Source organism: Macaca nemestrina, chromosome 5, assembly GCF_043159975.1.
Source record: "Macaca nemestrina isolate mMacNem1 chromosome 5, mMacNem.hap1, whole genome shotgun sequence".
Lineage (NCBI taxonomy): Eukaryota > Metazoa > Chordata > Mammalia > Primates > Cercopithecidae > Macaca > Macaca nemestrina.
In genome coordinates, this window is record NC_092129.1 from 69,458,311 (window position 1) to 69,530,399 (window position 72,089).

General features: G+C 41.6%; 1 protein-coding gene and 1 long non-coding RNA gene across 7 annotated transcripts; both read left to right on the plus strand.

The window, feature by feature from the left end:
- The first annotated feature begins 520 nt into the window (after nucleotides 1-520).
- Nucleotides 521-34,835, plus strand: LOC105489031 (iodotyrosine deiodinase). Of its 4 annotated transcripts, XM_011753598.3 has the most exons (6): nucleotides 521-847; nucleotides 19,677-19,868; nucleotides 22,686-22,845; nucleotides 24,447-24,603; nucleotides 25,817-25,901; nucleotides 28,105-34,835. In XM_011753598.3, exons 1-6 carry the CDS (start codon nucleotides 670-672, stop codon nucleotides 28,185-28,187), a joined length of 855 nt encoding a protein of 284 aa, XP_011751900.2. In that variant the 5' UTR covers nucleotides 521-669; the 3' UTR covers nucleotides 28,188-34,835. The 4 variants fall into 4 exon arrangements, with proteins under 4 accessions (XP_011751900.2, XP_011751898.2, XP_070952708.1 ...); XM_011753596.3 differs by lacking the exon at nucleotides 25,817-25,901 and having other exon boundaries at nucleotides 526-847; XM_071096607.1 differs by lacking the exons at nucleotides 521-847; nucleotides 25,817-25,901 and adding an exon at nucleotides 2,098-2,290.
- A 13,391-nt stretch (nucleotides 34,836-48,226) lies between these two features.
- On the plus strand, nucleotides 48,227-51,248 carry LOC105489032 (uncharacterized). 3 transcript variants are annotated; one of them, XR_011623056.1, is made up of 3 exons: nucleotides 48,227-48,609; nucleotides 49,834-49,925; nucleotides 50,461-51,248. It is a non-coding gene; the product is annotated as an uncharacterized lncRNA (long non-coding RNA). The 3 variants fall into 3 exon arrangements; XR_011623055.1 differs by lacking the exon at nucleotides 48,227-48,609 and adding an exon at nucleotides 48,821-48,981; XR_011623057.1 differs by lacking the exon at nucleotides 48,227-48,609 and adding an exon at nucleotides 48,821-48,981 and having other exon boundaries at nucleotides 50,985-51,248.
- Nucleotides 51,249-72,089: the final 20,841 nt, after the last annotated feature.

Below are 72,089 nucleotides of genomic sequence, written 5' to 3' on the forward strand. Positions count from 1 at the left end.
ATTTTTGTTATTTCAACCATAACTGACTAAGGCACTTGCTAAAACAGACAGACAAACAAATGAAAAGCCCTACTGAATTTATCACATAAATAATCAAGTTGTCACTTTAATTTTTTGTGTCACTTTTCCTGGATCAAAGTCTTTCTCTGATGCAAAACATGATATTCTCTTTACTCTATATATTGACTCAGGTATCATAAAAAAAAAAAAATTCAAAACCGTAGAGCTGTTTTCACAAACATGCCATTTAAAATGCATGGTGCCAAACCTCTTTCCTGAACATTTTCTTCCAGCAGATCTGAGTTGGTGTGCAGAAATCTATTTAAAAAAAAAAAAAAAAGTTCTTCAGGTAATCTAGCTAGATCTAGCACATGAAAGTTCTTATTCAGATTCTGGCAATTGTTTTCTAAGAATATATTGATAGAGTACATACTTTTAAAAAGTGAATGCACTGGTGCATGACCAAAGCCACAACAACACCCCACACATGTGACTGTGATCTTTGCTCCTTTGCAAAGTCCTCATAGAGTTGAAGAGTTCTGCACTTTGTTCCTTCCCTGGCACACCTCTCTCTGCATTCCTTCCATCTCCTGACATTCTCCACTCCTGTCTCTGTGTTTTAAAACCGGTGTAGGAAGTGTGCATGCTTGTGGCATCAGACTCCGGGCCATGTTTTTCGTGACTCCCATCTTGGTAGCCATTCTCTGCATTTTGGTTGTGTGGATCTTTAAAAATGCTGATAGACACATGGAGAAAAAGAAGGGGGAGCCTAGAGCCATAGCCGAGGCTCGCCCCTGGGTGGATGAAGACTTAAAAGACAGCAGTGACCTGCACCAAGCAGAAGAAGGTAAATATACCAGCTATGCTGCTTAGCTTCGCTGTCGTATGTGTTGATGATGAGTGTGAGTCAATGGCAGGGCTTATGGAGAGGAATAAACACACATAGGCCAGCTTTAGCATCAACCTCTATTCTGCTAATGAATCAGTGCCTGGCACAGACAGATCATCTATCTCCAGTGATGAGCTTGTCACCTGCTGGGACCAACCCTTTTTTATTTTGGATACTCAGTGAAAACACTGTTGAGAGGCTAAAGTTTTCCCTGGCTCCAATTCCATTCTGGTTGTTAAAATCTTTCTGCAGGGATTCATCCCAGGCTGGCAGTGGGCAGGGTCTAAGTGGCCAGGTTTTGATCAGGAACTTTGAAATCTACCAAGTGTCATCACCTAGGAGGCTGCCACCTTTCCCTGTGCCAGGCCCTGGAAATGAAGGACTGGGGTGGCCTTTGTCCTCAACACACTGAATGTCCAATTCAGCTGCCAAGGTGATACACGAGAATCAGAGAGAGTAACAAAGAGACAGACCCGGTGGAACTGATTCTAAGGTGTTTAGAGCAGGCCTGGGAGTTTGACAGTGCAGTCAGGGAAAGGACAAACTGGGTTGGGAGGATGAATAGGGTACAAATAGCAAGTGCTGGGAGGCCTGTCAGGCAACAAGGGGCAGAAGAAGCAGGAGCACTGGGAGGCCTGGGGTGGGGGTAAGAGAGGAAGTGGAGAATCGAGGGCGGAGGGAAGGGGTAAGAATGGCAGTAGAGAATTGAGGGTGGGAGGGTTACGGCCACCTTGAGAAGAAGAGGTGATGAAGGAGGCAGGTATGAAGAGAGAGACTGTGGAAGAGGCTTGAGCCATCAGTGTTTGAGAAGCTTTGTCTGGGATGGGTTTGATTTGGAAGAGGCTCTGTGATCTTCAGCTGGGCTAATGATGCCCCTATCCCCAAACAGAGTCTATCTGGACATGTGAGTGTGCGTGAGTGTGTGTGTGTTCATGAATGTGCATGTATGTGTGCATGTAGTGTGTGTGTGTGTGTGTGCATAAGAGTGTATGTGTGTGTGCGTGTGTGTGTGTGTGAGTGTGCATGTGAGTGTTCATTAATGTGCATGTGTGAGTGTGTGTACATGAGAGTGTGGATGAGTGTGAGTGTGCGTGTGCATGTATATGTGTGCCTGCATTAATGTGTGTGAGCATGCATGAGTGTGTGTGTGTATGCGTGTGTTTGTGAGAGTATGTGTGCATGAGTGTGTGTCCTAATCTCAGTTTTGGGGCACAGGGTGTCCAGCTGGCCCTCAGTGCTAGGAGCCTGAATGCACCACACAGGAGTCTAGCCCCTCAGCAGGGCTGCCTCTTGCTCTCCTACGTTGAAAGCTCTTCCACTCAGAACATCAGTTCTACCCAGCAGAGAAGCACTTTTAATCCAGGGGACATCTGCTGTGAAGCTGGGTAATGGTTTGTGCTGGTAAGGATGGCCCGGATGGTGGGGGCAGTGGGAATGCAGTGGAAGGGGTGGATCAGAGTGAAGTTAATGGAAGAGCAACAGGGTTTGCTAATAAACTGGGTATTGGGAAAAGGTAGAGAGAGGGAGACTTGGAAGCTGGAAGCTATTATAAGTGGGTGAGGGAATGAGGATCCAGCTTAAAGGGGAAGATGTTGAGTTCCATCAAGGACATGTTTTATTTCAGATGACAGTGACACACCTGAGCAGAAAAGGGAGAGAGAGAGCGGTCTAGGTTAGGGGCCCAGGCCACAGATACTGACTGGAGAGTCACCAGTATGGGGAAGATACTTGGAACCTGGGCAACTAATGAATCCACAAAGAGAGCATTGCTAGAGAGAAGGGTGAAGATAGAACTTGGGGGACACGTGCAGTTAAGAGGAACTATGGAAGAGAAATGTACTAGAGAAAGGGAGAAGCTGTGGGAAAGGGAGCTCTGGGATCATAACAGTAACAAGCCCTTATATATTAATAGCACTTACTGTATGCAATCAGAGTCACATTTTATGTGTAGTAAATCGTTTCATCTTCATGACAGTACAACGATTCTAATAGGTAGGCACTATTAGAATCCCCATATTATAGATAAGGAAACTGAGGCTCCAATAGGGTAAGCCCAGGAAGGTGATTGCAGAGACAGGACCCAAGCAGTCTGGCTGTAGGGTCCAGACATATAGCTGTTTGATGGGCTGCCTCTCCCCTGGGAGAAAGACCTAGAATGGAGGAGGCAGGAGATAACCAGCAGGGACAAACATTAAATGAGAGACCAGAAAGAGTGTGCATTGAGGAAAGGCCACTGGATTTGAAGACCCAAGAGGTCTGAGGACACAAGAGAGCTTAGGCAGGCTGTTGAGGGTCAGGTCCTGGGGCTGGGCCTGGAGGCTGGGAACATTGAGCAGAACTGGAGGGCCATTCTCTGGCTCTCTGCCTGATCACTTACTTTTGCAAAGTGCTTTGTCTCTTCATTCTCTGTTCCCTTACATCCTCATCCTTCTCTTATCTTTATGCAGAGGAATGAAAGGGACAGCCTTAGTGTCCTCCTTAGCAGCTGGGGCAAAGAATGCCCTGAGTGTGGCATCCACAGATCTTTTGTATGGGGATTCTAATAGTGCCTACTTCATTGTATTGTCATGAAGATGAAATGATTTACTCCTCATCTCTTATGTTGTTTACATAAGTGGTGCATGCTAAGGTCACACAGGTGGCCTGTGAGAACCAATGCTTAAACCCAGGCTTCTCAGCCCCCAAGTCCCTGCTCTCAGTCACAGGGTGGTGGACATTATCTATGTGGGGATCTTACTCTAGGTCCAGAAGGGATTGAGAAGGAGCTAACTGGAGAAGAGAACGGACTCCTTTACTTAAGAAACATGGAGATGGTGTTGTTGACTGGAAATAGATACTAGATTCAACCCATTTTTAATATTAACAAGACACTAAATGGTAAAATAAGTATTGTAGGACATTTTAGCATGAGTTAAGGAAAATATGGGTACCAATCTAACCTCCTGCAGCTCTGATTCACAAATAATTCCTACTCCATGTTCACAGGTCAGGGAATTGGCACCTGTGTGTAGGGGTGGGTGGGGGGATGGAGATGGAACATTGTGTGTCCATGCTTATTAGACATATGTATGTGTGTGGGGGGGGTGGGGAGTGGTGAAGGAACATGATGTGTCCATACTTATTAGACATTGTATGTGGGTGGGTTGGGTGAGTAGTGAGGGAACACTGTGTGTCCATGCTTATTAGACATTGTGTGTGGGTGGGTTGGGGGGTGGTGAGGGAACATTGTGTGTCCATGCTTATTAGATGTAAAGTATAGTCTTCCTCTGCAAACGAGCCAAGCTTGGTGTCCTGTTAATACCTTGTTTGTCTACAGTTAGGATCCAAGAAAGAAGAGTTGCTGAAGTTTATCTCAAAGAAATAAATCTCAGATTGTCCCAATAAAATGAATTGAAAATCCTACCCACAAATCCTCTAGTTAGGCCCAGAATCATAGAAGTTCATAGAAATGGGAAAAGAAGAAAAAAGAAACACATCTCATCAAGATGAATCTGTTTTAATGTTAGTGAGGGATTCTTCTGTACTTAGCTTCATTGGCCATCCAAAAGCTATTATTCTAATTGAAGTCACTAACTGAATAATAAGTGACCCATCTTGTCCAGTCTTTTCTAAGAAAGGCCTGAGTTAATTTTTTTATCCAGTGTGGGTAACACTTGAGAACAAAAATGTTCCTACAAACTTGAGAAACAGATTGTTATGTGCCCATAATAACAAGTAGCTTTCAGAACTGGTTCCAAGCCTGAGCAGTGGATCAATGACAACTCATTTCAGAATAAACTTGGTAAGCTAACCAATCAGTGTCAGCCTCATGCTTCTGAAAGTCAGCCAACCAGGGGTGGACTCATTCCCAGGGCCAGCTCCTCTGAGCGTCAAGAGTCTCAACCAAAAGACACTGATCCTACAAATGATGTGTCACTCGCACCCCTGAAAGTCCACCAGTTCCTGAACTTCATGCTTCCCAATCAAGTAGCATACTAGGGCTAGTCTCTGGGGATTAGCAAGGACCAATTGTTAAATATTTAGGAGTTTTTTTGTTAAATCATTAGTGGCTTGAAGTCAGGCCATGGTGTGATTATTTACATCGTGGGTACTGGCAAGTGCTATAAATCAGTGCTTTCTCTCTTCCACCCTGCAAAAAGTTGGCTTACCAGCACACCACTGCCAAAAATTCTATACTAAGTCAGCATTCTACTCTGCTCAGAGAGTCGTGCTTGATCAGCATAGTTGTCTTTTACTATGGGAAGCAACACAATCAGCTTTGTCTTGGACACACCCAGACATTAATACTTTGACATGACTAATTTAAGAGGTTGGTTTGCTAGACTCCTGTAAGACCTTAAGCTTTTAGAACAAGAGACAGTCAGGTTTAGGTAAGAGAAGAGTAGGAAAGGAAAAGGACTTGAATGAAGATATTGTTCTTGAGATCAAGTCTGGGTGGGTTCCTACTAGGGGAAAGTTAAGGTCAGCAAAGGACATTGGGGTACCGAAAGAGATAAAGGGACTCAGAAGAACAAATCCTGTCAACTTCACTCCATTGCTTTGGAGACAAGGATAAAAATACCTTTTTCTCTACCCAATCTAGGTTCATGGCTGAGGCCCTTGTAACAAAAGACAGATTAACAGAAAGTGTAAATGTTTATTTAGCATAAGTTTCATGTGATACAGGAGGCTTCATAGGGAAATGAAGACCCAAAGGAACAGTTAAACCTGTGTGTTTTCATGCTAGCTTTGGTGAAAAGTGAACAGTCGTGGAGATACACAAGTGAACAGGGGCTATGGTCTAATGTGATCTAATGGCAATAAACTAGGGAAACTTAGTGTATTAGTCTGTTTTCAGACTGCTGATAAAGACATACCTGAGACTCAGTAATTTATAAAGAAAAAGATTTAATGGACTCACAGTTCTATGTGGCTAGAGATGCCTCACAATCATGGTAGAAGGTGAAAAGCTTGGCTTACATGGTGGCAGGCAAAGAGGGAATGAGAATCAAGCAAAAGGGGCTTCCCCTTATAAAACCATCAGATCTCCTGAGACTTATTCACTACCACAAGAACAGTATGGGGGAAACTGCCCCCATGATTCAATTCTCTCCCACTAGGTCCCTCCCACAACACATGGGAATTATGGGAGCTACAATTCAAGATGAGATTTGGGTGGGGACACAGCCAAAACATATCACTTTGCAGTATCTATACGTTCAGATTTTTCTCTGTGTCCCTAACGTCTTCAGAGATGAGGATGCTCTTTCCTCTGGATGGGCACCTCTTACATGGGGGACATATGACCTGCCTCAGGGGAGGATCAGAAAATTTCTTCCTAGGTTTTATGACCTACTTGAGGAAAGAAAGCTCTTCTTCCTCTGAAGTTGGCATGCTTTGGGGTAATATTTTCTGAACCCCATTGACTTTAGGATAGCATTGCCCTATTCAAGGTTTCTCTGTCTGGGCACCCTTCAGCTTTCTCAATCCCCACCCACCTCAGTGCTACTAATGAAATAATCCATCTATACAGCAGCCAGGTGTCACCTTAATAGTTCTGTTGCTCGATGCACACAGCAAGTCAATACATTGAGACACCAGGTTGCAACAGAGAAAGAGGTTTAATCATAAGGCTACTGAATGAGGAGGCAGGAGGAAACCTTAAATCCATTTCCCTGAGGAATTTGGAGCTAGGATTTTTTAGGATTTTGGAGTGGGTCAAAGTGTGGCGGTCATTGATTGGTCAGAGTGCAGGGTGAAGTCATGGGACAGGGAGATGAAGGATCTGTATTCTCATGCTGATTCCACTTCATCATGGGAGTCTTCAAACTGGTTGGCATCAGCTATTACTGGAATTCATGATTTGAAAAACATTTTAAGTAATTTTAAAACAAAAGCCTTATGATCCTGATAGAGAGATCTTATCTATCTCAAACAAAAGCCTTGTGATTCTAATGTCAGAAATTCTATGTATAGGAACAGTGGGGATGCAAAAGGTCAGTATCTACTAGTGCTATGAGACTTTCAGAACAAGGAAGTGGGTCAAAGCAGCCTGATGAATGTTGATTATAACTGTACTTCTGTCTACAATTCTTGTTAGCCCTATGAGGATGGCCTCACAGGAAGCGGGATGACTGAGAAGCCCAGGTAGAGAGCAGAGCAATGATGAAGCAGCTGGGAAAGAGGCATTGTTGGGGCAGGTGCTGAGCCCTGAAGTGACTCCCATCCTCACCTTCAAAATCTACATCACCCTCTTCCTTAGTAACATTACTCCTCAAGTCTCCCAAAATTGCAAGAAGGGAACAAGGATGATGTGACACAAATTGTCCTTGGTTTCTTAATTAGAAAATAGTGGCCCATTTGCAAAGACTGTGTAGTAGAACTGTAAAAACACTAAAGCAATGCATTTGGAGACACAACCAGAAAAACACCTCCATGTTAAATGTGAAAAGATAGAAGTGACCTAGAATTACTTGGCTGGCTAAACCTAATGATGGCACAATTAAAGGATTCCTTGGCATTAAAGTGATTGTAGGGACCAAGGGGTTGATTGCTAGAAAGCTGATCGTGTGTATTAGCACTCCCTCTTCATATCTGCTTCCTTCTAACTAAAAGTATACAGTTTTGGCCAAAACTGTTCCTGCTAGTGAAATATGAAAAGAAATTTCTCCTCTGCCCTCTGAAGGTTCACTGAAAATGAACTGACAAGAGACAGATTAATAGAAGAAAAGACATACAAATTTGTTTAACATGTATAAGCACTGGGAAATCCCAGGAGAATGGTTACCCAATAACCCAGTGGGGTCCAGATGCTTATATATCCTTCTCCATAGGGGATGAGGGGATGGTGGGGGTGCATAGGAGTAAATGATTTTCAGGGGAAATGAATGGGTCCAAAGAACAATACTTTGGGATGAAGTTCCTCAAGCTTATGAGAAGTAGTGGGAAGGCGAGGGTGGAACTTCACTGTGAACAAAAGTCTTCTCATTATGCAGGTAAAGTCCCCCAGGTTATCTCTGTCTGCCTGGATTCCTAGGCAGGGGGTCTTAAGACAATTACATTTCTTCATCTTCTTTGTTCCTTTTCTTAATACGTGCGGTATTGCTTTGTTACCCAGGCTGGAGTGCAGTGGCATGATCATAGCTTACTGAAGCCTCAAACTCCTGGTCTCAAGGTATCCTCCCACCTTAGCCTCTTGAGTAGCTAGGACTATGGGCACACACCATCATGCCTAATTTTTAGACTTTTTGTAAAGACGAGGTCTCTCTATGTTGCCCAGGCTGGTCTCGAACTCCTGGGCTCAAGTAATCCTCCTACTTCAGCCTCCCAAAGTGCTGGGATTATAAGCATGAGCCACTGGGCCCATCCCAATTACATTTCTTTTGGAAAGAAATGTCCTTAGTCAGACTGGGAAATTCCAGAAAGAGTCTCTCTCAGTGCTTCAGGAAAAAGGATCAGAGAGACCAGAGACCAGGCAGGTCAGAGGGAGACCTGGAGGTGCTTCTTTAGTTCACCAGATCAAATGCCAAGTGTCAGTATTTTAGGGAATTGTTTGCAGACCCCCAGTGAAATGACACAAGGCAAGTTACTGTTGGTATCAATAGCAAGCCCCAAGTGTGGCAGCACAAGATTTACATTCAAAAAGCAGGCCATAATAGTACACATTTGCTTTGCACTATGTGGACCTTAGAGCTTGAATCCCTGGTGGCTTGACTGCTCTAGAGTGAAGGCAGGGAAGCAAAGGAGCTTACACATCCTGCTCTCTTGCCTCTGGGTGAGGGCCACATTCCTCAGGAGCAGTCAGGAGTTGAAGGGAAGGGGAGAAGTGGAAGCTCACTGAGCTCCTAGCCTGGCCCTGCTGGTCTCATTCGCCAGCCATAGTATAGACCTTCTGCCCTGTGAAAGGCTCCAGGAATGGCAGCCCGGCTGTACACTTTTCCAGGAGTGCACTCAGGACAATCCCATCAGGAGGTGATGAGGACCATTTGTTTGACCATTCCCTGATCAAATGGCTGGCACCGATAATGAGGCAACAGTTTGCTTCCTTCTGCTAATTAAGAGAGTCTGCCTTGGACTCTAGAAGCTGCAGAAACTGCCAAGTCATGCATTTAGACCACTTTTAGTTTTTACAAGTGCTGAATGGGTCTTAAGAGTTAGTAACTTACCTTTCAAACAGTTAAGGAAGCATTTAATGCATTTGCTTATATGCCACTTATTAACTACAGAGGCTGCCAGACTTCATCTTAAACGGTGTTGAAACTACAGAGGCTGCCAGACTTCATCTTAAACGGTGTCGAAAGTATCATTGGTGTTGAAAGTCTTTATTCACACCTTGATAAAGTTCAGGCTTGTCACTGTGACATTGATGACATTGGCATTTCATTAGGACTGATTGTTAGAAAGCTGATAGATGTTTATTACCACTCCCCCATCACACCTACTTTGTTCTAAACAGGCCCGAACTGTCCCTGCTAGAGAAATATAAAAAGGAGCTTCCTCCCTAAGTTTCCCAGACAAACTTTGTCATAAACCATTGTTTGTTCTCAGGTTCCATTCAATTCCCAAAGGGAATTATTGACTATACATCATCTGATCATCGGGTCCATTCATTCCCCCTGAAATGCATTACTCCTACACCTCCCATCTCCTCTTCCTCTATAAAGAAGGGTGTATAAGCATTTGGACCCCACTAGGTTATTGAGTGATCATTCTCTTGCTATTGTCCCATGCTATGCATGTTAGCATAATTTTGTATGGCTTTTTCTCCTATTAATCTGTCTTTTGTCAATTTGTTTTCAGTGAACCTTCAGAGAGTGAAGGGGGAGCTTTCCCTCTTCACTCCTATGGTATAAAAGTCACATCTATCTTGTTCACTAATATATATCAAAGTCTCAATAAAAACCTTGTTGAATGAATTGTATATTTCCATCTTCCAGGAAGATTTTGAGAGCTTTACTAAATGTAATTTGCATTATACATAGTATGTTTTGCAAATGTATAATTATAACCTGAAAACTTGTTTTTCCCAACTCATCATATGCACCAGAGACTTTTATTCCACTGTACCACCCTTCTCTCCCTAAAACACCACAACTACCACTACTACTACCACAACAACAACCATTGCAAAATCATTGCTATTGGCATTTCCTGAGCAGATGTCTAAAAAAAGAAAGTTGTTTAGTTCCACTAATTTAAAACAGATCAACTTTAGGACTTGCATTGCTTTTTCATGCTTTGTTCTTTTAGCTAATGTATAATACTTACATAACCTAGGGGTCAGCTGAGCTCATCCTATTTAGAAAAAATAAATAAACTAAAAATAAGATTTAAAAAAGGCTGAATCCTCAATCCTACGTGCTTTGAGGAGGCCAATTCCCTCTCAAGGATTTGAGAGTCCCCACAGAACCTGGGTTCATGGAGTCACCTCTGGCTCTGAGGTTCATGCCCCATGGACTCCTGATTTCCTCTATGTGTTTTCTTCTTCTACCTCACACCAATTTATCTGTGGAAATCAACCTTTGTTTCTCTTTGTTTCTTTGGTCCCTCACTTCCCAACTTCTCACACGGCATGTTAGCATGTGAGGGAGCCCTTCTTTCTTCTAAAGGTCTTTTGAACCACTGTTGTAGGTCTCCCTTTGGGCTCCACTCCCTGAACTCTGTTCCCCTCACTTGGTCATGCTCAGCTCCTCTCCCTCTAAGACTCATGCCTGTGCTCTGAAAAAGCGTGGTCGTTGGAATCCAGGGATGTGGCAGTACAGGAAAATCATCAGAGGTTTACAATTTTACACTATCTTCTTTCCTCATCAGCTTGGCTAGGGGAACTGAGCAATTTATTTTCCACAAATGATGCTACTTTGCTCAGAAGGCAAAAGTGCCTATGGCCAGTTTTGTTTACACTTTTAAGTTCTTACTCATTGTTTTAAACTCTAAATCTTTCTTGAAAGCATTGACATTTTCAATATGAAACAGGAATTTAAAAATATTGGTTTTGCTATTATACTTAGAAAAATGGTAACATGGCAAGAAATTCATCTCTAAGGATCTAAGTTTCCACTGTATCTAGACTTTACCTACTTTTGCTGAACTTGAACTTTTGCTGCATTGATAAAATGTAAGCATCTTTTGTCCTTTTATAGAAGTTTTGTTTAAAAGTTCTGGACAGTTGACCTATTCTTGATTCCTCTGGTAATTAATCTCTACGGCCTTCTTCTCATTGAAAAAACTCTTAATTGTGAAATGTACTTACTGAAGAAGTGTATAAAACACAGATGAACAGCTTAACAAATAGTTATTAAGCAAAACCTTACACAATTATCACTTGGGATAAGAAATATACACATCCAACATTTCATAAACACCCATATGTCATTCCCTAGTCACAACCTTTTCTCTCCCCAGCAGAAGTAACTACTATTTTGAATGTTATGGAAATTATTTATTTGCTTTTCTTCTTAGTTGCATCACTCTTAGACAACTAAACATTCCTGCAGCCATAAAAAAGGATGAGTTTGTGTCCTTTGTAGGGACATGGATGCAGCTGGAAACCATCATTCTTAGCAAACTATCACAAGAACAGAAAACCAAACACCGCATGTTCTCACTCATAGGTGGGAACTGAACAATGAGATCACTTGGACTCGGGAAGGGGGACATCACACACCGGGGCCTTTTATGGGGAGGGGGAGGGGGGAGGGATTGCATTGGGAATTATACCTGATGTAAATGACGAGTTGTTGGGTGCTGACGAGTTGATGGGTGCAGCACAGCAACATGGCACAAGTATACATATGTAACAAACCTGCACGTTATGCACATGTACCCTAGAACTTAAAGTATAATAATAATAATAATAATAATAAAAGAAATATTTGCTAACCTCAAGATTATAAAGATTTATGTTTTTAATAAACTCTATGATTTCAGCTTTTATGTTTAAAAAAAAAAGACAACTGAACATTCCTAAACATTAAAATTATACTGTTTATATTATTTTGACTTGCTGTTTTATATTTGTAAGAGTCAAATATAATGCTAAGCAGGTTGGACATGTAACTGAGGCTCATTTATTTTCACTATTGTATAGTATTCTATTATATGACTATATCACAATTTATTCTACTGTTGATGAACATTTGGTCTATTTCTAGTTTAGGACTATTATAAACTATTTCTGTAAACATTTTAATACTAGTTTTGTACATATGCACATGGATTTTTCTGGTGCATGCATGGAATTGCAGAGTCATGGTGTGAAGGGCCTGATGATGTACCACACAGATACCCCCTTGAGGAAGGATTTGCTGCCTCTACTGCTGGGGGTACTGTTGGCCTCTTCCAGGGATGGCCTCTGCTGTAGACAGCTATCTCTCCTGAGATCCCATCTCTCCGAGGATGGCCCACATCTGATGATTGATTGCAGTGGTTGTATAAAGACCCAGCCATTATGGCCTAATCTGAGACAACTCTGATGGGTACTTTTAGTTTCAAAATAGCCCTTGCTGTGGTTGAGGCCATCTCTCAACTTGCATTGCAGCTTGGCTTCTTCTGCCCAATCTGTTTCTTTCCTCTCCCTTCCATAGGTTTTAATCCCAGATACTTCCTATAAACGTTCCACACACTAGACTCAGTCTCAGAGTCAACTTCTTGGAGAACCTAAGTAGAGACATGTAGGGTACCCCTCTATCCAATTTTACTAGACAATACTGAGTTCTAAAATCTCGGATTTGTATTTTTCAACAATTTTGGAAAAATTTCGGCCATTGCCTTTTCAGATATTGCCTCTGGCTCATTCCCTCTCTCTCTTCTCCTTTCAGGACTCCAGTTAAATGGTTAGACCGTCTCACTGTATCCTCTGATGTCTTTTACATTCTCACCTATGTTTTCTATCTTTCTCTTTCCATGCTACATTTTGGATAGGTAAGAAGAAACTATCTTTCTATTGATTCATTTCCTCTTCAGCTATGCCTACTTTGATGTTAAACCTATTAATTAAATGTTTAATTTAGTTTGTTTTCATTTTTGTTTCTAGAGGATCTTTTTAGTTCTTTTTTCAAATTTGCTGTCCCCTTTTTTCTACCAAAGTCATGTGTCTTGTACTTCTTTGGACATAGTGAGCATAGTTGTTTCATGACCTGTGGCTGATAACTCCAGTATCATAAGTCATTGTTGGTCTGTTTCTGATGCCCATAGTTTTTTAATGGTTCTTATTCATGACTTTGTGTTTTCTTAAATACACTGTTATTTTTCATTGTTTGCTAGTCATTCTTTTGGAAAATTACTTATAAAAACTTTATGAGGTCTAGGATATTGGTACTTATTTCCAGGGAAAATTCACTTTTGTGCTTACATGGTGTGACACTAATACTCTGGGATGACTTTAACCTAAGGTGAAAGCCTGTGGTTCCCTGGATCACTCAGATGATGTTGTCTTAGGCTGCAAGCACATATCAGCGCTGGTTTATTTTAAATTCCCCCTTACTGTGAGACTGCAGACCTTCAGGGTCCCAGCTTAAAGTGTAGGGGCTGTCAAACTCCCAGCCGTGGGTGGACCTGGGATTTTGACTTTTGTCATCATCCTTTATCTCAGATCAACCTCACAGCTGTTTCTTGGTAATTGGAAAATATATAATACTCTGGGCGTTTGAACAAGGGTCTACCTCTGTGGTACTAACCTTCAGCTAGACTTTGACTGTCATTTCCTACGGTAACAGATGAGCATTCCAATGCGTATGAGAAAATGTTTTAAAATATATTTTACAAAGCATTTCAGTTTGTTTTAGTTTTTCTAGCTTACAGCATCCATCAAAATTCTCTAATTAACCACTACTAAAAGTGGAAATCCTTTAATAGATGCCACAACCACAATTGCAACAACTATAACCACAGCTGCATCAGCTAATCAATGAGATCAAAATGGATTTATGGTTGGGTGCAGTGGCTCATGCCTGTAATCCCAGCACTTTGGGAGGCTGAGGTGTGAGGATTGCTTGAGTCCAGCAGTTTAAGGCCCGCACAACATAATGAGACCATGTCTCTAAAATAATAATAATAATATTTTATAAAACCCTCCCCCCAAAAAAACCCTCAAAGTGTATTTGTATCTACTAGAAGAAAAAAGTAACAAGTTATTGTCTTCCATCACACAGCTCAAGGCATCGGATACACATCATATCAAGCACATATAATTGGGTTTTCGGGAGGTTGTCAATGAGGAAGATGTATAACAACATTATATTCAGTTTCCTAAAGACACAGTTTAGGTAGTACAATAATGATTCAGGTAGAACACAAACACATGCACATACATACATTTTAATGGTTTAAAAGCCCTTAAATTTGTTACTTTAGGAAAGTGAGTGCTGATCATTTTCAGCAATATGATGGCAGACTGATGGTCTGTTCTTATCTGAGTAGGAGTTGCTTTCTGTGGTGATATTGCTTCTCTGCATCCATTCCCATCAGGCTGACAAATACTAGGGCAGGCTTATTAAAGACTGAATTATTACGTAAAAGAACCATCTACTCATTAGATCCCAACATTTCAGTGTTTGCTCTGTGGGTAGCCTTCTCAGTGAAGCTTTCTTTATGTGATTCAAATTTCACTGAAAAAATTCCAACTCACAGCAATTCATTCTGATGTGAAATACTGAGGTTTACTTTCTGTACTGGCCTCATTTTGGTATATTTTGCCTCCTAGGTTCTAGGAATTGATAAAACTCAACAACAACTGGAAGCCCAAGACCAGCCTAAGATAAGCAAGGAATATCTTTTTTTTTTTTTTTTTTTTTTTTTTTTGCCATCCAAACATTTTCCCCTCAATAATTTTAAGTGTTTGAAGACAGCATCTTAGAATTTTTTTTCTGTTGAAATCTTTGTAGTTCAGAAGTATGTCTTTTCATGAGCTTAAGTGAAATGAAGAAACAATATTCAGAAGAGCTGTGAAATTTTGGATATATAACAAACAATTTTGAGAATATTGAAATGTAGTATCTGGGAATTTGACAATACAGTCTTCAGAACCCTTGTTTGTAGAAACTATCTTGAATTTCACAATGTTATTTATTGGAAAATCTTCTTCTAAAATAAGATAACTGGGTCTGCCCTTGGTGAAGAAGCTTTTAGTGCACTAGACACATCATCCTTCTTATCTTCTGTGGGCTATTTTGTTTCTCCTAAGTTTTATCATTTTTAGCTTCAGTGATTGACCCTTCTGTTGCACTTTTATCTTCTCTAAGATCTTGAACTACTGATAATGAGCTTGCAGAACTCTCTGAACAGGAGGGTAATGGGGAAAACAGAAGAAGTGGCAGAAGCAGGCAGATGTAATGAGAAATTTTATGTGGTTAAATGTAACAGTTCTTTTCTTAGGTTTAATCTTTTTGTGTCTTGTTTAAGAAATCCTTCTCCACTCCAAGGTCGTGAAGACATTCTCTTATATTCTCTTCTAAAAGCTTTAAAAATTAATCTTTCATATTTAGAATTGTGGTGAGAACATTCAACATCCTATTGTTCTCAATCTCTGATGGAAGGGTTTCAAAGATTCATCATTACCATAGCTGGATGTGGTGGGGATTTTCCCCTCATAGTTAGACAATTCATCATTACCATAGTTGGATGTGGTGGGGATTTCCCCCCCATAATTAGACTATGAGATTAAGAAAGTTCCTTTCTCCAAATTTACTAAGAGATAAATGTCAAGTTTTATCAAACATCTTTTCTGCATTGTAATGATTTTTGTGGTTTATGTTCTTCAGCTTTTTAATGTGGCCAAAAAAAAAAAAGATTGTTTTTCTAATGTTAAATTAACCTCTTATTCTTGGGATAACTCCAAATTGCTTAAGATGTATTTTTTAAATACATTGCTGAATTCTGTTATTCATATTTTGTTTAGGATTTTTGTACCGTGTTTGTGAGGAAATTGAGCCTGTAGTTTTTTGTTCTCTTAATGCCCTACTTAGGTTTGGTATCAAGGTTGTGGTCATTCCATAAAATGAGTTGGAGGGTGTTTACTCTTTTTCTAATGTTGGGAAGGGTTTGAGAATTTAGCAGTGTTATCTCTGTGAAAGTTTGGTAGAACTCCTTCATGAAGCTATCTGAATGTAAAGTTGCTTTCTCTTTTAGGGAAATCTTTGCTTACTAATTCAGCTTATTTAATAGTCAACAGACTTTTCAGTTTTTCTATTTTGAAGTTAGTTTTGGCAGGTTATATTTTGAAGAAATTGGTCTATTTTATATAAATTTTCTAAAATATATTGGTATAATAAATATTCTTATACTGTTTGTTAAATGACAGTAACATCTATAGTGATGCCTCCTTTTTCATTCCTGAAATTTGTTATTTATGCTTTCCCTTTTTCTTGATCAATCTTGCCAGAGGATTGCCAATTTAATCAGTTTCTACAGAGAACCAGCTTCGGTTTTGATGTTTCTCCCTATTGGATGTTTGCTGTTGTTTTCCTTAATATGTCATATTTAATATTTGCTTCTTTCTACATCTTTGGTTTTATTTGGGTATTTTTTCTAACTTCTTGAAATTGATCTTTAATTCATTAATTTTTAGGGTTTGTTCCTATCTAATGTATGTATGTGAGGCTTGGAATCTCCCTCTAAATATAATATTTTAATGTTATTGCATAGATTTTTCAATACATAATAATGTCATATTTTAATTTTGAAATATTTTCTAATTTTCATTAAGGTATTTTGTTTGTTTTTTTAACTTATCCTTTTGTTACTAGTTTAGTTGCATTACAGTTAGAGATCATTATCTATTGGGCCATTAAAATACGTTGAGAGTTATTTTCTGGTCCAATAAGTCTGCTTAAAAAGAATGTGTGTTCTGTAGTTGTTTGGTGCAGTGTCCTGTATAAGTCTCTTTGGTCATCTTTGTCAATTACCTTGTTAAAATTTTCTGTATCCTTACTGATTTTTTTCTTCTGCTTATTCTATCATTACTGAGAGATGTGTTAAGATCTTTCACTGAGTTGTGGATTTTTACAGTTCTTCTTAAAAGTCTGTCTTGAGGTCGTGTAATGTAATTGCATACATATTTAAAATTATGTTTTCCCAGCAAATTAAATTGTGTTATTATAAACTGACCCTTTTTATTATCAGCAATGCTTTTTGCCTTAATTTTTTTCAACTAATATAGTTATGTGATGCATGGTACGACTTTCAACCTTTCTATATGCTTATGTTTTAGGTGTGTCACTTGTAAACAACATACTTGGACTTAAAATAATCATTGGCCTTTATCAGGAACATTTAGTTCATTTCTATTCAATGTAGCTATTCTTGCCTTGGTTAAAAATTCAGTTATTTCTGTGTTCTTCCCGAGGTAACTTTTTTTTTCTTCTGGTTACTTTCAATATCTTTATATTTTATTGTAAAATGTATAGTTTTTTAAAAATAACTCTTTGAATTTACTAGGCCTCAGAGTAAAAGTATGCCATTTACATAGCTTACCCGTAGGCAAGAAGCCTGAAATAACTTGTAGTTTTGCATCTAATGTAGCCCCTGATTTACTTTCGTTGTTGTCAGGATCAATTATGAAACTGAAGTTTGGTGCCTTCTTTTTAATCACATTTCCCCCCTTGTAGCAGCTGTGTTTAATGTCATTAAAAATAGTAAGGTGCAATAGTGCACACCTGTACTCCCAGCTACTCAGGAGGCTGAGGCTGGAGGATCCCTTGAGGCCAGGAGTTTGAGTCCAGCCTGGCAACATAGCAAAACCCCACTTCTAATTTTGAAAGAAGAGAAAGAAAAACGTTCTTGTAAAAAAAAAAAAAAAAAAAAAAAAAAAAAAAAAAAAAAAAAGAACTTACCAGCCCCAGCCCTCTTGAATCTGTAGATCTGGTATTTTTTCATGAGTTCTGTGAAAATCTCAGATGCTATCTTTTCAAATATTGCCTCCACCACATTCTCTTTGAATAAAATGATCATACGTATATTGGACATTCTCACTCTTCACTCTGCTCTATTTTTTCTTGCCCTTTCTTCTATATTTTCTATCTTTTTGCCTCTCCTTGCCCCATTCTAAGTGTTTTCTTCTGACTTATCTCTCAGTTCATTAATTTTTCTGTAGCTAGTCTAACCTGCTAGTTAACCATCCATTTAAGTTCTTAATTCTATTATTTTCCAATTCCAGAAGTTCTCTATTTTTTCAGATTATTTATATTAACTTTTATTCCTTATTTTTGCTGTTGTTTTTGTTTTTTCTTCTTTCTAATTTTTTTCTTTTATTCTTTCGTGTACCCTACATACAGATTTATATAAGTTTGTCTTTTTTCTCTAAATATAGTAATCATAGTTGTTTTATCTTCTGGGTCTGATAATTCCAGTATTTGGAGTCTTTGGGCATCTGACTTTATTTTTTTAAAAAATGGATTCTGCTGTTTCTTGTCCAACATGTTTTCTTCTTTATGTGCTTGATTGCATTTGGTGGGTTGCTGATGATTATACTTAAAATTATTTGTATGTTGGCATTTGCTTCTGCTAGACAACCGGGGTACTTTCAGACAGGACAAGTTTATTCCAAGTTCAAGTTTGAAGCAAGACTCATCAAACTGATATAAACCCTTGAGGAATAATTTATTTATGATTCATACTTCCCCTATGGATGTAGTTCTGGGGTCCTAGCTTATTAGACTTCACATTCTGTGCGGGCCTGGGCTTTGATATCTGTCACCCTTGATCCCTGCAGATATAAAAATGGAATTCAAATGTGTGGGGATTGGCAAATACAGTAGGGAAAAAAAATATACCTTCTGCGCTTATTTACCTGTATGAGTTCAAATTTTCTCTTCACTTTGGCCTGCAAATTTCTTGCTATGTTGTAGGCTCAATTATTTCAAAAAAGACTTATTTTCCTAAATAAAGAAAAATACTTTATTTAGAGATCTGAGTGGTTTTCAGCTGATGGGAGATTGTTTCAAATAATCTAGTCCATCATTAACAGAAATTTGAATTCCTCATCTTTTTGTAGGTAAAATTTTTCTTTTCTTGATTTATAATTAGTCTGGAGTTTTTGCTTCTTTTTTCTTTCTCTTTTTTTTCTTTTTCTTTTTCTTTTTTTTTTTTTGAGATGGAGTCTCACTCTGTCACCCAGGCTGGAGTGCAGTGGTGCAATCTCGGCTCACTGCAACCTCCACCTCCTGGGTCCAAGCGATTCTCGTGCCTCAGCCTCCCAAGTAGCTTGGATTACAGGTGTGCACCACAACACCTGGCTAAGTTTTGTATTTTTAGTAGAGACGGGGTTTCACCATGTTGACCAGGTTGGTCTCGAAAGCCCAACCTCAAGTGATCCGCCCGCCTTGGCCTCCCATAATGCTGGGATTACAGGCATAAGCCACCACGCCCAGACTTTTCTTTTTCTTTCTTTGTTTTCTTTTCTTTTTTTTTCTTAAAGAGACTGGGTGTCTTTCCATTGCCCAGGTTAGAGTGCAGTGGTGTGATGATAGCTCACTGCAGCCTTGAACTCCTGGGCTCAAGCGACCCTCTCACCTCAGTCTCCAGAGCAGCTGGGAATACATGTGTGAGCCATTGCACCCAGCTGGAGTTTTAAGGATAGCCAAGATCAGTGGTAAGGATTCTGTAAATCTATTCTTTTTTATTTTATTGTATTTTTTTGTACATAATACATAATGTGTATTGTATACACAATATGAAAATGTGTATTGTATACACATTATGAAAATGTGTATTTTCATAATCTTACACATTTGAGAACTTTATCTTCTTCTCCCCAGTGGTCACCTTATGACCAAGAGATCATTTAGTTTGTTACCTTTCTTGTTCTTATTTGCAGATGCTGATGAATGGCAAGAACCAGAAGAAAGTGTTGAACACATCCCTTTCTCTCATACACACTATCCTGAGAGGGAAATGGTTAAGAGGTCTCAGGAATTTTATGAACTTCTCAACAAGAGACGGTCAGTCAGGTTCATAAGTAATGAGCAAGTTCCAATGGAAGTCATTGATAATGTCATCAGAACGGCAGGTCTGTACTTGCAGATGGGGTCTTTGGAAATGTTAGCTACTTTACTGGTGTGACTCCAACAATGGAAAAATGTCAAAGTTTAAACATAGTGAATAAAGCCTAGAGTGATATGTGTATCTATAAAGTCTTACCCAAGTGCTGAGTGACTGCCAGAAACACAATGACTTCTACTTGCCACATTTTGACTATTACAAGCTTCTTGGAAGCAGATATGACAATAATTCAAAACTTCTGCAATTATTCAGTTCATGATCTTTTAATTAAAAACCAAGATTTCTGATCACATCATTAGATTAATATATTGGAGGAGATACAGCTTCTTTCTTTCCCTCCCCTTAAAACACACCAGACACACACACACTCACATACTCAGTTATATTTGTTTTCTTTGGAAGCAAATTTCTTATATTACATACCGTGATGCTATAGTCCAGTATTCTCATTAACTAGCAAAATTTACTTATGTAAATTTGCAAAGTAAATCAAAGAAAGAAAAGACCCATTTTAATGTAAATTAATATTTCCACTGAGGAAAAAAAAATAAGAGCTACAGAAAATGGGGAGGAGAAATAAGAGAAATCTCACTACTTGAGAATCTCCTGTGATTAGAGTCTTATTCTTACATAAACCACATTTAAGTTTATTTGCAAAAATGTTCACGTGCTCATTGTTAATCTATTGTCCAACGTGAAAGGAAGCAAGAATGAAATACTTTACTTCCGTTAGGAATACAAATACATTAGATTGTTGAGTCCTTAGTCTAACTAACAGCAGTTACTAAATTTCACCTTTACCTGTATCTGTATTTGTATATGTGTATGTACACATATGCTGCGAAGGTGAATTTGACACAACTAAAAACATTAGGGAAAACTTTATTTCTTATGTTTAGAGATACAAATATTTAGTAAACAAATAAAATGGGTACAAAGTTAACTGGAATCACTCAGTGCAGAAATTGGGGCCTCATGTTTAGCTTTTGACTTGCATTTCCCAAGCCAGTTGTGACTTCTAGTGTTGGGAGTGGTGTGTGGCAAGCAAGAACCCCACCAAGAGCCTGCAGCCCTTCCTCCCTCCATCGGTGGATTAAACTATCCATTGGGAAGGAAGGAAGAGTTGCTTCTGAAATATCTCACCTGTGAGTCACTGTGGTCTCCCCCAGGGAACAGTGGGCCATCTCTAGGGCCGAGGGACAACACCCAGATCAGAAGCTGGCCCCTACTCTCACCAGAATCCCACAGGGAACTGAGGCTCCTTGGACAAAGGTGATACACTGTGAAGCTTTGCCCTGGGACACTGGAACTGATCAAGGTGTGGGCTGAGAGTTCCTGAAGTCTCCCTGGGAGTAGAATGACACATGGCTGTGCATATTGAGTACCCATGTCTAAGAGTTCTCCAACTGGGCCGGGCCTGGTGGCTCACGCCTGTAATCCCAGCACTTTGGGAGGCCGAGGCAGGCAGATCATGAGGTCAAGAGATCAAAACCATCCTGGCCAAAATGGTGAAACCCCATCTCTACTAAAAATACAAAAATTAGCTACTCGGGAGGTGGTGGCGGGCACCTATAGTCCCAGCTACTCGGGAGGCTGAGGGAGGAGAATCGCTTGAACCCGGGAGGCGGAAGCTGCACTGAGCCGAGATAAGTGGCACTGCACTCCAGCCTGGTGATAGACTGAGACTCCATCAAAAAAAAAAAAAAAAAAAGAATTTCCCCAACTGTCGTGTGTCCCCAAGGATAAACCTCACAGTGCCACACTAATAGCTTTGATATAGGGACCAAACACTGTATAACTAAGTTGCCTTTTGAGGAGTGTTTTAAAAACCATCTTACCGTATACATTTTGCCTTCTTCAATAACCTTCACAACTTTATTTTTTTTTTTTATCAAGAATACCAAAAGAAACAACAGTCTGGAGAACTCTGGCTGTCAAAATTTCCCCTCTGAGTTTCTTTCCTTAGTGGTCATGGTGCAGTTACTTGGGGACATTTTCTCCCACATAATTAGAGAAGCAGAGGTGGAGTTCCCACAACCCTGGAACTGCAGAGCTTGATCACTGATCAGCTGGCCTGATGCTGAACAAAACGAACTTGGCAGCAGCATGACAGGGTTCCCTGCCAGGCATTTGTTTTCCAGATTATCTAACTTCATTTTGAGCAAATATGAATTATTTTTATTTTTATTTTTTTTGAGACAGAGTTTCACTCTTGTTGCCCAGGCTGGAGTACAATGGGATGATCTTAGCTCACGGCAACCTCTGCCTCCCAGGTTCAAACAATTCTCCTGTCTCAGCCTCCCAAGTAGATGGGATTACAGGTGCCCACCACCACACCCGACTAATTTTTCTATTTTTACTAGAGACGGGGTTTCACCATGTTGGCCAGGCTGGTTTTGAACTCCTGACCTCAGGTGATCCACCCACCTCGGCCTCCCAAAGTGCTGGGATTACAGGCATGAGCCACTGCGCCCGGCCAAGTATGAATTATTATGTTTATCCTTAGAAAAAAAATTTTTTAAGAGATAGGATGTCACTCTGTTGCCAGGCTAGGGTGCAGTGGTGCAATCATGACTCACTGCCTCCTGAGCTCAAGCAATCCTCCCACCTCTGCCTCCCAAGCAGTTGGGACTACAGGCACACACCATCACACCCTGCTAGTTAAAAAAAAAAAAAAAAAAAGAAAAAAAAACTGCAAAAATGTTTTAATTCTCCAGCTCCAGCCTCCCAAAGTGCTTGGACTACAGGGATGAGCCTCTCCTTAATTAGCAGCCTCACACTTTCCTGCAGTTTTAATTTCTGATTTTAATGGAATGGGTGACAGGAACAGCCCCGAGTGGGGCCCATACAGAGCCCTGGACCTTCGTGGTTGTGAAGGATCCAGATGTGAAGCACAAGATTCGAAAGATCATTGAGGAGGAAGAGGAGATCAACTATATGAAAAGGATGGGACATCGCTGGGTCACAGATCTCAAGAAACTGAGGTACAAACAGTGGTGGAATTGGGGATGTTCGCCTTGGCTTCTTAAAATAAAATCACCACCACCACCATGTCTTGGCTTTGTTGTAAGTGTAGATAAGCTTGATTCTGCCTCTGGGAGGAATTATGGAAGTTAAGACAGAGTTCACTCCTGTATCGCCATGTGAGCGTTTGGTAAATAGGCTCTGACTCAATTATTTGCTTAGTAAATAATTGAGGAATTACTTCACTTTTCACCCATCTGGAACATAAAATGGCAAAATTCTTTTCAAGATCTTGCATGAAGCAAATTACATTTTGCTAAAGTGATCAGGTCTTCCCAATCATTTTACTAAGCAGGTTTTAGTTTTAGGACAAGTTTAACACAAGTGTAGTTATCTGTGAGGCCTTAGTAACTTTTTGGCTTCCTCAACTCCAGGAAAAAAGTGGAGGGGAATTCAGTGTAAGTAGTTTCACTGTGGTCCCTCAACAAATGCAGCCCTCGGGGTCTGCTCCGGGCACAGTCCACGTGCTCTATGGAGGGAATGGAGAGTGTTGGTTCATCGAGTGAGTCAGGAAAGTGGATTACAAGTGGCTCCACTGTGTTGATATTTCCATGATTTAAAATTCCATGATTTAAAATTCTTTATTAAAAACCACTTTATGTATTTTAACTATTTTCACCCTTGCCTTAACCATAGGGATTGGGTACACAAGAGTACATTTTACAGAGGAGGTAACAGTTCCATGGGAGGCCAAGTAGCTTGCCCAGTGGCCAAGACAGTCCAGCTCCAGTGCAGATCTTCTAAAGCATTCCCATTTTCCCTCTTTGTAGGGAGAAAAGAAATGACAATAGTCAAATGTAACTAAGCTGGTTGAAGTACAGTTAAGTAACTTTGAAAGTGTAACATACAGATGTTCATAGTATAAGAGGAACCATGGAGAAATACACAAATGAGTTTCGTGTGCTTTGGAACAAGGAAGCATGACCAGGCTAGAAATGAAATGAATGGTGATTGTCTCTTGCTAATGAATGACAAAGATATCCTAAGGTAAAATCCCAACATATAGGATTATATGACTCTCTGTCTTTTTTGACTATCTGTGCTAGAATAAAACTTCTGCCAAAATGTGTGGGCCAGGGTAATGAAATCAAGAAAGAGATATTCTGAGCTGGAAAACAAAAATTTAGCTCTGCATTTATACCTCACATGAATGATCTCCCTCTCCCACAGAAGTTCCCTTCCTTTTTTCTATAACTGGGTGAACAGCATTGCCATCTGCCCACCTGTGATTTTGTGATTTTGGCTAAACCTCACTGCCATCCTTGCCCTCTCCCTGGCTGCATTTTGACCCAGTGCATGCTGGGTAATAGGACCTGCCCTTGTATTTTTCAGCATTTCATATGTCTTGCCATACTAGGCACTAACTAAGGCATGTTTATGAAATTGAATGATCCTGGTCAGAAAACGAGGAATGAGACAAAAATAAAAATTCTGCAGCTGTTCAATTTAAATATAAAAGATGAGTAAATTGGTTTTTATTTTTATCATAAAGAAGCTAAGGTAGTAAAAGAGAACAAAAAATATGGGCAAATATTCTCCTGAATCTCTTTTCTCTTCACAGAACCAACTGGATTAAAGAGTACTTGGATACTGCCCCTATTTTGATTCTCATTTTCAAACAAGTACATGGTTTTGCTGCAAATGGCAAGAAAAAAGTCCACTACTACAATGAGATCAGCGTTTCCATTGCTTGTGGCATCCTGCTAGCTGCCTTGCAAGTATGTTGGGACATCAAGGGTTAAAGGGTGGCCTTATTAGAACATTTCAGCTGAGTTTTCAATTCAGGGACATTTGGAAATTGTTTTTTAATCTAAAGTAGAATTCCTAAGTGAGGTAACTCTGATGTGAAAACTGACTCTGGAAACCTGGATTGGTGAGTATGATGGTTCAACAAGTTGGGAATTCACTTATCACATCATTTCAAGGTTAGAAAAATTGGTGGTGTGTTTGCCGTCATCTGTAACAACATGAAGTTTCAAGGGTTTTGGCAGACACACATGAAGAACTTTGGAGCCTAAAAGTCACAGAGGCTAACTCCCTGGATACGTTTACTGTTGCTCTTAGAGAAGATGGAATGACTAAAAAGCCATAAGAAGGGCTCTTCATAGAGCCCCCTTTCTAAGAAGTTTGCATTGCACGGCATTAGGAAGATGGTCACGTGCTTTTCAAAAATTCCATCTGCATAGGAACGAGAGCAGTGCTAACATGAAATGGAGCAGGATTGGTGTACAGTTTTCAAACGATTCATGCACTCACTCAACAATGCATTCACTCAACAAATATTTTCTGAGCTCCTTTTTGTTTTGTTCTGAGACAGGGTCTCATTCTGTCACTCAGGCTGGAGTGCAGTGGCGCCATCACAGCTCACTGCAGCCTTAACCTCCTGGGCTCAAGTGATCCTCCCACCTCAGTCTCCTGAATAGTTGGGACTACAGGCATTCACCACCATGCCCGGCTGATTTTTACATTTTTTTGTATAGATGGGGTTTTACCATATTGCCTAGGCTAGTCTCTACTCCTGAGCTCCAGAGATTCACTCTTCTCAGGCTCCCGAAGTACTGGGATTACAGGCGTGAGCCACCATGCCGGCCTCTGAGCTCCTTCTGTGTGGCAGTTCCTGGGAGCCACCGGGGATAGTTTGTCTGATGAACTGTATATTCTAGCAGACACTGGGGGCTGGGTAGGGGATAGAGAGAGATGGTAAACCCATAAAATAAACGTAGAAAACGAGATTATAAGAGCAAGAGCAAGTAATCATACTTTTAAGAGACAATGGATTCCAAAAAAAAAAGAGCTTCTTCACTATCTCAAAGAAAAGCATGTATGTTGAATAACACCTCCCAAAATGTAGTCATTGAAATGTGTTTTAGGTTATTGGAAAAATTATCCTGAAGGAGCTGGCATTGATTTCTTTCCTGAATCTGTAAGCAGGTAAATAATGGAATCACCACGCGGCGTCAGACTGCAGGGCACCGCTACCCGATCGAGGGTCCTGGAAGAAGCAGCGAAGCCTGCAGTAAGCTCAGCTCACAAGGCTGCCCGGGTGCCTCTGCAGTGGGCAGTCTTTTTCACTTTGCCATTGAGTTTGCTGCCCCCTAGCTTTCATAAGGCATAATCCCGAGAGTAGGTTACGATTAGTGATGGAGGAAAAAAGTCTCCATGAAGCCCCCGTCTCCAGTACGGTGACTGGGTCCTATAAGCGCGCCATGCATGTCTTATACAGGCAGCTTCCAGAACTTCCTGGTCAGGTTTAGAGGTGGTGATCTGATTGGAAAAGCTGGAAAGGGGCAGTGAGGGGGAAGTGTCTGGAAGCTCCTCATTGCTTTTACTTAGATGTTTGTTATTTGGAGGCTTGGAAAGAGGTCGATGGGGTACCCCTTGGCCACTGAGTCCCCCATCAACAGGCATCAGCATTTCACTGGGTGGGGAAGCTCTGCTTCCATGGTTGGCTCTGTAGTTATAGGAACTTGCCGTGGTGGTTGTCGTTTAGAATAAAATATACAAGCCTTTATTAATATATTAAATACCAAGAGCTAGTAGTAGCTCTATAATTTTAAAGTAGTGATGAATGTAATGATATTTTAAAATATCTATAACAACTGTAAAATGATATGAAAATAACTGGATTTCATTGGTGATAAAGTCATAGATATTGCTAACACTACTGTGGTTTGCTGCCTACATTTACAAAGGAAGAAACTGCTAAATTTCAGTTAGATGTTAGTGAATATAAAGACTTTGTTTTTCAAATTCAAGTTCATGGACCTGCCAAATTCAATCTTTGGCCCTTTGGGGGTCTGAGGATTCCAGTTTTAAAAATCCTGACCTATAATAAGACCAAAGTACTCACATCGAGAGAGTGAAAGATAAAATAATAATAAAAGTCAACTTAACATTAATAATATTAGTAAAAGGAATTGTTTAATATGGTCTGTGTATCTGCAGGTTTCTACTGCTAGAGACATACAAAATTAAGTATGGAGTAAAAGCTATGACTTGAAAAGGACCCAAATATAAAATGACACCAAATTAAGGTGTAATTATTTTCTCAAAAAAGTTTAAGATTTATCCATTCCAAGTTCAAATACTATGTGAAGATATGATCAAGGAGAAGAAACACCATGATAAAGTAGAGCTAATGACAGAAAGAAGAAATCAGTTAGGTTTTCTGATGCATGTATTCTTGAGAACAGTCTCTCAGGTATTGTGAAATCTTTGTTAATCAAGGTATATAATGATCTTGTATAAAAGACCTTCAGCAAGAAACTATATCAAGTCACTCTAGATTCATATATGTGCATATGTGCATGTGTAGATAGATATATATACACACACATATGGGTTCATGTATATATGGGTTCATATATATATATGGTTCAAATGCCAATATTAGAGTTATTGATAATAAATCATAGATTCCAGGCGGATCACTGGAGTTCAGGAAATAATATTTAGCAGGAAAATTGGCCAGGTATTGTGGTTCACACTTGTAATCCCAGCACTTTGGGAGGCCGAGACAGGCAGATCACTTAAACTCAGGTGTTTCAGACAAACCTGGGCAATATGGCAAAACCCCATCTCTACAAATAAATACAAAATATAGCCGGGCATGGTGGTGCATGCCTGTAGTCCCAGCTACTCAGGAGGCTGAGGTGGGAGAATAGCTTGAGCCTGGGAGGCAGAAGTTACAGTGAGCTGAGATCATGCCACTGCACTCCAGCCTGAGCGATAGAGCCACACCTTGTCTCAAAAAAAAAAAAAAGAATATTTAGTAGGAAAATTATGTCGCATTTGGGCTAGTACACTGCTTTGGTGGACTGCTCTTATCATTTGGTTCTTGTACCAGGACACAGACCAATCACTTAGCTAAAAGGAACTCCCTGTGGTTTTTGCCTTTCCTTTACTACAGTTGTATTCCTACAGTATTTTTCTGTAAAATAACCATTCCTATTTCTTAAGCATCAATGAAAAATAATAGTATTTTTCTTCTTCCAGAAGCTTCCCACTGCTTGGTTAAAAGAAGGGAGGGGATGGGGAGATTGATGGGGGCAGGGAGATTCACGATACCATTACCTGAGCTGGCAGCCTCTTTGCTGCCCAACTTCAGGGAAATTATAGGAAGAGCAGGTACAAACGGGACAAGAAGGTCCCCAGGTTAGAAGGGAGAGCAGTCATTCTGCCTGCTGACTTTAAAATGCTTTCTTGTCCTCTTATTTTAGAATGCAGGTCTGGTGACTGTCACTACCACTCCTCTCAACTGCGGCCCTCGACTGAGGGTGCTCCTGGGCCGCCCTGCACATGAAAAGCTGCTGATGCTGCTCCCCGTGGGGTACCCCAGCAAGGAGGCCACAGTGCCTGACCTCAAGCGCAAACCTCTGGACCAGATCATGGTGACGGTGTAGGCAGGGCCACCCAAGGGAGTGGCAGGGAGATGGCGCCCCTGCTTCTCCCTGTGCCTCTCGCCTGCTCCTCTCGGGTCTCTTGGCTGCTCTTTCTCCGGGTGTCAGGTTCCCTCATTGCTCTTCTCTGGTGGCCACACTGTGTCAAGAAGCCTCTCCACACTCTGTGGGCTTCCAGTCCCATAAGTCCCGTTTCTTATCCACTTTGGAAATGCATGAACACTTCACAAAGAACATGCCCTGGTTTTTAAACTTTAAAAGTTACTCTAGAAAATCACTGTTGGCTTTTTTCTTGTATTTTTAAAAAACTCACGTAGAGGAGACAATCAGAAATTTGCCATAGTCCCAATAATTCAGCTACACGATGACTCGAATTTAAATTTAGATTAATCAAATGGTCTCCTGCTCTCTGACTTCCGGTGCCTTTTAGACAAAGGATATGCTTTTGAGAACTACTTTTTCTTAACTGAACTTCAGGGACACTCTGCTAGTTTTGAATAAGTAACCATCAAAGTTACTGAAACATGGCCAGGTGCAGTGACTCATGCCTGTAATCCTAGCACTTTGGGAGGCTGAGGTGGGCAGATTGCCTGAGCTCAAGAGTTCGAGACCAGCCCGGCCAACATGGTGAAACTCCATCTCTACCAAAAATACAAAAAATTAGCTGGGCATGCACTTGTAATCCCAGCTACTCAGGAGGCTGAGCAAGAGAATTGCTTGAACCTGGGAGGTAGAGATTGTAGTGAGCCAAGATGCTGAGATGCCATCACTGCACTCCAGCCTGAGCAACAGAGTGAGGCCCTGTCTCAAAAAAACAAAAACAAAGTTACTAAAATGTCACCTTCACAGAACAGGACAGGGTACGCTTGGGTCGCACGGGCCTGGCTGGCATGTAAACGGTCAGTTGCACTGCCTAGTGGTGTGGTAGATCTGACTTGTAGCATTCATAGAAGCTGCTAAATACTCAAGAATCTTGCAAGACAGTTATTAAACATTCATAGCTTGAAATTGCCCATGGTGGGAGAATTTACATCACAACCACTACAAATCAGGGCTTGCTTTCTTTTTCTTCAAGAGTGCTACTTACCATACACAGCATCCACAGTCTCCCTTCTCTTTTACCCCACCCCATGAAACATACTGACCCATTTTCTCCAGATGATAGCACAGCCTGATAGGGTCACAGGTGCCAGGTTGGGAATGCCAGATGTAGTCTTCACCCATCACCTTCTGTCATCCTCCCAGGGGTGTAGTATACAGAGGCAAACTCTTACAGCTTGGATGATTTCTCATCAAGCAACTCTACTCACCTCTTTATCCCCTTCCACTGTGCTTTTCTTCTTGTTGTCCTCATTTTCCTTGAGAAAACTCTCTCTATAAAAAATTTCCATAGAGTATGTGGATTATAAACAACAGAAATTCATTTCTCACAGTTCTGGAGGCTGGAAGTCCAAGGTCAGAGTGCCTGCATGGTCAGGTGCTGGTGAGGACCCCGATCTGGGTTGTAGGCTGCTGACTTCTCATTGTGTCCTCATGTGGTAGAAAGAGGGTTGGAGCCTCTGGCATGCCTTTTATAAGGGCACTAATCCCATCATGAGGCCCCACCCTCATGACCTCATCACCTCCCAAAGGCCCCCCTCCTAATACCGTCACATTGGGGGTTAGGGTTTCAACATATGAATTGCGGGGACACAAACATTCCGTCCATGGCACCTACTTTATAGGGTTTGGCATGCTGCTTGGTACATGGTTAACATTCGTAAATGGTGGGTGCCCTTACTGTGGTAGACACCATTGTCATTGCAAGGCAGCCCTGCTTGGGATTCAGGTGAGCAAAGGTAACATGGGTGAGTGAGGGACTCCCTCCTCTTCAGAGAAGCCCTCCTGTGGCTCAGGGGCAGCTGCAAGGCCAGATGGAGTTGGCCTGCAGGGAGTCGGCCTTACCCCACCAGAGACCAACTTGAAGGATGTTTTTCTCTGTGTAGTTATCAATCTGATATGCAGCCAGGTTACTTACTTCCGAAGCATCGGAGTTGTTGATTGCCACTGCCCCGTGGTTCTCACTCTTTGCAGGAACTCTTTAAATTTTTATTTTAAAAATTACAATGGAAACGTCTGGTTATCATCTTAACCAAGTGACAAAGTCCTAGCACACCATTAATGGTAGGATAACTGACATTAGGTGTTCCTGTTGGGATGCATTATGAAGCATTCCTTCCAAAGATGTCGATGGAAACTAATCAAGTCTTACACCTAACTTTCAGTTTACAGTAAATACAGAGGATAAAGAAGTTAATGGCATGGTGGAATAACCAAAATGTGCGTCATTTTACAAGAAATAGGCCTGGACTCTTTAAGGAGTGAGTGTCACTGTGGGAAGAATAAGAGGGGCACTGTCCTGTCCTTGCTACTCAAAGGGTGGGCCTGGGCCCATAGCATCATTGGGACCACCTGGGCGCTTGTTAGAATCAAAGATTCTCAGGCCTCACTTAGACATCCACAATCAAAATCTGCATTTTAACAAGATCCCCAGGTGATCTGCATGTCTGTTAAAGTCTGAGCTCTGTTTCAGATAACCAGAGACCCAACAACCAAAGGCAAAACATAAGCCTTAATTGGATTTTGTTTTAGGAAAAAATCTCATAGGTATAAAAGACAACTGGGAATGTTGAATGTGGATCTAGTGGTAGGTGATATTGTTAGTGATGTGAGTGATGCATGCTGAAGTACTGAGAGATGAAGCATAATATTGACAACTTACTCCAGGAAAAAAGAAGGTGTCTGTATATGTGTGTGTTCGGAGAGTGTGAGCGAGAACTAACATGGTAAAATGTTAGATGGAGCAGATAGTGTTCTCATTATACTCTTATTTTAAATTTATGTTTGAACACAGTCAAATCTGAATGGAAATACATGTAAATAAGCATTTCTTTCAGTCATATAAATAATTTGCCTAAAAACGCCCTCTAAGTCCATCATTAGGTTAAACAATTTACTGAAGGTGCAGATATTATGCTTATTTCATTGGGTTGTTTTGGAATGTCCCCTAGTTGGATAGTTTGAGGCATGAAAATGAGAATCAGAGGAGAAATAAGGCCAGAAGCTCACATTGCTTGCAGGGAACCGACAGAGTAATCAAGAAGAGGAAGGAAGCCCTGGGAAGGAACGTAAAATCCATTTCAGCCTGCCTGCCCCTTGGCATGGGGGTCTTCTAGGGACCGGAAACACTAGACACTTCTTCTGCCCCAAGCACACCCCACAGTAATTTCTGCTGCAGCATCACGATCAGGGGAAATCAGTACAGCCCCCCAGCCATCAGTGGTGTCTAGAAAAGTAAAGATAATTTTCTTCCTTCTCTCTGCAGCCTCAAGCTCTTACTAACTTTCTTTTATGTGTTCATAAATGTAGTCATGTGACAACTGTGCTCAAAGTTAGAAATAGTGGTCTGGCAGGCTTATAGATCCTCTTGCTGTTTTGAGGCCTTAAAACAGAAAAAATAATGGAATGATTGCATCACTGCGAGGAAGTATATTTGCTTAAGAAACTTGAAAATGGTTTGTGTTTTACCGATAGGACTCACCTGAAGACTCCACTTTGCCGAGAGGGAATTTTTAACTGAAAGCTGTGTTAGCCAGCACAGGGTAGAGCCATGGTCCTCATATTTGCTGGCATCACTCATGTAGGGGTCTGTTAAAGCGCAGATTGCTGGGCTGCACCCTCAGGGTGTGTGACTCAGCAGGAATGGGTGGTGCCCAAATGCTCCGTTTCTAATGTATTCCCAGGTGTTGCTGATGCTGGTGATTGGGTACCACATTTTGAGAACCATGGGGCATTGGCAATCAACAAATGCAATGCTTGTGACTTGACATGATAAAAATTCATTTGTTGGGCAGGCAAAGTCCCCTGTGGGCCTGGAAACCCTCCGAGACAATTACTTGCATGGGGTAACCCAGTAATCCGGGGGGATGCACCTTCCAGGGCATGGCTGCCTCCTTCCTAGAGGCAGCAGGGGGAGGAAACACTGGAAGAGCTCACCCCAACAATTCCTTCCTACGCTGGCCCAGGAGTGACCTCCTCACTCTCATAGCCCTTTGGCTAGAATTAGTCATGTGACCTCACAGGAGGTGGAGCAATGTCATCAGTGTTATCCCCCTGCACCTGCAAGGAAGGGGGCCCAGAAGTGTGTAGGTGCTGGATGTCTCTTCCCCAAAACACCTAACTCTGAATTTAGAAAATAAAACTGGATATAACAAACAAAAAAAGGAGGGGAGAAGGAAAGTTGAAGAAATTGGTGAAATCAGAACAGGACAGTGAAAAGCATAAAGATTTTCTTCTGAAACACTAAGATCGGTTGGTATTTGTCTAATACAGCTTTAAATAGAGTATCACTTTGGGCCAAAGAAAATCGATACAAACATACATAAAGTGGAACTAAGATTGACTTCTTCCTAGACATCCCTGCCTCTGCCCACAAAATGGAAACTTCCATCAAGAAGTACTGGAGGACACTTCTTTTTATTTTCTTCTCCCTATGAAAGGAAGAGTGACTTCTCTGATGCGTGAAATTGGGGGTAGTTATTGCACATGTTCAAACCCCAACAAAGTAGGGTTTTAAGCCACATTTACAAACTGGGGGTGATTCACCTTACAAAGATGATCCACCAATTGGTTTTTCTATTTACTTTATTCTTGCTCTGTCACCCACGCTAGAATTCAGTGATGTGATTATAGCTCACTGCAGCCTCCAACTTCTGGACTCAGGTGATCCTCCCACCTTAGCCTCCCAGGTAGCTGGGAGTACAGGTGCACACCACCACACCCAGGCTAGTTTTTCTAAATATTGGAGTTCCCAAAGAGTATTCAAACTGATGTGATATTTGAAAAGACATTTTGTAAGCATCTTTTAGGAATATCGATAAGTGGAAGAAAAACACAGAGTTATCAGTGGATATTTTGCCTGAGAGGCGTGAGAAATATAATTGTTGTTTTGCTAGGTATCAGCAGAGTGCTCTCTTATAATTTGTGTGAAATGGAAACAACGGTAACATCATGTTTTCAATTCACACATATATACAAGTAATGAGAGGTCCAGAAGGAATGTTGCTCTAGCTCTGCTGCCACTGTGCCTCCTTTCTCCTGCCCCACTCACCCCACAAAAAAGGCTGGACACTCAAAAAAAGCTGCGTTTATCTAACTTTTAGAGAGGGTGAATAGCAGAGAACTGGAGGTGGGAATGATAAGGAAATTCCAGCAGGAGATTGCAGGGAATGGGCTGACGCATCTAAGGCGGATGCCAGGTCCGCTCCCTACCTGGGTGGCCTCAGCAAATGACGTCCAGGACATCCAGGGGCAGGCTTGAGGGAGAACAGTCCCTGAAGCCAAAAACCTGCCAAGCTAAATACAGTAGTTCTAATGAAATGTGAGAGGCTATAATCCCATTTGGGAAATTCCTAAAAAGTCATGAGGCAGGGGAATGGTTTATGTTATTATCATGACCTGAGAGTCATGGCTCAGAGCCAAATGTTCAGGATTAAATTCAACAGCATTTAAATTTCGTTAGAGTGAGATGGAAATATGTTAGCAATGCCTGCAGAGTGCCAAGTAAACGCAAAAACCAATGAGATCATAAAGGAAGTTGTTAGCTAACCTAGGTGGAGTCGCCAACTTCCTTCTACTCTAATAATTAAAAATAAAAATAATACTTAGGAGGTAATTTGAATAGAGATTCAAAAATCAAACCCCTCTGAAGGATGAAAACTGGGAGCCTCCTCTTGCCATAGTAACCATAGCACTCAGGGCACTGTCTTCCAGCACTGGAGTACTGTCTTCTGACCTGAGATCCTAAGCAACCTCTGCTCATCTGAGATGTCCACCATATTGCGGGCATGAGTCCTTGACAACAGTAAATAGTACATCTGTTCCCTTGTTAGGTAAATGATTTTCCAAGTCTGAGAATGTGTGGAACTCATTATGGAAATAATGCAATAATTCAAATCCATAATATTGATACTTTCATGTTAAGTTTAGGAATAATCTTGTGTATGCTCCTTAAGTGATTTGAATATTTAAAAAGCTTATGATTCCAATTTGAAATATGAAATTGATTTTAAGTTTGTGATTTGAAGTTGAAAGGTATAAGAATATTTAACTTAGCTCATTACAGTATTAGACTAGATTTACTATGTCTATAGGTGTAATGTATTAGATTTACAAGAGATGCTTAAATATATGAGAATATTTTGTCTTAATTGGCTATAATCTTGTCATATCAATGATTTGAAGTGCTAAAATAGAAAATCAAATATGATAAATTATACAAGAAGTTTAGAATATTTAAGAGATTTTAATAAACAGAGCCTGTAACTGAGACTGATGGTTTAAGGGAGTTTGGCTTATTCAGCTTGAGTTAATCAAACATGAATTAAAGGCTCCCTTCCCCAAAGAGATTTGTTTTATTTTATTTGTTTACTAGTTTTATATGTAGAATAATAAAATGTGTATATCAGGTCAGAATGCTTTTGACAGAAACTAATACAAGCAAAAAAACCTCACTATAACCTAAACAAATAAGGGATTATTTTTCCTTCCTAGTGAGAAGTCTGGAGGTAGATATTAGATGCTGGTCTATTGGTTCAATGAAGTCAGTGCCAAAGTCTAAGTGGTTCTCTTGGCCTTTCTTCATAACCACAGGATGCTGTTAAAGCTTCACCAATCACAACAAGCACAGTGCTTGAAACATAATAGGTGCTCAATAAACACTCAGTACATATTGAATGTGTGTAGAAAGATATCTCTATCTAGTCATAAAATTTTAGAATGCAAGATCTGAAAAGGACATGGAAACCTGTGTTTTTAACGTGTGTTCCAGGTGATTCTGCTGACCAGGCGAGTATGGTAAACGTGGCAAGTGTTCTCAAGTGAGCTCATCAGTCCCAGGGCTGTTAGCACCTTCCATCTGCCAGGGCCTCCCTGGTCTAGACCTCCAGCCTTGACCTTGCCCTGAAGCTCCAAACTCTTAGGCCCAGCTGCTTTCTCTGTCCCTCCACTTAGATGTCAGTAGGCACCACAACCTTTTCATACTCAGAGTACTACTTTTGAGTCCTTTCCACCCCTTACTTGGCCCCTCAATTCATACTTTTTGAGGTAGAGCCTCAAATCTAGAAATCATCTGTATTAGTCCATTCTCACACTGCTAATAAAGAATACCTGAGACTGGGTAGTTTATAAAGGAAAGAGGTTTAATTGATTCACAGTTCAGCATGGCTGAAGAGGCCTCAGAAAACTTACAATCATGGCAGAAAGAAAAGCAAACATGTCCTTCTTCACATGGCAACAGGAAGCAGAAGAATGACAGCTGAGTGAATGGGGAAACCCCTTATAAAGCCATCAGATTGCATGAGAACTCACTCACTCTCATGAGAATAACATGGGGGAAACTGCCCCCATGATTCAATTATCCCCCATCAGTTCTCTTCCATGACATGTGGGGATTATGGGAACTACAATTCAAGATGAGATTTGCATGAGGACACAGCCAAACTGTATCATCATCTTAAATTTCTGTGATTCTCTTATTCTGCACATCCAAATCCATGAGCAAGTTATACTGACTTTATCTCTGAACATTGACCATGGGAGGGGAGCAAGGAAAAGCAGTGTGAAAGGAAGAGCGTGCTGCCTGTTGCTGTGAATAATAAAATATCTTGCTCTGACCCAGTAGTTTTGTGTCTTCTGTCAGCATCCACACTACTAAGTCAGACTACCTTGCTATCTTGCAAGGAGGGTAAAATCTTAGGTCCTTTACAATTCATGACCCTTGGCATTAGATGTTCTCTCCACCTGCAATGCTCCTCGCCTAGATACTGTCATGGCTGCTCCCTTCATGTCAGTCATGATTCAGCTCAACCCAGTACCTCTGCTGAGAAGCTTTCCTTGACCACCCAATCTCCAGAACCCCCAACCAAACCCCAGTCACTCTCAATCACTTCAGATTTTTATTTTCTTCAGAGCACTTATCATTATTTAATAAATTTTAAAATTTTATAGGGCAACATTTAAAATATATAGACAAAATCCTAAGAATATTATAATAAAAACTTTGTAACCACAACTTGGGTTAAGATACAAAACATTATCAATACAGTTGATATCCCCTATGTATTACTCCCCAATTCCATCCTCCTTCCTCCCTCCACAGAAGAAAGCACTAATCAAATTTGGTCTTGGCCCATGCATATAAAAAATGCATATAAAAAATACTCTTGCTACTAAATAGTATCTAATATTTGTCAATTTTAACTCTGCATAGATGGCATTATACTTTACATATTTTTCTGCAACATTCTGAAGTTATACTTGTGAGATAGTCCATCGTGATATGTGCAGCTCTAGGTCATTCATTTTCACTGCTCTACACCATTGAATGAACATATCGCACATTTTTCATTTTCTTATGAGTTGTCATTTAAATTCTTTTACATTCATTCTTTGTCCTGTGGGAATGTTTAAGAATTTCTCCAGGATATATACCTAAGAGTAGACTTACTGGGTCAAAGAGCAATCAAATTTCAGCTTTTCTAGAGCTTGCCAAATTGTTCTTCAAAGGTTTTCCCCCACCCCGTGATTTTTAAAAACTCATTTACTGAGTAGCTTCCATAATGCAATCGTAAATTCTAAGATAGCTTATCAATCATGCTCCCCTCTCTATTCCTGGTGCCAGTAGCTGCTATGTGAATATTTGTTGAATGGATGAAGAAATGCAGGCTGAGAGGGGTGCTGTGACTTGTCTAGGGTCACAAAACTCTCTTAGTGACAAAGCAGGATTCTCCCATCAGACTTCAGTAGGTAAAGAGGAAGGCTGGGCTCATCTCTTTCCTCTGAGCATCCCGGGCTCCCTTCCTATGATGCTGGCCACCCTCATCCTGGGGCCAAGCCTTCTGCTAGACTCTCAGCTCTCAGAGAGCAGAGACCAGTCTACCTCAACTCTGTGTCCTGGGGCTGCTGGGGGCCATGGTAGGTATCGGCTGGTAAGGTTGTCATTGCAGAGAATCCTTGCAATTTGAATGACACCACTGGATGGTTGCAAGACTCCAAAAGCTTTTCTGCATTTTTTGCTGGAGAACTCTTGGGAAAAAAGAGTGCCTGGGTCTCTCTGATTTAGTAGTTAGATGAACCAGTTGCAACACAACCCACGTAATTACGGGGAGTGTTGGGGGGTGTGTGAGGAGCGGGGGCAGCAGGAAGGGGCTACGCTTAGTGTGACCTCTTTACTCTTTGGCGCCCTGCGTTCATAATATAGTTTCGGTCACAGACTGGTAGCATTGAGCTGACTAAACATTTTGTGAAATTCTGGACTGGAAAAGGAATTGAAAGGCTATTTCTAAGCCCATCTTCTGCTCTTGGAAGGAATAAATGCACCCTATGCTGCTGTACTCTAAGAGACTACAGGGCCACTCAGACAAGATCCAGTCAGGTAGAGAGATACCATCCTAATTGTTTCCAGAAGGGGAATTTAAAACAAGGATTTGATTGCACTGGGGGGATAGCGAGGCAAGAGTGATTAGCCCTGACCCCTCCTACCCAGCACTAGAGGGATGGGAGCACCTGGAGGAAGCTGGAACCATACAGAGCTTGCCAGGTAGGCAATGCGGCCACAGCCAACGACGCCACCTGAGGCTGAGAGGTGGAGGAGGTCTACCCTGAGTTTTCTCTTCCTCCCACCAATGCTTCCCATTGACTGAATTAACCCCACTCCCTCCTTTCCTTCTTTCTGCCTTCCTCCTTCTTTCTTTCTCTATTTTTGTTTTAAGAAAAACTTTTTTTTTTTAAGAGAAGGGAACATTTTTCTAGAGCTCACCAGTATCTCTAGAAAAGAGAGTAGCACATTTAAAATAAAGAAGTAAAAAAGATTGCGCCCTTGTAGCCCTGACAGCAATGAGGAATGATGCCTTTTCTTCCCTGATTTCAAAGCACCCATGTGAACTGCAGACAAATGAACCCATCTCACTGGAGGTGCGGTGGGACATTGGGACACAGTGGTTAGTGAGTAGGAGCATGGGCCCTGGAGCCAGACAACTTGGCCCTACTCCTGACTGGTGATCTTGGGCAAGTGTTTCAACACCTCTGTTGAAGATCTACATCTACAAGTGAGATGTACGTCTCACTTGTAGAAAGGGGGAAGTGATCACAGTAGTCCCTACTTCATGGGGTCAGTGTAAGGATTATGAAGTTAATACATTTGGGGATCTTAGAACAGCACCTGGCAAACATATGAGGGCTGTGACTTTGAAAAGATTCCTAAATGGTCCTGTGTACTCCGCTGTCTTCCAGGCTCCTCAGAATAGAAAACCTGTTTTGGCATGCCTCCATGGGGCAGTATTTGGACTTAGGGATCAAATATCATCAATTTTTAGCTTTTAATCAAACACACACTATTTCTACCAGTAAGAGTCAGGTGCTGGCTTGACATCCTGCCAAGTGTCATCTGGCAAGGACTCAATTAAACTAGAAGCAGAAAGTAGGAAAGAAAAAATAAGCCCCTCACTTTTGTCTCAAAATGTCATTTCAAAGACTGCCAGGCTCAGCTGCTGCCCCAGCACGAATCAAGGTTAACGTGCTGCACCTGCAGAATCAGGGCCCTGCCACCGCCAGCTTGTGACGTGGCCACCCAGCACCAGGCCAGGGGAGCTTGATGGGGTTTGAGTGCATTGGCCCAATCATTTGGTTGGCAGGTTGGGCCAGCTCCTCCAAAGCCCATGACACTACAAATTGGTTTCTCAAGTAGCTTTTTTCCCTGGTTCCTGTGTGGTCTCTTCTTTACCTTTCAAAGTTATACTATTAATTTCTGAAAGAATGAAAATTGGGCTAGGGATCCCATAACAACATATATTAACCATCGAAACAAAAAATGGTTCTATGAAATATACGAGACCCCCAAAGTATCAAGCAAGGATTCAGTCCATAAAATTGAAATGGGGCTTTGTGAAACTTTTATCACAGACTCTTTGTGAACTTAGAAGTTAAGGGACTTCTGATTTTCAGTTAGGTGTTTAAATGTAATTAAATGAACACTTCTGCAATTCCCTTAATTAAGGAATAAGGGAATTAAGTGATTTAACTTATGCCAGTTTTCATCCATGCATGATTTTTTTTTCCTTGTTGAAAGCAAAACTCAGAGTTTCCTAGCTTAGAGGCAGAAACTCAACCAGAGCCAGCGTGAACTCTGGCAGTGACCTTAGAAGCGGGAAATTGTGGGGGAGGAGCTGGAGAGAAAATATAGCTTAAAAGAGACAGGATGTCCACTAATTAAAACTAATACAGGACATTAAAATCAAAGCTAATGGATGGTAGCTTTAATTCTTTAAGACTTCATTCATATCTAAATATGCATTTCAGTGGCCAAGTCCATCCTTGATGCTATGAGTATTTGTTAATTGCATGAATCTCTCTTGTTTTTAAAAATATGTCAACTTTCAACAAAGACTTAAGGCAGGTGGCCCTATTAAAACTTGTTTAAAAAACAAAAAGCAGGAGAGTTAAAGACAATAAGGACGGCAAGTTCTAACAAGCTATTTCCCTTTTTCCAGCACTCTTGTGTGTAAATATATAAATCTTAATTTAAGAGGATCACATTTCATTAAGTTGTCTAAACATAGGCTCACTTGAAAATAGCCTGAGTGTGGAAAGGCTTTTCTAAAGAATATTCCAGTGTTTGTTCTTCATCACTTAAAGCTGCAGTCTTAATTTTAATATGACATGTGGCATTCCAGACATAGAAGAAGCCATAGATCATAGCCATGGAGAAAAATGACTCACTTCAAAATGATAAATTATGTTGAGGTATTAAAACTTCTCCAAGTCTTACATATAAGTAGATATGATTTTAAAATGCCATTTTCCTTTTATAAACCATATTTCAATGATTGATCACAAAAAGAAATCTGGAATATTTAGCCAATTTTCAGACCTATCTTTTTCAAAGTCAAGTTTAGAAAGGAGAGATTCTGACAGCTCACTGGCTTTCTTCTATATAGTAAATTATGTATTTATATAGTGAACAGTGAAGAGTATAGTAAACACTCTTTCTAGAGTAATACCCGCTTACTCATTGTTTCTCATTTGGAATCATTAATTCATAAAATGTAGCCTTGAAGTGAGACTTCTTCATCAAACCTAAAAATTAGGAAGCAAATACAGATAAAAACTGCTAGGTCAATATTGGCCAAGATTCTTTAATGAGAGAAAAACCAGCCATCTCAAAGACTAATACTGTCAGTCACTCAGAGTGGTTGGAAGCCTCCTGTACAGGAGTCAGAAGAAAACCTTCATGTTCCTCCTCTTTGGGTAACATCAGCCATGCCTGCTTTGTTCATTTAAGAACCAGATGAGATCAGGTATATTTTGAAGCTATAAAGCACCATTTACGTATTAGATGTGATAGTCACAGTGGGAACAGAAATACTGGAGATTCAATTCAAGCTATTCTTATTCTTAAAAAATAACCCAAAGTATGTTTCTATAAAATGGAGTCAGTGTCAACTCTCTCTAATTCAATGGACAGCAAGCAAAATAAATAGCCACTGTAAAAATGGAATTGAAACAATTCAATAATCTCTGAAAATACAAAAAAAAAAAAAAAAGAGCTTTTCCCAATGATTTCAGTCTCAAAACAAAATACATCTGATCACTGGCTTCTTGGGAGACAATATTAATATAAGCAATCATATAACATGTGTCTTAAGAACCCAACAACTATAATTATAATATATTAGTTGTACTTTGTAACACAGAGCACTCTTCAAAAATCAGTCTGTAAGGTTGAATCCAAGTGACTTAACCATGGGACACATATTGTTCTGTGAACTTGTTCTAAAAATATATTGTTGGACTGAAAAGATCCGAAGATTGATTTTAATCATGTAATAAAGTATAGAAATGGAAAAAAAATCTTTTTTTTTTTTTCACGACGGCTCACATGTCTTAGTTTTGATTTTCAAGGCACTAGTTTCAGCAGCAGGACATAGTTTGTTCATAGGCTCTCCGAGGGTAAAACAAATAGTGTGCAGAGTTTAGATCAATATCAGAATGACTCACTTGACAGATATTTGGATCTGTAGAAACCTCAGCCCTCTGGTTCAGATGCTCCAAACTGCCACCTAATTTTTCCCTCTAATATCCTTAAAATAACTGTCACAATCCCCATCCTAAAGATGCAGAACAATCCTCCACAACAAAACATTCTTCAAACATTTGCTCAGAGTTAGCTTACTCTATTTTACCATCAATTCTAAAAAGCACACTTATTTTAATTTCCCAGCATATAGTACATAGAAACAGGAATTTAGAAGGTAAGAGAAGAAGAAAAAAACAGGAAGAAACAACATTAAGAAAGATGTGAGCCCAAGTGGATGATGGCTCACACCTGTAGCCCCAGCTACTCCTGAGACTGAGATGGGAGGATCACCTGAGGCCATTTCAAGCCCGCCTCAGCAATATTAGTAAGACTTCCTTTCTAAAAAGTAAATAAAGTAAAGAAAGATGTAAAAGCTGACTGTGTACTAGGTAGGCAACAGACAGAAAAACAGAAGCCAAGATGCACTCACTGCAATCAGGGGACAGTAAACTTTCAAGGGTACTTGCCAATTGAATAGTGTTTAAGGCTGTCAATGCATTCAGTGATAAACTTCAAAGTGAATTAAAACATTGAAAGATAAAGCAGGATATATTAAAATAATTTCTTTTCCTGTGGAAAATTTGGATCACGTCTGAAAAGTATATGAAAAAAAGCCATAATGATCTTGTATCTTAGAAATAATCACTGTCAATAACTGTTTAATTTCCTCCTGCTGCCACCATGTGCAGTAAATTTGCATACACTAAGATCTTGTCATTAGGCCATTCCCTAATGCCCTGGCCTTGCTCTTTAAATAGAAACTAATTGTTGGAGCTACTGAGGGGAATCAGTGGGCCTGAAGGGGTTCTGGGTGTTTTCTCCCTCGTGTTGTAAGGTAAATTGATCTTCTAGAAGAAACTATGAAGATTATAACCATTCTAAAGGGATTTCAATTGCATTTTGATGACATATGTTAAATTTGTTGTGATAAAATGTAAAAATCCGGAGACCTACCTCCTCTAGCTATGTCAAAAGGGCAGTCACATCAGCAATTTCACATGCATCAAAATGTCCACACATCTGCAGATTTGCTTTTAAAAATGTGATTTCGGTAACTGGAAAAATGAAGGCAAGTATCTAGAACATAACAACACATAGGAATCCAGCACTTGGAACAAATGTATATTTACATTTTGTAATTTTGCATTCTTTTAAAAATAAAAGTGACAAGGCATTACATGTGAATGGGTAATACCTCATTAGTTTCTTCTTGGTTTTGATGCAGGGCAAGTGAGCCCCCAAATTGGGGCTTAGCCTGGGAGGGTTCTTGGCTTTGCCCAGGAAAAGCTTCAAAGATGAGTCAGCGGTGTTAGCAACTTCTATTGAAGTGGTCGTGCACAGCAGCAACAGAGGGACTGCTCCTTGCAGAGCAGAGTCACCCCATTGGCAGGGTGCCCGGAGTAGCAGGGGCAGTTCTGCAGTCATATTTATACCCACTTTTCATTACATACAAATTAACGGGCAGGTTTTTCAGACATTTCTAGAAAAAGGGTGGTAAATTTCTGGTCATTGCCATGGAAAGGAGTGGTAACTTCCAGGTGTTGCCATAGCAATGATAAATTGACATGGCACTGGTGGACATGTGTGATGGTTAATACTGAGCATCAACTTGATTGGATTGAAGGATACAAAGTGTCGATCCTGTGTGTGTCTGTGAGGGTGTTCCCAAAGGAGATTAACATTTGAGTCAGTGAGCTGGGAAAGGCAGACCCACCCTCAATCTGGGTAGGCACAGCCTAATCAGTGGCTAGCATGGCTAGAACATAAGCAGACAGAAACATGTGAAAAGAGAGACTGGCCTAGCCTCCCAGCCTACATCTTTCTCCCATGCTGGATGCTTCCTCACCTCAAACACTGGATTCCAAGTTCTTCAGTTTTGGAACTTGGATTGGCTCTCCTCGCCCCTCAGCCTGTAGACAGCCTATTGTGGGACCTTGTGATCTTGTGAGTTAATACTTAATAAACTCCTCTCCCTCTCTCTCCCTCTCTCTATATATTCCATTAGTTCTGTCTCTCTAGACAGATCATGTGAGTTAATACTTAATAAACTCCTATATATATATTCCATTAGTTCTGTCCCTCTAGAGAACCCTGAGTAATACATGTCTTATGGAGAGGTGCTTTCACCTCCTCCCTGTTTCAGCCAGTCTTCAATCCAGTTTGGAGTAAAGTCTTACCTCCTACCTCAGTTTCAATTCATTCCCTCCTCTTCCTGAGGCAACCACTCCCCTGTGGATCACTTTTAAATGAAAGGCATCGGTTACTGGCAGAAATCTTTGGAATGTAGCTAAGAAAATGGATGCTGTCAGTAGGATATCACAAATAGGAGTTTTTCTCCTTTTCAAGAGGATGGTCACAACTTCATAAAAGGCTTTCTAACTCTGGCTTGGAACTGACTTGGGTTCAGATTCTGACTCTACTAAGCAATTGACCATGTGACCCTGGATGATTTACTTAAATTCCCTGTGCCTCAGTTTTCTCATACCTAGAATGAAAATAAAAATGGAACTTACAGGTTTGATGTAAGGATGAAATGAGTTAATTTACATAAAATGCTTAGCATAAATCCTGGCACATAAAAAAGCCTGAAAAAATGTAAGCGATTTTTTTTTGAGAACTTGAAAGATGAAGGAGGATATATTAGGAAGTGAATTGTTAGCTGTACAGAAAGTGTCATTGAATGGTGTTTTTTGTTTTGTTTTGTTTTGTTTTGTTTCCATGGCTTAAGATAGCTAAAGAGTGGGATTTTTATCAAGGGACATCAACAAAGCTCTAGGCTGACATTTGAAAGGGAAATTATTCAATTAAATTAAACAAATATTTATTAAGTGACTAGTATTTAACACGGACAGTGAGATTTCAATCTAATAGTGAGGCAGACAAGTGAACAGCTATTCTGTCATTGTTGCTGGATGATGCTGCATCCGAGAATAGATGCTCATCTGGAGAGGAGGCTTTCTGCATGGTTCATAATAAGGAATTGGTCAAACATCAATAAAAATATCTTTCTAATTTGTAACTGACATAAAGCTGGCATGGTGGGGTGAATCCAAAAGATTATAACAAGTTGGAATTATAGACTAAAATTTTTAAAATGAGATTTAATATGGAGAAATATACACTTCAAAAACCAACTACCCAAGAGCAGCAGGGTAACAGCAGGTCATTTGAAAAAGTCTTGAGGATTTTAGCAGATTTGGTGGAAGCACTATTTGAGCTATCTTACATAGTTGCAAAAAGTCCTGCAGACTTGCACTGTATTATTAACAGAAACATAGTACTACAACCAATAAAGGTCTCATAGCATTCCCCACTGGCCAGAGCACATTTTGTTCATATTTGAGGGATAGCTGCTTAGAAGGATATTGACACATTGTAATATCTAGAGGAAAGTATCAGAGATGGTATAGGAATGGAAACTATGACTTTATAGAAAAGGTTAATATGTGAAGGTGGCTTCGTGGAAAGAAGTATTGAGGCCAAGGACATGGTAGGTGGCTTGGTATACTTTATTTTTTTTTTTTTTTTTTTTTTGAGACGGAGTCTCACGCTGTTGCCCAGGCTGGAGTGCAGTGGCGCGATCTCGGCTCACTGCAAGCTCCGCCTCCCGGGTTCCCGCCATTCTCCTGTCTCAGCCTCCTGAGTAGCTGGGACTACAGGCGCCCGCCACCGCGCCGGCTAATTTTTTGTATTTTTAGTAGAGACGGGGTTTCACTGTGGTCTCGATCTCCTGACCTTGTGATCCGCCCGCCTCGGCCTCCCAAAGTGCTGGGATTACAGGCTTGAGCCACCGCGCCCGGCCGGCTTGGTATACTTTAAAATTTGTCACTCGGTTTAAAAATTTACAGGAAGTTATAAGATGACAAACTGAAAATGTCAAGAACGGCATTCTAGACATTGTAAATAAAATGGTAAGAAAAGAATTTCCTGCCACTGGATGAAATGAATGAAATGATTAACTGTCAGATAAATTGTAGAGAACCTTCTTGCATCAGTGGGATGAACGAAGACAGTTCTGACTCACTCTCTCATCCTACAAACGCCCTAGTAGCAAAGTCTGTATCTGAACAGGCTGTGTAATTATTCTCCTCTGTGCTAAGTGAGGTAGAAGTATGTAATTGACTTTATTATGATGAGGTCTTTTCAATCTCCAAAGAGCATTGATTTGTTTTCTAGTCTGTATTTGCATTAATATTTGCTCTTTAAAATAAAACCATTGACCACTTTATATCTACTAAGATGGCTATAATAGTAATATATTTTTAAAGTACAGAAAATAACAAGCGTTGGCAAGAATATAGAGAAATTAGAGCCCTCACGCATTGCTGGTGGGATTGTAAAATGGTGCAGATGCTGCCTAAAACAACTGGACAGTTTTTCAGAATTAAAGAATTGTCACATAGAATTCTTATCATGGAATTGCCATGTAAACCAGAAATTCCACTCCTAGATATATATACCCAAGAGTATTTTGAGAATATTCATGTTCAAAAACTGAAAAAAATCATGTACAAAAACTTGTGTAAGAATGTTCATAGCAGGATTATTCATAATAGTAAAAGTAGAAAAAACACATGTCCATCAATTGATGAATGTGTAAAGTTTGGTATACCCATACAACGGAATATCATTCAGCCATAAAAAGAAAGAAAGTACTGTGATGCTACAAGATGGATGAGCTTCGGAAACATGCTGAGTGAAAGAAGCCAGACACCCAAGGCCATACATTGTATGATTCCATTTGCGTAAAATGTCCAGAATAGGCAAATCCATAGAGATAGAGAGTATGTTTGTGATTTCCAAGGGCTGGAGCAGGAAGGGGGCATCTGGAGTGATTGCTGTGGATACGGGTTTATTTTAGGAGGAATGAAAACGTCCTAAACTCAGTTTGAGGTGATGGTTACACAACTTTGTGAATATACTAAAAACCACTCAGCTGTACTCTTTTAAATGGTGAATTTTATGTTATGTAAATTATATCTCAATTAAAATCCTGTCAATGATTCGGAATACTCTAGTTTTAAAAGTAGAGTTATGTTTAAAAAATTATGACACATATCCATTTTTCTAACATTTCCAAAGTTTATAGAGGGTTTTGGCCCCACCTTGCTCCCCTCTTAGCCTAGCTGTTTTACCACTCTGTACCTTCACGTTTTTATAGATCTACATGAAGTGTACAGTTATTCAAAACAACTTGTAACGTAAACTATCACTATTTATTGCCTGGAGATCTGGAGGTTGTTTTCTTATTTTTCTTCCCCGAGTTTCTTGTGGCTCTTGTACTGTGGTTAGCGTTGAGGTACCCGCAGTTGAGAACATGAGTGGCTTAGCAGGGAATCGCACAGAACTGGGGACATTTGCGAGCTGGGAACAACCTTAGGTGGGCACTGGTGGCCTCCAGAATGCAGATGAGAGAGGAGGAAATTCCAGGTAGAGGAAGACACAGCACAAGCTGGTGTGGCTGGGCTCCAACTTTGGAGCTAAAATGATCAAAGATCCCCAATGTTTCAGAGCAAGAAATATGGGGAAGTTAACGTTATTGTGTGAAGAACATCAGCCTTTGGCTGTTTGATGGATGACTATTGAGTTTGGAGGTTCTTCTCTATCCTTATTAGTTGCTACAGATATTCTCACTATGTCTTAGCACCTTGTAAACAAAGGAAAGAGAAGCCTGCAGCTCTCTACCTGCAGATGCAGATAAACATCTGGGGACAGTGACAAAGCCCACAGACTCTGATGGTGTCTTTGATATACAGCCACAATACACATTTTGACACCGAGTAGATGCTTTTAGATGATGAAATCAGTGGTTTGAATTTAGGCATTTGTGTGAAGTTCATGACCTTTCATGCCATGATTGGCTTAAGTAATTCAGAATTAGCTGCGTGTGGGTGCCGTGGAAATACTCTTTCAATCTCTTTCTTATTGGGCCAAATTTGTGCAAAATAAATTGCTGTTTTAATGGGAAAAACAGCAATTAACTTTGCACCAACCCAAGAGTTCACCGGATATTCAAAGCAATTTTGCGAACTGTATCCTCCAACTTGAGGCAGTGACTGTGAAACCACTAGATGGCACAGTCATGCTAGATGTAATCAAGACTTCAGCAGAGAAGAAAAAATGAGTCTTGCTGGATAACTTCATCAGATACTTAAGCTGTAGTTTACTTCCTCTCTCCAAAATTTTTCTACGTGGTAGTAATTTATGTCTTCCAGATCATGTAAATACAGATGTGTTAGACTTAGTCATCTAAATCAACTGTTCAGTAACTAGAGCCAAACTATAAAAAATGATTACTTCTCTTTGTTTTCAGTTCAAGTATTTTTACTATTCCTTTGCCACACATTTCTTTATTTTTCGTACAGTTACATCAGCGCCCTGGGTCCCTTTTCTTTTGTACACATACTGATAGAGAAATTACTCATCTCCAACGTCCTGGAAATTGTTTCACAGCGCATACATTTCCTCGCCCTCTGAAAGATGTCACTCATTTTCTTTAGCAGGGCATTAGGGAACTCCAGCTTTCGGAAAGATGTTAGAAAAGAAATGTCATGTTCCAAGACACAAAGTAAATGATTACTTTCTTCACCCAGCTTTGTCATTTGTCTGAAAAAAAAAAAATAGAACTGTTTTATTCACAGTCAGAGGCTAAGGAAGCAAGACAAGGCACGTTAGTGAGGCTGTAAATACCACTGTGTCCACGATCACTTAACACACGCCATCTTCCAGCACAGCCCCGGCCCCTCTAACCCCCCTGCCCCACTGCAGCCCTTAGAGCCAGAAACCCTCAGGACCCCCGAACGTTTAGTAGGGCTGCATTTGGAACAAGTCCAGAGCCAACAAAGGAAAGTAGTGGAGACACTTAGGAGGGAGAAGAGAGAAATGAAATTTATTTAGCCCGGGGTCCCCACGCCACGAATGTGGCCAGCAGGGGGCTTCTCGTGCGGACGCTCAAAGCCGGAAGAGCCAGCAGGCTCCGAAGCCCTCATGGGAGCCGGGAGTTCCATGGCGCAGGCCCCCCGCTGCTGCCCCAAGAAACGCTTGAGTTTGAGAACTCAGGGAACACGAAGAGCCCCCTCTGCGATGGTGATGGCCCTGGATTGGGTGGTGCTAAGGAAAGGGCAGCACACCCTTGAGGGCGGGAAGTGAATGGGGTGAGAGTCGGCACTGCTGGCCATGTTTTCTTTTCCTCCATTTCCTTATGGGACTCAGTTTCTTCAAGGGAAGAACCAAAATGAATAAAGTCTGATATGGTTTGGCTGTGTCTCCACCCAAATCTCGTCTTGTATTGTAGCTCCCATAATTCCCACATGTAGTGGGAGGGACCCCATAGGAGGTAATTGAATTGGGAGGGTGGGCCTTTTCCGTGCTATTCTCGTGATACTGAGTAAGTCTCACGAGATCTGATGGTTTTATGAAGGGCAGTTCCCCTCCACCCGCTCTCTTGCCTGCCTTCACGTAAAATGTGGCTTGGTTCCCCTTCTTCCTCTGCCATGATTGTGAGGCCTCCCCAGCCAGGTGGAATTGTGAGTCAAACTTCTTTCCTTTATAAATTACCCAGTCTTGGGTATGTCTTTATTAGCAGCCTGAGAACAGACTAATAGAGTCTAAATTACAAAAAAAGAATGCCATCTAGTTTTTTATACAAAGAGATCGAGAAACAGCCCTTGATTGTGCCGAGAAGATTTTAGGAACTGTTTATAAGTGCCCTACTGAGGACTCTAGAGATGATCCTTCATTCTAGAATTATAAGGTTAAAGTTGTTTGTTTTTTCTACTGGCCTAGTCCTTGGTGTATATAAAGAATCTTGTGGTGCTTTGGTATTTATTAAGAGATAGAGAGTCTTTAATTTTTGAATACATTGGATCAATTTTTATATAGTATTGCATTTTTTATAACCCTTATTTACTTTTTACTTTTAAACCCCACCATCTCCTCTATTCTCTTGACCCAGATGTCATGTAGTAAGTTATGACATTATACATTTTCACCTTACAGCTATGTTCTGGGGCTTGGCACTCTTATTATTTAAAAAATGGTATCTTCTATGAGAAAACATGAATATTAAAGTAGACATGAATTTAGTTTTGTAATAATTAAATTGAATCCCAGGATGGCAAAGATTTAAATATGATTTATACTTGGCATTAGTCACAGCAAGTAATACTTGCTGCAGTAACAAAAACCCATTTCAGTGGCTTCGTACGATGAAGGTTTATTTCTCACTCTCATCATCATTCAACATGGCTCTCTCAGGAGGCAGAGAGAGAGCTCTGCTCCGTACATTAATTCAGGGATCCAAGCTCTTTCAAAATGGTTGCTCTATCATCTTCTAGTGCCATGGTTTCCTCTACCAATGCTTTGCATCCTATCAACAGGTGACAAAAGAGAGGGAGAATGGATAAATCGCATTCCACTCAACCGCCTCAGTCTGAAGATGACATACATAATTTCTGCCTACATCCCATTGGTAAGAATTAGTCCCAAGGACCTATCTCAGGAAGAAGAGAACATGGATATTGTTGCAAAATACTCTGATATCTACCATACACACATGTTAAATCAAGTTTAGCCTAAAGCTGCCTCCTTACATATTTTAAATTTAGCCTAAAGGTTTCTCCCTATATGGTGAACTATAAATTAAATGGAGGTATAAACAGACTGTAACCTTTGTCTGTGCCAATCATTGAGTTTTGGCCAATCAAAGAGGGCCAACTGTTCAAACCATGTTCAAATAAGGTAAATGCCAAGATATAACCAACCCAGCTGTGTCTATACCTCACTTCTGTTTTCTGTGTATCACTTTTCTTTTTCTTACTATAACTTTTCCACCAGGTGGCTGCGTTGGAGTCTCTGAGCCTACTCTGGCTTGGGAGGCTGCCCAATTTGCAAATCATTCTTTGTTCAACTAAACCGTGTTAAATTTAATTTGTCTAAGGTTTTTCTTTTAGCACACATGTGCCAGCAATACAAAGTTTGAGAAGACACTAAACTATTTGTTTCAGGGTGAGAAATGCCATGTCTTACTGCTTGATGTACTCCCCCAGAAGAATCCACCCACTCATACCATACCCAGTCAAGAATAAGCAAAATATGGCCTTGGGAATTAACTTCCTATTTCCAGCATTTGTTTAAACTCAAGAATCTTGGTGAAGTCTTGACCAAGGGAGTTTTAAAGTAAAACAGCATATTTTAAAAGTTGATTTAATCTAGTTCTTGAGAAGACAGCCTTTAAGTCCTTTGTAAATGTGGTGGCCAGCCTACAAGATGGCCCCCAATGATTCTGTTGCTGATATTCCACCCTGTGTCATCTCCTCCCACTTTGAATAAGGCTGACTTGTGCAGCCAATAGGACACTGTGAAATGAGAGAGTGTGATTTTTGAGACTGGTCACTAAAGTCATTGCAGCTTCCCTTGCTTTCTTTTGGATTACTTGCTCTTGGGAAAGCCAGTTGCCATATTGTAAGAACACTCAAGAAGCCCTGCAGAGAGGGCCACATGATGAGGAAATGAGGTCTTCTTCCAACAGCCAGCACCGACTTGCCAGCCACGTGAGTGCACCATCTTGGAATCAAATCTTCCACCTCTAATTAGGCCTTCAGATGGCTGCAGCCCTAGATGACTTTTGACTACAGCTTCTTGAGACATCCTGAACCAGAACCACTCAGTTAAGCTGCTCCCAATTTCCTGATCCATAGAAATGATGTAAGAAAATAAATGTTTATCGTTGTTTTAAGCCACTAAATTCAGAAGGAATTTATTCCATAGGAACAGCTAAAATAAACACAGTATATCCAGACAATCTGTTCTCCTGTTGTGCGTTTTGGAGTGGTGGGTTAACAGTAGACAAAAGGCAAAAGAGGGGACTCTGTGATCTTATCCCACCAATTAGAAATGTAATATATATGATTTAAATAGATTTGCTTTCTGCTTTTTTCAATGTTATAAAAATACTGGCACTTCAACCAGATTAAGTTCATTACCATATAAATAACCCTAGCTAGATTGCTTTTCTTTTTGAGAAGAACAGATCATTAACTTAAAAAGAATATCATTTATTTAAATTTTCACAAAAACCGTATGCTGGAGGTTATTGCCATGTTTACAGATAAGAAAAGGAAGTCTTATAGAGTTTAAACACTTTGACAATACTCTAAATGGCAAAGTCAGGGTAGTACAATTCTAGAAGCTGCATTTCATCCATATTGGTTCCTAAGCCTACCTGAAGTCAATCATTTTTCTCTGTGAAGAGTCGAGACCCCAAGAGGAAGGTAGAGTTAGTTTTGGAGCCTGGTACACGCTAGGCAAGGAGAGAGCCAGGTTGCAGCTTGGCATAGTTCAGTGCAGTTGAACAACTGTTTACCAAACACTAATTTGGTAGCATAAATGCTTTTTCGGTCCTACTGGCTGTGGATTCTTGATGGTAATAACAATGACAACAATGGCAGCATGATGCCAGCTGCATCTCAGATACTGTTCTGATATATTCACATGTGTGAATATCCTACAACAATCCATGGGTAGGAACTGTTATTGTTGCTATTTTACTGATGAGGCACTAAGGCAAAGAGAGATGAAATAACCTGTCCAAGGTCACCCACCCAGCTAGTAAGAAGTGGAGCTAGGACTCAAACCAGAGAGGCTGACTGCAGTCTGTGTGTCTGACCTTTCCAGGTGGCTTGATTAATGAGCTAGGCCTGTCCTATATCTGCTGGCTTAGTGTCTACCCCGCTGCCATCCCTACTCCTCACATTCCTCATATCTTGTTCTCCACCAATGTCTTGCTGCTGCTTCAGCCCTGCCCGCCGTTGCTGAGCTCACCTTCGTGGATGCACTGTGTTCTACTGCTCTGTGGATGCCCATATGGTGGCCAGTGTTGTCTTGGACCCCTGGGAGTCCTTGGGATATCTGTGCTTCCTGCTAGAGCTATATGGGTGCTGGACAGGCAATTACCCCAATGTCCCTAACTTTGATGCAGCCTGAATTAATCTTCAGAGACCGCCAAATAGTCTGAGCTCAAGCAGGGCAGGGTCATTCTCAAGCTGTGATTTGTAGAAGAATCACCTGGTGTGCCTACTTAAAATGCAGATCCCCAGGCACTGTGGGAAATTCTGAGCCTATGGGTTTGGGGTAGTGGTGGTTATTCTGAGGCAGGAAACCGCCTCCAAGCCTTAGAAGACACCTACAGCAGGGAAATGCCCTCCTCTTCACATGCCCCTCCCCCCTTGGAGGACCTACTCTCCTTCTGGGAGTTTTCATGTTTCAAGCATCATTTTATGCCATCTTAATGCCTTCAGGCTCTTATGCTGTAATGCCATAGATTGGATGGCTTATAAACAACAGAAATTTATTTCTTACAGTTCCAGAAGCTGGGAAGTCCAAGATCAAAGTGCTGGAAACTTCTGTGTCTGGTGAGGGCCTACTTTCTAATTCATGGACGGTGACTTCTCACCGTTCCCGGCATGGTAGAAGGGGCAGGGTAGCTCTCTGGGGCCTCTAATCCTCCCAAAGGCCCCATCTCCTAACGCCATCACCTTGGGGATTAGATTCCAACGTGAATTTTGGGGAGACACACTCATTCAGACCATGGTACATGTTTTCCATAATGACTGCCTCCTTCTCTCCAGACCAGGTAACTGGGTCTGGCCCCCACTGTGGCCCACACACTCCTTTTTCATGCTCAGTGACCTGTTGTCCTCTAGGTCCCCAGGTGAACCAGGGAAGATGGCTCAGACACCATCCCAGAGTGCCCAATTCCACTCAGTGGCTGCTGGGAGAAGCAGGCCAGGCCTGCATCACCAGCCCTGCCCATAAGGGCCTCAGTTGCTGGTAGACAGTCAGAAGTGTAAGCAGATTATCAGTATCTAATGGAAAGAGCTGAAAAGTATGAATTGGGTGCCATTGATGGCAGGGGCCAGCCTTCTGGAGCAGCCACTGCCATCACGCTGGTTGCAGAAGGGAGGTGCAACCAGGTATGCACACCCCATGGAGCCAGTGGGAACTGGGGACAAGCGGGTGCCCCGCCCCTTTCAAGTTGGGACAGGAGCTCCCTGGGTGCTGCTGCAGCCACCCAAGCCACGACTGTGGGCCCGGGCATCCCGTTGCTCTTGGAGGGGCCAGGAGCAGGCAGGAACCCCACCCTCCCAGGCACAGCTGCCGCCACCCAAAGCAAACTGTAGACCTAGACATTTCTGTGCTCTTGGAGGCCTGGGAAGGCCACCCCTGCCCTCACAGGCTCAGAAGTGCCTGCTCCTGCTGCCTAGTTTCTCCCTGTTGTCAGCACCTGCCCTGATCATGGAGCAAAGTCAGGGCTGAGTCCAGTGCTGTTACAGCCTGGCTGGGTGTGCACATGCTTAGGGCAGTGCTGACACACCAGGCCCCTTCCACCTTGGCCCTCTCTGGACTTTGGGTGCCAATGAGCATAGGTGTGAAGCCAAGGGGGCGCTGAGGACAGCTCTGCACTGGCCTACAGGTGCCGCTTGGCACCTACAGCCTGGGCACCATAAACATCAGCAGGAGGCAGACAGGTTCCTGGGCAGAAGGGGTCCTACCTTCACATCAGGGAGGGCCTGAAGGCTGCGAGGTGGGCTGCCAGTCCTGCCGACTGGAATGGGAACATGTGGTTCATTTTCCAGGCCCACCCATGGCCATGGGCCAGTTGGCACTCACTTCTTCCCCTCTGTGGCTTATAAAAGCCCCAGGCTCTGCCAAAGCTGAGCAGACATTGGGATGACCAGCTGCAAAGAGGAGCTACCCACCCAGGACCTCCTGTATGCTGAGAGCTGGGAAGATGATGGGATGACCTGCATGTAGAGAGGAATGACCCAGTTCAGTGCCACCTCTCTGCTGACAGCTGCAGAGATGATGGGACGACCTGCCTGCAGAGCGGAGCTTCTCACTCCAGGGTCTCCTCTGTGCTAGCATCTGAACACTCATCGGGATGCCCTGGCTGTAGAAAGGACCTAACCCCTGCAGGTCCCTTCTAAGCTGTTGTATTGCTCAACAAAACTCCTCTTTGTCTTGCTTACCCTCCACTTTTCTACATAACTCATTCTTCCTTGTTGCAGGACAAGAACTCAGGACCCATCAAATGGCAGGGCTAAAAGAACTGTAACACAAACAGAGTTGAAACATGCCCCTTGCTCACCACGTTGCAAGTGAAGAGAAGGGGAGAAGAGCTGTAGCCCTTCAGGGTGCCCAGACCTGGGAGCTGCCCGAGCCAGGGCTGTGACTCTCTCTTTGGTTCCTGGTATCTCCAAGCTTCTGGGCACCATTGCAATTCCCAGTGCCAGCAGAGGAAGCTGCTTGTGGTGTGCCTGGTCCAGCTGCAGCCTTGCAGAGAGCTGGCACCCATGCTGGCACCTGGAGCTGCCCGCATCATAGCAACAGCCAGTGTGTCTGACTGCACAGTGGCTGGACCCCTCACTTGCTCACACAGCCCTCGCCGCTCCATGCCTGACTCACAGTCTCCCTGGGAGGTGTGGGATCCAGGCCGGTAGTATGAGCTGAGCACAGTCTACATGGCCAAGTGGGCGGAACAAGCCCAGCAGGCCCAAAGCAAAACTCGGGCAAAGACACCACCGGCCACAGGTTTCCAGCAAGAAAAGCAACACCCCAAAGATCCCGTAACACCATCAGAGCCTAGACAGGGGACCTTTTGCTTAGAATGCTCAACACTCAGGGAAGTTTACCAAATAAAGTGACATGTGACCTGGCTGCGAAAGACTAGTAATAGTCTAGGCCCGGGGCTGGCAAACTACATCCCCTGGGCCACATCCAGCCCACTGCCTGCTTTTATACAGCCCACAAGCTAACAATAGTTTTTACATTTTTGAATAATTGAAAAAAAAAATCAAGAATATTTTACACCACATGACAACAATATGAAATTCCAACTCCAGTTTCTATAAATTGAGGTGTGTTGGAATACTGCCATGCTCATTTGTTTCTGAATTGTTTGTGGCTGCTTTTGTGCGCTGAGTTGTTGCAACGGAGACTGTGTGGCCTGCAAAACCTCAAATACTTACTATCTGGCCCTTGACAGCAAAAGTGTGCCGACTTTTGTTCCAGATAGGAAGGTGCTCTGGGCAGAGGTACGAGGTGAGAAAACGCATCCGTGGTTTGTGCATGGAGCTGCCTGCTGTAAGCAGTGTTCTCAGAGCAAGGAGGGTGAGGTAGAGGACGCTGGACAGTGAAGCCGAGGCAACCAAAGGGGCCACGTGGTCTGGGGAGTGATGGGCCTTGCTTAGATGTTGCTCCTGTGTAATGAGGAGCTCTGGAAAGCAGGGAGATGCAGCAATAAGAACTGAATGCTAAAGCTGAGGAGGGGAGGGATGGCAAGTTGGCCATTTAACAGGCTGAGGGGAGAGAGGCCCAGAGGTAGAAGAGAGAAAAGCCAGGAAGGGTGAGGAAGCTCTGCGTGTTGGGCAGTTTTGCAGAGGATGAATATGTAGGTGCTGCCGTGCCAGGCGCTACTGCCATGTCCCCGTGGCCCTTCCAGTCACTCAGTTCCTGTGATAAAGTCTCATCTTCGTTATTTTATTGTCCAAGTCCACAATGAGGATTTCCAGTGGGAAGTTACCCTTTTGGATTTTCTCAGATCATGAACCTAAAAATATGATTATGTACCTACAAGATACTTATAACTAGTGAAGTGCCATATAAATGTCAGCTGTTACTGATCGACTGAGGTAAAATTAGGGCTAGGTCACTGCAGGACGGTTTAGGTGGTTAAATGTTGTCTTTTCTTCAGTACTTACCACTATTTGCAGTTTATTCCAGAGGTTATTCTTGATTCATGCTATGTCACTCCTTATGTGACTTGCTGTATAAAATTGTCCCCATGAGTTATTAGTTAGGCAAGCAGTTTAATCATTTCTCACCATTTGTCTCTGTTCAGGGAGAACTAGCATAACTATCATGCATTTAATGAAGTCTCTGGATAATTACACTCAATGTCTTGCAGGAGGTGAGGGAACTAAAGATCCATGGCTAACTCTATTCTTATTTGGTAATTAATCACTCGGACAATCTTCCAGTAAAAGAGGCACGACCCCTGCAAAGGCCAGGAACTGAGGGAAGGGAATGAGGAAGGATGGAGCACTTTAGAGCATCTTTCTAACCTCAAGTACACCCAGGGAGCACCGAGTCTTGGGCATTAAAATGAGAAAAATGATTAGAAGCCATAGCAAATGCTCTCTCAGCACTATTTTGCTTTTATTTATATTTGGGGGGAGGAATGAAGTCAGAATTATTTTTAAATAGGAGAGATGATAAAAACCAAACCATTAAAAGGTACTGATTAAATATTCATAAGCACAATCCCTCATCCTTAACAGGCAGCCTTCCATGAGGAGGTGGGATGTCTTCCTGTGATTCAGGGAAGGCACATTCATCTTACTTGGAGTCAGTTTGCTGGTGGCCGTCTCAGGTCCCAGCCACCCCAAGTCTCAAATTAACTGTCCTTGGGGCTGGACCACTGCCCACCATGTTCATATTCCTTCACTTTTGGGGCTTTCTTTTCAAACCATGGCCACAAATGCAGTCTTAAGTTTGCTGAACTTGTCATTTCCCCTAAAAGAGCAAAATCTCACCGTTTGTTTTATTTCTGGGAGGACAGAGGTGAAAAGCAGGCCTGGAGTGGTGACCATAAACCCGTGGCTGTGGGCTGCTCTGAATAGACTAGGGGAGGTGGGAGGGAATATTATATTTCCACTGGCCGTGAAAAACCACTAAGACAGAGCAACTCCCATGACCCTTCCCACCACAATTAAAAGGGTCAAGGTTTTACAAGCTCAGTTTACTGTGGAAGAGGGTTCCAGTCTCAAAGTAGATTCTAGCCACGAGTGTGAATTCACAAGAGGTTAGACAGAGAGCAAAAGCTATGAAAGTGCACTTAGAACCTTTCTTTTCTTAATCATTACCTAAAAGCAGGAATGGCTGCCTACTTTGAGGGGCTGAGCGTAAAACAAAAATGCAGGTACCCCGGTTCAAAATTTAAGAATTCTATACTCATGAGAGCAGAGCATTAAACCCTTCTAAGTTTGGAGCCCCGCACAACTACACAGATCACACGCCCATGGAAGTTCAAGGCACTTTTTTTTTTTTTTTTTTTTTTTTAATGAGATGAAGTCTTGCTCTGTCACCCAGGCTGGAGTGCAGTAACGTGATCTTGGCTCACTGCAACCTCCACCTCCCGGGTTCAAGCAATTCTCCTGTCTCAGCCTCCAAAGTAGCTGGGACTACAGGCACATGCCATGATGCCTGGCTGAGTTTTTTTTTTTTTTTTTTTTTTTGAGATGGAGTCTTGCTCTGTCACCCAAGCTGGAGTGCAGTGACACGATCTTGGCTCACTGCAAGCTCCGCCTCCCGGGTTCACGCCATTCTCCTGCCTCAGCCTCCTGAGTAGCTGGGACTACAGGCGCCCACCACCATGCCCGGCTAATTTTTTGTATTTTTAGTAGAGACAGGGTTTCACTGTGTTAGCCAGGATGGTCTCGATCTCCTGACCTTGTGATCCACCTGCCTTGGCCTCCCAAAGAAGTTTTGTATTTTTAGTAGAGACAGGGTTTCACCATATTGGTCAGGCTGGTCTCAAACTCCTGACCTTAGGTGATCCACCCACCTCAGTCTCCCAAAGTGCTGGGATTACAGGCGTGAGCCACTGTGCCTAGCCAAAGCAACTTTCAAAATGTGTCTAATTTACACTAAAAGAGTTAATTCGCCTACTAGGAATTTGTCTTGTCTAAGTAGAACAAGATTAAACTGTCTATAATTTTTCTTTAAGCTTGCAAAGGAGTGGGTTTCCCTAGAACACACATGTCTAATTGGTTCAAACCAATTCTTGTCAGTGAGATGCTGGGGGAAGAGTTGTCAATGCCTGCCTGAGTACCACACATGTGTTTGCAGATGTGCTGATGTCGGAAGGATTTAACACTCTTTGGAATTATATTACCTTTGTATAGAAAAACTGGTATGTGGAGTTTTGAAAATACATACATTTCTTAAAATTTCACTTACTTTTCTCCCTTAGTAGGAATCTATTCACTACTGTCTGCTATTATCCTCAAAAGTTTGGTCTGCTTAGGTGCTTCTTTGGAAAACTGTCTCATTGAAGTTATTCGACAGGGTAGTAGGAGGGGCAAACTGTGATTTCAGCTACAAGACAAAATTCAGTAGATAAGGCAAACCTTTCAGATTCTGAAAGTCAACATGGATGTGGGATCAGACCTAAAAAGGAAGCAGCAGCCCTGGAAATGGGGAAGGAAGCTACAAAGGAGTCACTCCACAAAGAGAAACAACTCCAAGGAGCTCTACTCTTGTAGGGGGTAGAAGCTGGAGAGGGAGGGTCCAGGGGCAGCCAACTAGAAAATAAGCTGAGGCCCTAAGTGGGCAAACATTCCCACACCTACCTCCACTCCTAGGCCAGGCCATTGCAATAGAGAGTTAGCCCAAGATGAAAAGAGCAGACTCTACAATGTGCAAGAGGACAAGTTAATCCCCACAAGGACTTGTAAGTCAGGCCTTCCACCAGTGGGAGGAAGTACAGGAAGGCCTCAGGCTGTGATGCCCATCTCTGGGTGATAGAAGCTGCAGAAGTTGCCTGCAGTGAGCTGGCGGATGTGGTTCTGGTGGGTTCTGATGCCCGGACACAGTTCCTCTAGTTGTTAAACCCCTGCTTGCCAAAAAGACCTATTCCACTGCTGAGCTGGCTGCAAGGGGGCATTCGGCTTGGGTGGGCCAAGCTAGCCCTGGGCCTGATCCCTGCCTGCACAGGAACTGCCAGCAGTGATGTGAGCGGCCAGAAGCCAGCCCAAGCTGAGAGGTGGTGGTTCTACACAGGCCAGCCGGGTGGGTCGGCATTAATATTTGCATGATGTCATGCTGCTTCATCTCATTTTACCAGCACGCACTTCCTAGCCTAGAAATTCAAAAGCCTCATTCTTTGCAGCCTGGAGGATTTTTTTTTTTTTCCCCCACAATGTCTTGCTGTTTTTCCCAGGCTGGAGTGAAGTGGCGTGATTTCAGCTCACTGCAACCTCTACCCCCCAGGTTCAAGAGATTCTCCTGTCTCAGCCTCCCAAGTGCCTGGGATTATAGGCACGTGCCACTACACCCGGCTAATTTTTTGTACTTTTATTGGTGACGGGGTTTCGCCATGTTGGCCGGATTGGTCTGGAACTCCTGACCTCAGGTGATTCGTCCGCCTTGGCCTTCCAAAGTGCTGGACTTACAGGGGTGAGCTGCTGCACCAGGCTGAGGATTTTTGTTTTCACAGTAAAAATGTAGAACAAGAAGCAGGAGGAAACTACTCGTACCTGCTATATATGTTCTTCAGAAAATCTATCTTTCACAACTGAAAAAAAAATTAAAGAAGGAAAGACGACAGTCAGGGGGTTACACAAGATCTCTCTGGGCCGGTTTCTCATTTTTCCCTGCTAGATGCTACCTTCTGGGGAAGACAGATCATGGGGCAAAGGAGGGCTGAGCTCAGGGCTTCCTGCCCTGGCCCTCAGTTTCTCTCCTGCAGAATAAGGGAGTTTGGCTGGATGATTTCTGACGGCAATTCCCCCCAACCCCAACTACTAGTCGTCTATGATTTGAGACTCTCACCTTCCTTTTTGGCACTATTTATTTATTTACGCCTTTATTTACTTTTGGCTGAGTTTTCATTTTACTCCTAAATAGTACTTGGGTTTATACTAGTGTAACTGTGGGACCAGCTGAGACTGATTAGCCATTGCTTAAGTTGTTACAGGTAATGCAGAGCCAAAATTGCGCTGGCATGTGCAATGGGAAAAGTGGTAACCTTCTTATTGTTACCACCACCAGCCTGGCAGATGGGCTGCATTGACATCACCTGGGACCAGTTAGAAAGGCCACAGAAGCTTGACCCACACCTGCACTGGGGAGACGATTTGAGCATCGCCTCCTATGTCCTTGCCAGTTGATTCACAATAAAGCTTTTTCTTTCTCATAAGCTGCTGCATGGTATTGGTTTCTGTGTGTGTTAGACAGTGAGCCCATTGCTCAGTAACACTAACAGGGTCAAAAGCACTAAAGTCAGAAGAGTGTCTTATTTATGCATCTTTAATAACTGTGTTTGTAGAGAAAGTGTGGGAGACAAGCACCATCTGGGCACAGTGGCTCACACTTGTAATCCCAGCACTTTGGGAGGCCAAGATGGTAGGATTACTTGAGGCCAGGAGCTTGAGACCAGCCTAGACAATACAGGGATACCCCTGTCTTAACAACAAGAACAAAAATTTAAAATTAGCTGGACATGGTGGTGTGCACCTGTAGTTCTAGCTACTCAGGAGGCTGAGGCAGGAGGATTGCTTGAGCCCAGGAGTGAAGACTACAGTGAGCTATGATTTTGCCACTGCACTCCAGCCTGAGTGACAGAGTGAGACCCTGTCTCTTTTAAGAAAGGAGAAGAAAAGGAAGGTGTGGGGCAGAGATAGCTCCAGGTGGTCTGTCTTCTGCAGGGGTTCCTGCCAGAGGCCGGGAGACTTGTCACTCAAAACCTGAGGATCTCACTTGGGATTGTTGCCTTATCCACAGGAGAGACAGCACTTCAAAAACCCCTTACTCACCCTCAGCATTCACAGGCTCCTTAGGACTCTATTGTCCTCTTCTGAAGTAGAATGCACAACCAGATTTGTTCCCTATTTCTAGAAGATAAAATCTATAGACTGACTTTCTGTTTAGGCATTGCAATTAACTCAACTGTCTACCTCCAACGGAATTTAGGAAAATATTTAAATTCACATAAAATACAATCTGGAAGTTTATAACACTACATATATATGTGTGAAATCCAGCCCCATTTTGCCTTCGGCCCTGTGACAGGAAGGATGAAATGGCTCCAGCGTCAAGCTCTGCAGCCAGGCAGGGGAATGAACAAATAGCCTTGTTCAGGGAGTGTCACAGTGTCCAGATTTCTGTCTAGGGAGGAATTTATTGTTTGGTTTGGATCCAACCTCAAAGATAACCACCAAAAAAGAGAGGAATTTCAGAGTGCCTTAATCTATGCTGCAGTACAGACAGAACAGGAGGAAGCTCTTCAGAGAAAAGAGTCACTCAGATTTAGACGAGAAAATTAAAGGATCATTCCCCATAAGAGAAGCATCTCCTGGAGGCAGCATCCACCCTACTTTTCATACTTGATGTTTCCAGTTCTTCCACTCTCATTTGTTCCTCAACCTGTCCCAGTCAGGTTTGTACCCACACCTCTCCATAGACACAACCCTTGACAATGTCCTGGACCATTTTCATCCATATCCCATGGACAATTCTCAGTCACATCTTACTTGCCCTCTTAGTAGCATTTAACCAGTTGATCACTTCTCCTTAAAACACTTGACTTCCAGGTCCCCACACTTGCATTAATTTCCTTTGATCTCACTGGGCTCTCCTTTGTAATCTTCTTTGTTGTGCTCCAGGACTCAGTCCTCAGCCTTCCCGAGGCAATTTCAGCCATTGTCATGGGTTCCATGTTATTCGTACATTGATGGTTTCCACACTTACGACTTCTGTCCTGACCTCTCCCTTGATCTTGGATAACTGCCAGCTTGATATCACCTCTCAGATGTCTAACAGGCATCTCAGATTGAATATGGAAAACCAGAACCCCTGATTCCCTCCCTCATCCTCACCATACCCCTGTCTTCTCCACACCACCAAGTCGTACAGGCATTAATTGCCCTTGAAAGGGATTTAAACAGAATATGAAAACCGTTTTTCAATCTTTGTGTGTTGGCCAGGTGCGGTGGCTTATGCCTGTAATCCCAGCACTTTGGGAGGCCGAGGTGGGCAGATCATGAGGTCAGGAGATCGAGACCATCCTGGCTAACACGGTGAAACCCCGTGTTTCTCTACTAAAAATACAAAAAAATTAGCCAGGCGTGGTGGTGGGCACTTGTAGTCTCAGCTACTCGGGAGGCTGAGGCAGAATGGCATGAACCCGGGAGGCAGAACTTGTAGTGAGCCGGGATCGCGCCACTGCACTCCAGCCTGGGCGAGAGAGTGAGACTCCGTCTCAAAAAAAAAAAAAACAATCTTTGGGTGTCATTGTCCTAAAATTTCCATCTTATTACTAGTAAAAGAACCAAAATATGGGGGCCAGGCATGGTGCCTCACGCCTGTAATCCCAGCACTTTGGGAGGCCGAGGTGGGCAGATCACTAGGTCAGGAGTTCGACACCAGCCTGGCCAACATGGTGAAACCCTGTCGCTACTAAAGATACAAAAAACTAGCTGGGCATTGTAGCAGGAACCTGTAATCCCAGCTGCTCGGGAGCCTGAGGCAGGAGAATTGCTTGAACCTGGGAGGCAGAGATTACAGTGAGCCGAGATGGTGCCACTGCACTCCAGCCTGGGCAACAGTGCGAGACTCCGTCTAAAAAAAAAAAAGAACCAAAATATGTTCTGGCCCAGGTAAAGCCCACGCCTAATTTTAAGAACTCCTAAAACATAGATACTCGAGTAGTATGTATGGAATGAACGAACGAATGAATGAATGAGTCGGAGGAGATAGGGGACTTAAATAACCACCCTAGGTCTTTAGGGCCTCATTTATCTAAGGCATTATCCTCATTTACCAACATGTCCGTTTTTTAGAGCAGGCATCCCTGACACCCCGCTGCAGACTGGTACCAGTCCATGGCCTGTTAGGAACCAGGCCGCACAGCAGGATGTAAGTGGCCAGGGCAAGCATTACCACCTGAGCTCCGCCTCCTGTCAGATCGGCAGCAGCATTAGATTCTCCTAGGAGCACGAATACTATTGTGAACTGCACATGCAAGGGATCTAGGTTGCATGCTCCTGATGAGAATCTAATTGATGTAAGGAGGAACAGTTTCATCCCCAAACCATCCCCCTGCCCGCCCCGCCTTCATCCATGGAAATATTGTCTTCCGTGAAACCGGTCCCTGGTGCTGAAAAGGTTAGGGGACCACTGTTTCAGAGACTTAAGAACCTCTCTCTCTCTGACTGGCTAGAGTTCTCAGCTGTTATCTGTGGGCACTTCTCTGCCCGAACTTCTAGCCGTGAGCATGCATGAACTATTAAGCTATACAACTCTGATATTGAAATAGCAGCTTAAATTAAAAATTCTAGGTAAAATACACTAGGTTTCCAGCATACACCGGTCTACTCTACACTAATTCAAAACACTTAAAATTGACCACTTGTTTCTGTGGCTTTTCAGGTGGTTCAAACATAAGGTGCAAGTGTTGCCTCTGCCAAATGTTTAGAGAAGAGCAGGATTGTTAGCTTTCCCTTCCTCATAAAATTGCATGAAAGAAGAGAGGTCATAGGCTGAAAGATCAATTTATGTCATCTCTAGATATGCTTAAGAAATAAAGTGGACAACTGTAATCCCAGCTCTTTGGGGGGCTGAGTTGGGCAGATCACAAGGTCAGGAGTTTGAGACCAGCCTGGCCAATATGGTGAAACCCCATCTCTAGTAAAAATATAAAAATTAGCCAAACATGGTGGTGCATGCTTGTAGTCCCAACTACTTGGGAGGCTGAGGCAGGAGAATTGCTTGAACCTGGGAGGCGGAGGTTGCAGTGAGCCACAGTCACACCACTGCATTCCAGCCTGGGTGACAGAGTGAGACCCTGTTTCAAAAAAAAAAAAAAAAAAAAAAAAAAAAACAGAAAGAAAGAAAAGAAAAGAAAAAGAAAAAGAAAAAAAAGAAAGTGGACAATATCAATGTAATACAGATATTCTCTTTTTGCTTTAAAAATTTTCAGTTACTTGCACTCATGATATCATCTCCCTTTTGAGGACAATCCTCCTTTTAAGCAACTTCAAACAGATCTTCATATTAAAAATACTGGTGATGATGGAATGAAAAATGGGGCAATGAAACCAATAATGGAGGGGAAGTGTGATGTCATTAGGTGTAACATCATTTGTCTGCATCTAAATAAAAACTCTCAGCACGTGCTAGACAGCTACAGGCTGACTTTCTTTTTTTTTTTTTTTTTTTTTTTTTTGTGATTTTTTGAGATGGAGTCTCGCTCTGTAGCCCAGGCTGGAGTTGCACAGCTGAGATTACAGGCGCCTGCCACCATGCCTGACTAATTTTTGTATTTTTAGTAGAGACGGAGTTTCACCATGTTAGCCAGTCTGGTCTCAAACTCCAGACCTCAAGTGATCCGTCCACCTTGGCCTCCCAAAGTGCTGAAATTACAGACGTGAGCTGCTGCCCCTGGCCAAGAGAGCTACAGGCTTTCTTCTGAGGTTTTGTGAGTCAGGCTCTATGACAACACATGGATAGGAAAGTCAGCTGCCCCTTCACCTGTTACTCACTGAGGTGAGGGCAGGACCGGATGTGATGAAGGACAAAGAACAAGAGGAGGTGGCCTGACAGGGCCTCACACAGGCAGCTATCTCTGCTGTGGCCATGGGAGCCGGCCTTGGTGCCTTCCATTTCCCTGGGACTTTTCCTTCCCTTCCTCTTTTTCTTCCTTTTTATGGCTATAATTCCTCTCTGTTCCCCTCTCCAAATTCTTCCTCTCCTCCCTCTTTTGGAGCAGCAGTCTCAATCCTTACTTCTTGAGGTCATATGAGGAGGGAGAAAGGGAGGAGAGGCCTCCCCCACGGCCCCCTTTCTGCACCACAGGAAGTCTCTGCTCTGAGGAGGAGAAGGAAGGAGGCAGGGAGGGAGTGGAAACCCTGTTTTTTTGCTGCTGCTGCTGAGATACTTGTCTGGGTGCCCACACACCATGGCTGGTATGGCAGGCAGTGGGAAGGGAACCAGGAACAGTGCCCATCTGTCCTCTCTCTGGCCCCTCTCTAGTTCCTCAGGACCTGGTGCCTGGCCCAACTCACTCTGTCAGGGCTGCTGAGCACCTGCTCTCCATGGGACCACAGTAGGGGCTTGGTGGGAGGGAAGCCCTCCTTCCACCACCTAACAGGATGAGGTGAAGTACAGAATCAAACTGTAGAGTCACTGTCAAGGCTGGTGGCTGGGAGGATGTGATGGGGGAAGCAAGGGAGCAGGGAAGAAAGGAGCATAGCTTCCTGACAGTCTAGGTTGATATTTATTTCTCCATAGAGAAGTCATTGAAAATAGTGCATTGCTTCTTACATATTTCTATACTCACATACTGAATATATCTATGCACACACATGTACAGTTGTCCCCTGAACAAGTGGGTTTGAACTGTGTGGGTCCACTTATACACAGACTTTTTTCCAATAAATATATTGGAAAAAATTTTGGAGGTTTGAAACAATTTGAAAGAACTCAAAGGCAAACCCCAGAGCCTAGAAATATAAAAAACAAACAAACAAAAAAACAAACAACAAAAAAAACAAGAAAAAGGTTAAGTGAGGTTATGTCACGAATGTATAAAACATACGTAAATACTAGTCTAATTTTTTATTTACTACTGCAAAATACACACAAATCTATTATGAAAGCTAAAATTTATCAGAACGTACACACACACAGATCACACTTACAGCACCATTCACATTCAAAAAAATGTAAGCAAACATAAAGATACTGTATTAAATCATATGGCGTAGTCCTAGCTAGAGCAATTAGACAAAAGAAAGAAATAAAGGACATCTAAATTGGAAAAGAGGAAGTCAAACTGTCATTGATCGCCAATGATATGATTGTATACCTGGAAAACCCTAAAGACTCATCCAAAAACTCCTAGATCTGATAAATGAATTCAGTGAAGTTTTAAGATACAAAATCCATGTAAACAAATCAGTACCACTGCTATACACCAACAGCGACCCAACTGAGAATCAAAAGACCCCAATCCCTTTTGCAACAGCTGCAAAAAAGAAATCATAGATGACACAAACAAAGGAAAACACAACCCATGCTCATGAATGAGTAAAATCAATATCATGAAGATGACCATACTGCCAAAAGCAATCTACAGATTCAACACAATTCCCATCAAAATACCATGATCATTCTTCACAGAACTAGAAAAAACAATCCTAAAATTCATATGGAACCAAAAAACAGCCCACATAGCCAAAGCAATACTAAGCAAAAAACACAAAACAAACAAAAAAAACCCACATTTCTTCAAAATGTTTATTTCAATAGTTTTCCCCAAAACTATTGAAATAAATATTTTAAAGAAAAGAATAATTATAGTAAAAAAAAAACATATACCATAGAATTAACTATAGTACATATAGCACTACTGTAATAATGGAGGTATCTCATTACCCAATTTCAAGCTATACTACAAGGCTATAGTTACCAAAACAGCATGGTACTGGTATAAAAATAGGCAAGTAGACCAATGGAACAGAGGAGAGAACCCAGAAATAAAGCCAAATACTTACAGTCAACTGATATTTGACAAAGCAAACAAAAACATCAAGTGGGGGAAAGGACACCCTATTCAACAAATGGTACTGGGACAATTGGCAAGTCACATGTAGAAGAATAAAACTGGATCTTCATCTCTCACCTTATATGAAAATAAATTCAAGATGGGTCAGACTTAAATCTAAGACCTGAAACCATAAAAATTCTAGAAGACGTCAGAAAAACCCTGCTAGACATTGGCGTAGGCAAAGAATCCATGACCAAGAAACCAAAAGCAAATGAACAAAACCAAAAATAAATAAGGGACCTAATTAAACTAAAAAGCTTCTGCACAGCAAATAATAATAATAATCAGCAGCAGCAGCAGAGTAAACAGACGACCCACAGAGCAGGAGAAAATATTCACAAACTGCATCAGACAAAGAACCAACATCCAGAATCTACAAGGAACTCAAACGAAAGAACAATAAAAAAACCAAATATCTCCATCAAAAAGTGGGCAAAGGACACGAATAGAAAATTCTCAAAATGAGATATACAAATGGCCAACAAACCTATGAAAAAACGTCCAACATCACTGTAAGAGAAGTACAAATTAAAACCAGTGAGGTACCTACCACCTTACTCCTGCAATAATGGCCATAATTTGAAAATCAAAAAACAACAGATGTTGGCATAGATGTGGTGAAAAGGAACACTTTTACACTGCTGGTGGGAATGTAAACTAGTACAACCACTATGGAAAACAGTATAGAAATTCCTTAAAGAACTAAAGTAGAACTACCATTTGATCCAGCAATCCCACTACTGGATATCTACCCAAAGGAAAAGAAGCCATTACATAAAAAGACACTTGCACATGAATGTTTATAGCAGCACAATTTACAACTGCAAAAATATGAAACCAACCTAAATGCCCATCAACCAATGACTAGATAAAGAAAATGCATACACCATGGAATACTGCTCAGCTATAAAAAGGAAAAAAATAATGCCATTGCAGAGAGTTGGATGGAGCTGGAGACCACTATTCTAAATGAAGTAACTCAGGAATGAAAGAATAAGTATCCTATGTTCTCATGTATAAGTGGGAGCTAAACTACGAGGATGCAAAAGCATAAGAATGATGTAATGGACTTTAGGGAGCCAGGGAGAAGGGTGGGAGGTGGGTGAGAAATAAAATACTATACATTAGGTTCAGTGCACACTGCTGGGGTAATGGGTGCACCAAAATCTCAGAAATCACCTTTAAAGAAATTTTCCATGTAACCAGAAACCACCTGTTCCCCCAAAACTATTGAAATAAACATTTTAAAGAAAAGAATAGTTATATTAAAAAAAAATGTAGAGCATACAATTAGCTATAGTACATACAGCACTACTGTAATAATTGTGTAGCCACTTCCTGTTGTTGAGGTGAGCCCAAGTGTTGTGAGTATCCATTTAAACACCATATTATGCTAATTATCTCTGTGTGATCAGTTCATCTCTCCAGTAGGTTGTGTACACCAGTAAAAAGTGATCTCTCACAGTTCTCTTGCATTTTTCATCGTGTTTATGCAATACCATAAACCTTGAATAACATCATGGGACTCGTAGAAAGTGTCACTAGTGATGCTGTAAGTGCTCCCAAGAAGCAAAGTCATGACATTACAAAAAAAAAAAAAAAAAAAAAAAAAGCTTAATTGCTTGATGTATACCATAGGTTGATGTCTGCCACTGCAATTGCCTGCCATTTCAAGATAAATTAATCTGGCGTAAGGACCACTGTAAAAAAAAAAAAAAAAAAAGAAAGAAAAGGAAATTTGTGAAACCATCACTGCAGCTGTCAGCAGGCACAAAAACCTTGTACTTTTTGTGAAATACAGTTTTTTTAATTTTGTATTGAAAATGCAACTTGTGTGTATGTGGTTGCAGGATTGCTATAAGAAATGATACCTACAGACTCTAATATGATTAGAGAAAAAGCTAAGTCACTATATGACACCTTAAAGCAAAGGAAGGTGAAGAATGTAAAGTTGGAGAATTTAATGCCAGCAAAGGATGGTTTGATAATTTTAGAAAGAGGGTTGACTTTTTAAAATGTCAAGATAACATGAGAAGCAGCTTCTACTGATGAAAGGCACCAGATGAGTTCCCAGGCACCATTAAGAAGTAATAAGGACTTGCCTGAATAACTTTTCAATGCAGATGAAAGTGGCCTATTCTGGGGGAAAATTGCCACAAATGATATTTATTAGTAAGAAAGAGAAGCAAGCACCAGGATTTAAGTCAGGGGTAGCTAACTGTACTGTTCTGTGCAAATTTAGTTGGGTTCGTGAACAGGACTGCCCTTATCTGTAAAGCTGTTAACCTCTGAGCCTTGAAGGGAAAGGATAAACACCAGCTGCTAGTCTTTTGGTTGTACAACAAGAAGGCCTGGACAAAAAGAACCCTTTTTTCTGGATTGGTTTCATTGATGGTTTGTCCTTGAAGTCAGGAAGTACCTTGCCAGTAAGGGACTCTTTTAAAGTTTTTTTGATATTAGACCATGCCCCCGGCCACCGAGAACCCCAGAAATTTAAAGGTAAAGTCGTTGAAGTGGTCTACCTCCCCCAAGCACAAAGTCTCTCATTCAGCCTCAATATCAGGTGGTCATAAGGATCTTTAAAATTCATTACACATGGTACTCTATGGGAAGGGTTGTCAACGCTATGGAAGAGATCCCTGATTAGAGAGAACATTATGAAAGTCTGAAAGGTTTACACCATTGAAGATGCCATTATTGTTACAGAAAAAAAAAAAAAAAAAAAAAACATGAAAGCCATCAAGCCCAAAACAAGAAATTACTGTTGGAGAAAACGGTGTCCACACATTGTACATAACCTTGCAGGATTTACAACAAAGCCAATCAAGCAAATAATGAAAGAGATTATGGAAAACAAGATGGGGGTGAAGGGTTTCAAGATATGGTTCCTGGAGAAATTAAAGAACTAAAAGACACCACACCAGAGGAATTAATAGAAGATGACTTGATGGAGAAGAGTGCTTCCAAACCAGTGCCAGACTATGAGGAGAAAGACAGATGAAGTAGTGCCAGAAAACATTAGACAATCTGGGAGACGTCTTCTGATTATTCAAGACTGGTTTGACTTGTTTTATGACATGGACTCTTCCATGATACTGGCACTGAAACTGAAGCAAACGGTTGAAGAATTGGCACTGTAGCATAGAAACACTTTTAGGGAAACAAAACAGCAATAAAGTCAGACAGAAATTATGATGTATTTCTATAAAGTTACACTGAGTGCCTGCCTCTCCTGCCCTTCCTGCTTCCACCTCTGCCTCCCTGAGACAGCAAGACCAGCCCCTCCTCGTCCTTCTCCTCCTTAGCCTACTCAACATGAAGACAAGGGTGAAGACCTTTATGATAATCCATTTCCACTTAATAAGCAGTAAATATATTTTCTCTTTCTTATGACTTTCTCAAAACATGTTATTTTCTCTAGTATATTTAATTGTATGGATGCAACATATAATACATATGACATATAGAATATGTGTTAGTGGACTGTCCATATTATCAGGAAGGCTCCTGGTGAACAATAGGCTATTAACAGTAGTTAAGTTTTGGGGGAGTCAAAGTTAGACCCAAATTTCTGACCTGCACGGGGTGTTGATGCCCCTAACCCTCCATTGTTCAACTGTCAACTGTGTATGTACACAACATGTAGTTTTATACTTCAGAAATATTACAGATGAAACAAGGTTTTTAAGGATAGTCTAGGACCCAAATGCCATTTATTTTAGGAGGTGCACACATGCAGGAGGTAATTCAATAAACCCTTAAGTCCTTGCATTAGTGAAGTACTTATACTTTACTTGTAAAGATAAATACATTGTGTATGATTTCTCTGCTCATTTCTTTTTTTTTTTCTTTCTTTCTTTTTCTTTGAGACACAGTCTCACTCTGTTGCACAGGCTGGAGTGCAGTGGCACAATCTTGGCTCACTGGAACCTCCCACTCCCAAGTTCAAGCGATTCTCCTGCCTTAGCCTCCCAAGTATCTGGGATTACAGGTGTGTGCCACCATAGCCAGCTAATTTTTGTACTTTTAGTAGAGACAGGGTTTCACCATGTTGGCCAGTCTAGTCTCGAACTCCCAACCTCAAGTGATCTGCCTGCCTCAGCCTCCCAAAGTGCTGGGATTACAGGGATAAGCCATCGTGCCAGCCCTCTGATTCTATCTTGTTTGGTTTTCCTGAGAATCCATCTTGAGCCTGGGGAACTGTATATGTATGTGCTTCCTGTACTGAGTGAAAAAGCAGCATTCAAAGGAGGGGAAATTGAGGAGGAAAACTAGTAGACAGTATTGAGAAGTGTATTAAGGACCAACCTTGAAATCTTCAAATTCATCTGGAATTTGGGTTTCAAGATATGGTTCCTGGAGAAATGGTTTTTGTTTTTCTCAGGCTTAAACTCTTTTTTTTTCTTTTTCTTTTTTTTTTTGGTTCATGTGTCCAGCACCATGATGAGATTTTGTTTTTGAGAACACCTTGCAAAACTCTATTGCATGATCTTATTTTAGTGATTCTCACCACAAGATATTCCAGCCACAGGATACTACAGTCTGGTCAATACTTGTCCTTGTTAATCTCTTGTATATTACCTCATCTCAGTTATGAGACATCAAGGACATGACCATTTCAAGCTTTATGTTTCAGGTAGAAACTCTAAGGTTATATTGGTTTTCCTTGCTCAAAACTTAGGATTTTAGGGAAGTCGCATCTCAGGGGTAACTGGATAAAGTGAAGCAAAAAACTTTGGGCCAGGAGTTAAGAGAAAAATTGGTTAAGGCGTAATTGGGATCTTTTTCTCCCCCACTCCCTGGGTACAGAAGTCAGGAGAAAAGGAAAAGGAAGATAGATTTTATTTTCCAGGAAAAGCAAGCACTGGTAATTGCTATACTGACACAATGTGTCTCAGCATGGTGTCCAAGAGGGAGCGTGGGCTGGTTATGTGACTTTAAATGTGTCACTTCATCTCTCTGGGCCTCCATTTAGATTAAACTGGCACCCACTAACCATACTCTTTCCCCTTCATCTATGGAAAACCAGTTTTGTTCAGGCGGTCACTGCTCAGGAAAGTTGCCCCCCACTTTCAGCCTCGGGGGATGAATCTGATTGATCTGAGCCAATCATAGTAATTCCCTATGCTAGTGATTGGTTTGGGGTGGCCATGTGTTATGGGTCGAATGGTGTCCCCCATCTAGCCTCAAAAAAAAAAAAATGTTGGAATCCTAACCCCTAGTAGCTTAGGATGTGACCTAATTAAA

Bases quoted from the DNA above. Each gene is read 5' to 3' on its own strand.
- LOC105489031 (XM_011753596.3), top strand. From the start codon at position 670: ATGTTTTTCGTGACTCCCATCTTGGTAGCCATTCTCTGCATTTTGGTT. The intron at 848-19,676 runs GTAAATATACCA...TCTTATTTGCAG, and splicing joins CCTGCACCAAGCAGAAGAAG to ATGCTGATGAATGGCAAGAA. The intron at 24,604-28,104 runs GTATGTTGGGAC...CTCTTATTTTAG, and splicing joins TCCTGCTAGCTGCCTTGCAA to AATGCAGGTCTGGTGACTGT.